Below are 66799 nucleotides of genomic sequence, written 5' to 3'. Positions count from 1 at the left end.
AGTGCACTCAGAGCACCGGTCAGTACGGAAGTTAGGATCTGGTTGAGTGCACTCAGAGCACCGGTCAGTACGGAAGTTAGGACCCGGTTGAGTGCACTCAGAGCACCGGTCAGTACAGAAGTTAGGATCTGGTTGAGTGAACTCAGAGCACCGGTCAGTACGGAAGCTAGGATCTGGTTGAGTGCACTCAGAGCACCGGTCAGTACGGAATTTAGGATCTGGTTGAGTGCACTCAGAGCACCGGTCAGTACGGAAGTTAGGACCCGGTTGAGTGCACTCAGAGCACCGGTCAGTACAGAAGTTAGGACGTGGTTGAGTGCACTCAGAGCACCGGTCAGTACGGAAGTTAGGACCTGGTTGAGTGCACTCAGAGCACCGGTCAGTACGGAAGTTAGGACATGGTTGAGTGCACTTAGAGCACCGGTCAGTATGGAAGTTAGATCCACAGATGGGACACAAACCAAACTGTCACTGTAGGGCGATTCTCTGGATAAACAGCCTTAAACTCGAATAGTTGACGGTGTCTCACATCAATAACTTACTTAAAAGAGAGATGGCATGGACACTATGAAAGGATTAAGGGTACCTTGAAAGTGTATCATTACTCAGAGTACCTGAAATCTTTGTCACAGCTCCATGCATGCCAATGGGAGGCACGGGTGGCCCAGTCGTATAAGGTGCAGCGATTCGCTATGCAGAGTTGTGTCCCTTGGGCACGCCATGATTGTGGGTTCGAATCACAGTTCGCCCCGATTATGTTTCTAGGTTTGTCAGCACCATACCCGTGCCCGTGGGTTTCACCTAAGTGGTAAATGTCTGAGACCTGCATCACTTCTGGCTTTCTCCCCACATTAAGCTGACACGCCACAATATAACTGTAATACTATTAAAAGTGGCGTAAAACCCAACTCACTCACTCCATGCATGCCAACACAAGTGTACATACAGCAGAACCACATCTCACAGGTCTCGCCATTCCCGGATAATCGTCTTCACCAAGTTCGTCATCAATATGCGTAGCTATTTATTTGACCCTAGCTGGCAGATCAACGGCTGCTATTTACAATGGCTATTCACGTCACTAGGGTTATTTGAATGTCACTGGCCTCGTAGAATGTGAGTGAACTTTCTGTGGCTAGTGACAGACAATTGAGCATAAGTGGTTCACATGACAATGAAGACACTGACTGTTGTCTATTAGATGATTCACGGCAACTTAGATCTCGCCTCCATCCATGATAAAGATACGGCATCATCAATACTTCAAGGATGAAGTTACACAAACACAGACTTTGAGCTCTGTCTTCACTGCCTCAAATGAGGCGGGTATTTCAGTACAACGTGGAGTGATGTCTGATCATCAATGCAGGGTGTAGATTAATATTGGTTTGGAAGGTATGACTGGGGAATCTCATGGTTGCATAAACCAGTCTTTTTTAAAAAGTAATTCCCTTCCCTTTATGGCTGAAATAGTGCTGATGCGATGTAAAATCTGTACAAAATTAGTTTAGTCTAATGGCCCAATCTTGTCACTTCTCCGTTTATGACATTTTGTGTTATAAGCACCTTCAAGCCATTTTGAAAAAAATCAACTTTTCAATACTTTAAGGCATTAACAGCTAATTGCTGAATCTTTGTCAAAGTAGTCAAGACAAATATTTCAGCATTACCATCATCATGATCATCATGGCCATGTATGTGTTATGACAGATGTTTATCATGTTTGTATATGTCATAAGTACATATACATGTGTGTTACCATGGTTACTGAGTGTACTACATGTGGAACTTCTTGATATCTGTGATACTAACTTGATGTCTCGGTGAAATGTGTGTGATAAATGTGTAGGTTATATTTCACAGATTCTTGAATTTTGAATATTAACATTTCTTGTCAGATTTACTTTATTCATTTTATAACATATTTATTCGATTCACAATATACAAATAAATACTTTTGTTTGTAGAGCTGATTGTGATGGAGAACAATGTTTACATTAAGAGGAGTTTCGGGCATAAGCAAATAAAATGGCCATCAATATTTTTAAAGTTCCAATATATTTTCAAAACATTTACAATATTTTTCAATCCCTCTCAAATTAGTTATAAAACTCTCAGGGGCGGTCGGGTAGCCTAGTGGTTAAAGCGTTCGCTCGTCACGCCGAAGACTCGGGTTCGATTCCGGACATGGGTACAATGTGTGAAGCCCATTTCTGGTGTCCCCCGCCGTGATATTGCTGGAATATTGCTAAAAAAGCGGCGTAAAACCATTACTCACTCACTCACTCACTATAAAACTCTCCAACTCTCCATTGTGAAACCTGGGATGACAGTTTCCTGCAGATCGGCAAACTTCTGCAGATTTCAGTCAATTGGTTGCCGATGGATATAAACCAAATCAGAGTTGACCCTAGATGCTCCCAAAACCATATCCAATTGGATTTATTTAATTTCAAAGATGTTTCTGTTTTGGAGCTAATCAATTGAATAACTTCGAAGGGGAGATAATCTGGTTCAGGAGCCGGAGTTACAATTAAGTCCAGAATTTTAAAGTTGCTCTTAGTGCGGAATAAGATTAGAATTTTCTAAGAGTTACTCTTAAATCTGACAGTTTTCTATTTATTTATTCTCTTTAGACTTAATATTAGTCTTAGAGTAACCAAAAGTCTTCACTGAGCACCCCTAAATACTTCAGAACTTTGTTAGTGAATTAAGAGTTAGTGAGTTAAAGTATATTTATGAATATTTTGAGAATCATTATAATGACATGACCAAGTTGGGACCAACTGTAACAATTACTTGGAAATGCTGTGCATGTACATCTTCCCGAGGCAAGGGAGTTAACTGACTGTAAAAGTCTTGTTTCCACCCTTGCCGAACTAGGCCAGAACTTTATTGTTATATTTTCTACCCTTGCCGAACTAGGCCAGAATGTTTTAGTTATATTTTGGCCAGACTAACAAGTCTATGCATAATCCAATCAAAATCGTGAAACTAAATCAACATCCGGTTCTAAATAACATGGATTTCAACATGCAGATTTCGGCCGACTGCAGGATTTGCTAAGGATGTGAACCGTTAACTGGCATTGACAGATATTTTCCAAATATTTTCATGTTTTTAAACAAGGTGCTCATGTGATTTGATGAACTTCGCGAGGTAAGATCCGTTTACAATGTAGATCTTGATCAGCGATCAGATCTTCTTGACTGGTTGCCTACATTTTGTTTGAACTAAATGCAAGAGGTGGAATCTAATGGGTCAATAGGAGGGACATTGAAGGGACATAACTCGTAATAGCCACTGGTGGCATTACGGTCGAGCCCAGAAATAGTCAAGGGTGGAAACTGGACTATCACACTCAGTTAACTCCCTTGCCTCGGGAAGATGTACCAGTAGTGCACTCTGGCTGTCTCATCTTCATATCAGAATGCAATCATGGTAGTAAAATAAGTTGTTCCTTGAGTTTCTGAACAGTATGAAGTATGCCCGTCAACAGCTGAGTAGTACACTGTATATAAGCATGAAAGTGGTCTCCGTGAGGTCACAATGTTCAGGAGAGGGTACAGTATTATTGTTGACAGCGTCATGTTGATACAGCTGTCAACACCTGTGCATTTATTGCAGGTCAATAAACTGATGTTATACACTGCTTATTGTGTGATGGTTGTTTTGTTTCCATGGTTACCAGGTTTATGAGCCTCATAATCATTTATGAACCGGGGCTCTGATGCCCTTGTGGTCAAAGGCACAACATTGTACTGTGCAGAGTTGCATGCCTTGGCTGTACCAGGATCTGCTAGACATGCGCATGAAGCCCAGGTACACACTGGAAAATGTCTTTGTTCCGTCAACACCACTGTTGAACTAGTCCTGCATAAGCTAACAGTGGAGACAGAGGTGAAATACTGTTAAAGGCGGGACCTCGAGAACCTGCTTCTTTTGAAACCTCATGTGAGTGAGGTGAAATGGCGTTTAACATTACATCCAAGATTATTGCACTTATATAGCGACGTGTGTGTGTGAGTTCTAGTCCGGACTAATGCTGATTTTATAGTGCTAGCCCAGTGAGATACCATGCTGCATACCCCACTCAGACACAGTATACTGACTCCGAGCCAACCAGTCCTTGTTTTAGCCCTTAATGCCGAGTGCCAGACAGGGTAAAAACAAGTACCATCTTTTAACGTCTTTCAGTATGACACCTCCAGGGATCAAACCCCGGACCTTCTGCTCTCCCGGTGGACGCTCTAGCACTGAGGCAGGCCGTAACCTCATGACAGACCAGTGATAGGTTCAAGAAGAATTACTGAAGATACCTGCACTGATATCCTTGCTCCTGTGAATTTCTTTGTCTGTTGCTGAATGTCACACTCAGCAATATTCCAGTGAAATGACGGCGGCAAAAAAGTAATTGAGTCTGGACCAGACAATCAGTGATCGATGTGAGAATGAACCATTCTGTCGGCGTGATACACTGATCCATTACGTCGCCTCTTACGATCAGCATAACTTGCTGGGGACCCCTATTCTAACCAGGAATCCCCATGGGGGCCTTGAGTAATATAGCATTGTGCACCATCAGCTGCTTGAGGAATGAGAGTGAGTGAGTATGGTTTTACGCTGCTTTTAGCATATTCCAGCAATATCACGGCTGGGGACACCAGAAATGGGCTTCACACATTGTACCCATGTCGGGAATGGAACCCGGGTCTTCGGCGTGACGAGCGAACGCTTTAACCAATAGGCTACCCGACCGCCCCTCTTGAGGAATGATCACAAGACAATCTGTAGGAACTTTAATAATAAAATACATAACATAAGACATTATCAAATAAGTATATATATGACATTTGATTATATAAATATACACATCATCAAGAACATTATAAATATCCCAACAAACAGGAACAAATCAATCAGTAATATTAGAAAAAACTTCTAGAAAACAAAACACAGTAAACATATACTGACACAATAAAAACGCAATCGGCTGCAGAAGAACATGATTGTAGTTGTAAATATTTACTTGCATGACAAAGAATGACTGGATCATTAGGTCAGGAATATCTCCTGCTGAAATACACAGAACAACTTATTTTGATTTTCTTGGCTATTTTGTTTTAGAGTGTTTCAGTACATGTTGTTTGAGAAGTATACCGTATTCGACCTAATAAGCGCCCACGGCGATAATTGCTCATATATTGGCTAGTGAACAATCCCAATTAGAACCCCTTCCGATTGATTAATGTACACTAGACTTATTTATTCGCGTATAATACGCACTCGTGTGTTATATGCACCCTTAATTATGGGCAGTTAAATTCTGAAAAAAATATATGTCGTATATAAACATTTCAGTCTGTCAGCATAAACCACAAAATTTATCTTTCAACTCTGTTTTTTCCACCAAAATAATATTCTAATAAGAGCCCCCTATTTCTAATTTTGAGAGCGCCCTGGGCGCTTATTACGTCGAATACGGTACATCAATAGAAACTACAATGTTGCACTAGCAAGTTACTGGTGGTGTAGACCTATAGCTACGTACATGTTATATTCAGACAGATCAATACTGTTCTTGTCGTCCAGTGCTTAATCTAAATTGTGCAAAACTAAACAAAAAAATAAGATCACTCTGTTTCATTGAAAAGTCACAGTGCTGCTATATAGCACCTAGTTTGGTGAGTTGGTAGGATGTCAATCCAAAACAAAAGAAAAATTGAAAAGGGCATCATGCTTCTTTTGTTTTTAAGGACCCAAGATTTCACAAATGAGAAATAAAATAAAAGTCTTTTATTCCTACCCAGTCTGTTGACATATTTCACACAAAAAATGCATCATGCGAACAGACCCAATTTTTGGTCCCATAATCAACACTATCAACAAATCATGTAGCAACAACTTATAAAAATACTTTTTACAATTATATTTCTATTTCAACCAGTGAGAAAAATGTCTGGACCAAATTTTAAAACACACATGGTATATCATTATTTCAAATTTTCTTAAAATTTACTCCAATCCATCCTAACATGATTGTTCAATGTCTCAGTTTGGCTCCTGTATCTTGTCATATCACCTTGGAAAAAACACTGACCAAGGCCCACTTTCACTAAGCGATCTTAGTGCTACAACTATCGTAAACTTATGTTCAAGTATGGGAGTTACGATCATCTTAGCGCTAAGATCCTTTTGTGCAAGTGGGGCCGAACCGTCATTGTCATAAATAAGTAGTGTGATATACAACTCTTTTGAGAGGGATAATCGGATGTCATTCTATTCAAGTATATAAGATAGCTAGGCAATAAATCACAAAGAACAATGAAGAACGAACAATGTTCACAACGTCATTTCTGGAGATTCGATTAATAAATTGGAGGGGAGGGAAGTGTCTAGTAAGTTGTTACCCATAGATGTAGCTTGGATTTGCAGATAAATGCAGTGGCCGAACGAATCGTCCTAAAGGTGGAGAGATATGACCTTCAGTTTTAGGAGAAAAGATACAGGTTATCGACGTTAGGATTAGGAGACAATGCAGGAAATACCCACATGTGCATAAAATGGACTTGTCTGACATTGTCTGACATTGCCAAGGTCATTTCTATTGAGGGAGTCATCATTATTAAAATATGCGTCCCTCATGGTTTAGTCTCCCTGCAGTGTTTTATTGTACAACAAACAACTCCCATTCGTTGTTAATTTCTTAAATACACCTGACATAGTATGAGAATCATTTTTGAGTGTCTTGGCAAGATGAAAATAGCCCTATGAATAGTATCCAGTATAGGACACATTAAGAAGGAACTTAATTTGACAATGGCAAGCAAAATGTTTGAGATTCTGCACATAAAACAAAACGTGAATAGCAAATGGGAGCACTTAATAAAGTGGTTTTGCTTGTTTTTTTTGGTTTAACACCGCACTCAGCAATATTCCAGCTATGACAGCCGTCTGTAAACAATTGAGTCGGGACCAGACAATCCAGTGATTGATATCATGAGCATCAATCCTCTCAATGTCTTATTCACCATGGAGGAATATTGTCATCACCAGCCAACAGGATGGCAATAAATATGAAGAGCCCCATAGGTGATTAGGTTGGCATGGAAGCAGATGGTGGCACTGATGGTGGCACTGATTGCGGCACAGATGGTGGCACTGATGGCGTGTTGATGTTGCTCTAATGTTCCATGTTTTCACCTGTCTTCATTTTAGAACGTCACAACTCTGGGTATTTATAGTGAGGAAAGAAACACTGTGTTGACAAGGTATGACAGTGTTTGGGCGTTACAGCAACAGCTCTGTTCTAGTCACACCACAGAAGGACAACACAAAAGTCATGAAAATGGCACTTTGGTTAATTTGACACAAGCCAAACCTTTTATTGAACGAGTTCCCACTGTAACTGTCAGCAACATGAGGAAACAGACTTGAAGAAGAGAACCACCAGGCTCCGTACCTCACCTGACTTACGAGGAAATAATTTTAATAATTTTATGACACTTACTTTGGTTCCAAACATCTTGTCAGTATAAGAAAATTTGGTGCAAAAGATTCTAGGACAAAAGAAGGAAAGGTATGACACTGATATATGGAGTTCTAATAGTGATGCCTTGAACAAACTCGGATCCTGTAGTCATTACATTTACACAAAGTCTGTTTTATAACCTGTAAATTCTTTGTAATCGAATTTACAATAAAGACACTGATTTGAAGAAGAGATCATGTAATTTGTTGTAGTTAATTGCAAGCAAGACCTGCCTTGACAAACAACTCGATGGCTGTCTTGGCTTTGACCAGGCAAGGGTAACTGACACTGTCAATTTTTCTGTGGATATTTTGGATTTGCTTGAACATGTTCTCCTAGATCAAAAAGTGGAAACTTTGCCCTGAGCATCCTACTGACAGCCCCTTCTTTGCCATTCTTCCAACTTCCTGATTCTAGGTATTCAAAATCTTGTTTCATAGACGGTGATATGCAGTATTTCAATCTATTTCCTAAAAGCTACAAAATATATTTTGGCTTTAAAACATTCCAACATTACTGGACATTGCAGGGATTCAAACACTCATTAAGAGGGTCCCTGGCTCAATTCTCCAACTAGTTACAACATTAAAACAGTGCACAGATACCATAATCAACATAATTAGCGTCACAGGCACCATCCCACAGAGCCATCTTAGCGCTAAGGCAACCGTAGCTCCACATCTACTTTGACTTATGATGCTTGTAATGCTAAAGACTGCTTTGTGGATGGGTGTTTAACAAAGTCAGAGGCCAAAGAGGTGTTCCTTGGAATAGGGTATAGGGTGGGGAAGCCTTAATCAGTGTTACAGAAATTCTGCCTGTATTTTAGCATTGTGGAATCGGTTGCAGCTGTTAATGGAGACGTTCCAATCACACTCATTATGGTTATCAGATTCTAAGAACTCATGTAGGCCTCTACATTATACTGTAGCATACATGGACACACTGGCTATGTAATGAATATACACATCGTACCATACATGGACGGATTCACATACATAAAATGTACAAATATAACCATACTGACATACATATTGATCATTTCTACATTTGTACTGATCCTGCATTACTCCTTCATGCATCTACTGCTTAACTTTCGACAGAAGCGCAGCTGTGTGATGGCAAAGCGCATCCACAAGTTTAAAGCCAAATATTGAAGACCAAAGATAGACAACATGTCTGTGCGGTGACAAGCAGGAGTATGAAGATCCATGACATCATCACCCCCGTTCAGTCATGTGGCAAGCTGTGAAGGGTCAGGCTTCAGACTTGATTAGGACAACTTTTTATTTCTTCAGTCAGACCATTGCACAGCTTCGCTTCTGTCATAAGGTAAACAGTAGATGCATGAAGGAGTAATGCAGGATAAGTTAAAATTATATATATGCTCTTCTTTATTGTGAAGAGCTTTCTTTCCCTTCTCTTCGCATATAAAGAAGAGTTTTCGTCATGATAGTTACTTTGCTGTTTCCATGTATGGACATTTGTGTTATATATATTATATATACATATACATACATACATACATACATACATACATACATACATACATACATACATACATACATACATACATACATACATACATACACTGTTTTTGTTTTGTTTGTTTGTTGTTTAACGACATACTCAGCATTAGCAATATTCGAGCTATATGACGGAGGTCTGTAAATTATCGAGTCTGGACCAGACAATCCAGTGATTGACATCATGAGCATCGATCCACGCAATTGGGATACAATGACATGCATCAACCAAGTCAGCAAGCCTGACCACCCGATTCAATGCATACACTGAGATTGACATACGTACACATATGCACGTATTGACATTCAGATTGAATATATAATAATATACACAGATTTACGAACAGATTGAGTACAGATATACAAGCAAAGTCTTTCTGTCAGATGATCTTTGACTTTCCATAAAATAATAACCACTTCATTGATTCGTAGTATGCTCCATAAAGCCAGGACGTCATTTCCAGCATGTATACAGGACACCGACCAACACAGACACTGACTGGCAGCCTTGATGGTACACTGACAAACATGTCTTCACCATGATTCTCTCTCCACAACCTACTACTACTGCTGAATAAATTTATGAAACATCTGTGTTAACACCACGCTTTGAGTGAAGGCATTCCGCATGCAAAAGAACAATCCATCTACATTGAACAGGGGACGGCCATGGAGTCCATCCGTTATTTGTATTTGTCAATGAGCCACGTCGGCTCACGCATGCCCTGTAGCTGTTCACGGTAGTAATTTATACTGACGACCAATAGAATGTGTACCACTTAACGTCAAGTGTTACCACAGAGTGTCTTTATTCCTATCACGATATTGCCGCATGTGATTTCCAAACTTTACACACTAATCCTGCACGAGACAAATGGTGCATCTCGAGTCCTGGATCTATGACGTCACATGTAATGCGTTCATGAGCGTTGATTCACACAACATACCAGATTGCGCATCGAACGAATCTGATATCTCTTGCATATGAGTAATTCTTCATATATTAACCAACATGTATGGTATTTGCGTTGCTTTTCTTGGTGAGTATGTAAACAGATTAGCTGTTTTCGACAGCTCTGATATAAGTCGAAGGTGCATTTGCCTCACAGAAATCATCTTCAGATGTAAAAGAAATGTCACACTGTACATAAGGAAGACAAGGTCAGGTGACTCATTCTCAAACACGCGATAGGAGAGTGATAGGCAAGAACCAGCCAGATTCGCTGATCATCCAACCTGTTTTCATAAATGTCAAGCTCCGAATCAAACACATGGTTTGGTATCGATACAAAAATCCCTGAGGCGAGACTGTTTTCTAATTGGTTTACAGACTTCACTGATGAAAGGATGATGAAAAGTGGATTTAGTTTATTCAATACCCGTTATCATTCCACGTACACACGTGTTTATGTACCCCTCCAGTTTGCATGCAATAACAGTCCTTTTTAAAATGATTTTTGTCCAATTTTCATTAATAAACAATAACAATTACAATAGTTTAAACTGCATGACAATAATTTACAAAGGTTACAATGAGACAAGATTAGTAACACTGCAAACATGAGAGACACTTTTGGAACCATTAAAGATCTGAAATGCCATTTTTGTCGTATTTTTTCACGGAATGACAAAGATTTTTCACACAAAAAACACAGTAAACAAAGAAGTCAAACCGTCTGGCCGTAGTTTGAGGTAGAGTAAAATATGTTTATAACGAACACGCTTAGAACGAACTGACGGATATAACGAAATTATTTTTGTCCCAGCCATTTGCCGTATAGGCGTGGTATATATGCCTAAACGAACTACGGTTATAACAAACTGGAATTTGTGGGTCATATGACTTTGTAATAACCGTAGTTCACTGTACAGGAGAAACCAATTCATGTAACATGACACACAGTAACACCAACTTAACAGAAGGAGGGCGGGGGGGGTGGGGGAGGGCGGGGGGGTTAGCTCCGTCACAACGGGGAATCTTCTCTCCTCCCCTGAGCTGCAGCCAGCACAAAGACAGTGAATCAATACAAGATCTACTTGGCACTAAATCAACTGTCTGGACTAACTGCTCGGAAAGGCTTTCAAAATTGTCACTGCATATAATTACATGACTGTCGATGCAAGTTTAAGTATAAGAATGAATTACTGGCTCCAGCAAAGTCTGCCAGCAGAGGCATACCGATAATTTACTAGGGCTGAGACGAGTACCCTGGCACCTGGGGCAAGGTAAACCCAGGGTAGTTATTGAAGTACCCAGGTACCTGGGCAGGTAAAAGTATTCTACATGTATACATATTTCTCTTCTAGAACCTTAATTCAACCTTGAATCAAGACTTCAGGTAAAAATATAATTTGACAATATCACTGTGAAACACAAGTAAGTTTTACAAGGTTGTGTCGGGTCTCTGTGACATGGTTGCTATGGTGACGAACTGGGACATTCCTGACAAGTTATGCTACTCGCCATTATTCGGCAGTTAACTGTCGGATCTCGTCGGCCAGGACTGTTGTTACATGCATGGCCTTGTCCACCTCGTCCCCGCCGATCTGTTGTAGCGCCACGGCCGCCGCTTCTCTCACATGGGATATGACGTCGTTCCTCCTGGAGGTGTGAGAATTAACATGGAGAGTGAGAGTGCTATTGAAAATGAGGATACTCTTGAATAATCTTCTGAATAAATAAATCTCGTGCTGTCATCCTATTTTTCAACATGTATATTGTGAAATTATACATCCGTGGTCTAGTGGTTGAGCATCTGCACGGAGAGTGGAAAGTTTCGGGGTTCAAACCCCCGGCCATATCATACCAAAAGACGTTAAAAGATGGTACTTGTTGTTACCCTGTCTAGTTTTCGGCATTAAGGGGCTTTAACAATAACTGATTGGCTCGGAGTTGGTATACAGTGTTTGAGTGGGGCATTCATGTTAAACTGCGGCATGGTATCTCACTGGGCTAGCACTATCAATCAACATCAGTCTGGACTACTACAAGCAGCCACGGACACACACACGCTATATAAGTGCAATAATCTTGGATGCACTGTTAAAGTGAGTGAGTGAGTATGGTTTTACACCGCTTTTAGCAATATTCCAGCAATATCACGGCAGGGGTCACCAGAAATGGGCTTCACACATTGTACCCATGTCGGGAATCGAACCCGGGTCTTCGGCGTGACGAGCGAACGCTTTAACCACTAGGCTGCCCGACCGCCCTACGCAACGTTAAACCCCATTTCACCTCACCTCACTTAGTTGGCTAATCATGACATCGAGTCTGGTAATCCACCAACTCACCACATGTGCAGCAGTTTCTTCACCGCGGTCTGCGCCTGCAGATGACCGAGAGCCAGACACCCCGCCTCCCGCACCAGACGGTCCTTGTCATTGAGGATCTTCAGCAGGTGCTTCACCGTCTGACTGTCATTCGCCTCCGTCCTGGCCAACGACACTGCTGCGACTGCTCGCACATTGGCGTCCGAGTCCGTCAACAGATCTCTCAAGGCATCAATGACGGCAAGACTTCTGAATCGACCTGTAATTGGGTCATAGCTGTGTTATTTGTCCTCCCTTTGGAGAGATAGTGAAACAGTGGTGTAAGGACAAACCAGATGACAAGCAAAACCTCCCTCTGAAGGTCCGGGTTAGAATAGGTCTTCACCAACCCATGCTTGTCTTCTGTGAAGGTCCAGGTTAAAATAGGTCTTCACCAACCCATGCTTGTCGTAAAAGGCAACTAATGGGATCGGGTGGTCAGGCTCCCTGTTTTGGTTAATGCCTGTCATCGTATCCAAATTGTGTGTATCGATGCTCATGATGTCAATCACTGGATTGTCTGGTCCATACTTGATTATTTATATAGAGCCGTCATATAACAGCAAACAAACAAACAAACCAGATCACAAGCAAAACAAGAAGCAGCCTCATCCCCCACCTATGTCAGCAACAAACTTATAAGCAAGTCTTTCGATGGCATTTAGAAGAGACACACATAAGGAAGAGAATTTATGGACGTCAACTTCTTTATGATGAAGGAGAAAGTATAAACTCCGAGACATTGTGTTCCTCAAATTGTTTGATAGGCATTAATTAGAAGTTGATGGATGACAAAGTAGACAAGTGATGAGTTTGTAGGCTGACAAGCCTTGTTTGACAACGGTATAAGGCTCTATACCAAACATCACCTTTACAGTAAATAAAGCAGTTGTTATCCACAAATTGTGTCTACTTGTGTTCCTCATAATAAAGAAGTTGACATAAAAAATTCTCTTCCTTCAACTTATAATCACTCACTGTTCAATGACCTTGACCTTCAATCTCAAGCATGAGCTGCCAGAAATGTATATATTGAAAGGATATGTACTCTACCAATGTAAAGTAACTGCAGATAGAGCTGGAATTATACTGTTCACAATTCTTTCATGGTGTGAATGACCTTGACCTTTTACATAGTTTGACAATAAGGTTACTGGTGACCGTGATCTTGATCAATTCCTGATTGAAACCATTCACAAGTCATTTCATGAGTGAATGACCTTCAAAGTGACCTTGACATTTGACACAACCATGTTTGTTTGTTTGTTGTTTAACGTTATGCTCAGCAATACCCCAGTATTCAAGCTATTAGCAGGCTGTAAATAATCGAGTCTGGACCAGACAATCCAGTGATTGATGTCATGAGCATCGATCTAGACAATTGGGATACGATGACATGCATCAACCATGTCAGCGAGCCTGACCAACCGATCCTGTTAGTCGCCTGTTAGCTTGCTGAAGACCTATCCTAACCCGGATCTTTACAGCAAGCATGGGTTGTTGAAGACCTATTCTACCCTGGATCTTCACGGGGGACACTCATGGGTTGCTGAAGACCTATTCTACCCTGGATCTTTACGGCAAGCATAGCTTGCTGAAGACCTATCCTAACCCAGATCTTTACAGCAAGCATGGGTTGCTGAAGACCTATTCTACCCTGGATCTTCACGGGGGACACTCATGGGTTGCTGAAGACCTATTCTACCCCGGATCTTTACGGCAAGCATAGCTTGCTGAAGACCTATCCTAACCCAGATCTTTACAACAAGCATGGGTTGCTGAAGACCTATTCTACCCCGGATCTTTACAGCAAGCATGGGTTGCTGAAGACCTATTCTACCCCGGATCTTTACGGCAAGCATGGGTTGCTGAAGACCTATTCTACCCTGGATCTTCACGGGGGACACTCATGGGTTGCTGAAGACCTATTCTACCCCGGATCTTTATGGCAAGCATAGCTTGCTGAAGACCTATCCTAACCCGGATCTTTACAGCAAGCATGGGTTGCTGAAGACCTATTCTACCCTGGATCTTCACGGGGGACACTCATGGGTTGCTGAAGACCTATTCTACCCCGGATCTTTACGGCAAGCATAGCTTGCTGAAGACCTATCCTAACCCAGATCTTTACAACAAGCATGGGTTGCTGAAGACCTATTCTACCCCGGATCTTTACAGCAAGCATGGGTTGCTGAAGACCTATTCTACCCCGGATCTTTACGGCAAGCATGGGTTGCTGAAGACCTATTCTACCCTGGATCTTCACGGGGGACACTCATGGGTTGCTGAAGACCTATTCTACCCCGGATCTTTACGGCAAGCATAGCTTGCTGAAGACCTATCCTAACCCAGATCTTTACAGCAAGCATGGGTTGCTGAAGACCTATTCTACCCTGGATCTTCACGGGGGACACTCATGGGTTGCTGAAGACCTATTCTACCCCGGATCTTTACGGCAAGCATAGCTTGCTGAAGACCTATCCTAACCCAGATCTTTACAACAAGCATGGGTTGCTGAAGACCTATTCTACCCCGGATCTTTACAGCAAGCATGGGTTGCTGAAGACCTATTCTACCCCGGATCTTTACGGCAAGCATGGGTTGCTGAAGACCTATTCTACCCTGGATCTTCACGGGGGACACTCATGGGTTGCTGAAGACCTATTCTACCCCGGATCTTTACGGCAAGTATGGGTTGCTGAAGACCTGTTCTCCCCCGGATTTTGACGGTTGCTGAAGACCTATCCTCACCCGGATCTTTACAGCAAGCATGGGTTGCTGAAGACCTTTTCTACCCCGGATCTTCACGGGGGACAAGCATGGGTTGCTGAAGACCTTTTCTAAAACGGATCTTTACAGATCTGACACAACCATGATATATGACAGGTAGAGGTAGTTACTGAGATCTGATCACGTGAAACTGGAAAATGCTTTGATTCTTCTTGTATAAATCAGAACAGTCATTAAAGTCATGTTGACCTCTAGTGACCTTGACCTTAAAAAAAGTGATGTGATTGAGATACAAGTTTCAACAAATTGAAATTATTATTACTCAAGTATACACAAATGTTTTCTTTGCCTAGTTGCCTAGTTTTCTTTGCCTGTCATAAGCATGTGCTTTAGAAAACAAACTGCAGTAGCAACAGAGCTCAGATTTGAGAAAACACCTTCACAGCTTCCTTACAGGAGTTTGTTTTAAAAGTCCACGATCTAAGTTTTGACACGTATCTAAATTTCTTTAGATATATATTCTGAAAGAGAAATTAGGTCAACGTAGGCTTCTATTCCAAGGACTAACCCAGGTTCTCTATGGCCTCCACTCTAACCAAGGACTTACCCAGGTTCTCTGTGGCTTCAACTCTAACTGAGGACTTACCCAGGTTCTCTATGGCCTCCACTCTAACCAAGGACTTACCCAGGTTCTCTATGGCCTCCACTCTAACCAAGGACTTACCCAGGTTCTCTATATGGCCTCCACTCTAACCAAGGACTTACCCAGATTCTCTATGGCCTCCACTCTGACGGAGGAGTCCATGTCAAACACTTCCTTCATGGCGTAGCTCTCCTTCGCCTGCTCCTCCACCCGCTTCCACAGGGGAAACTCCTCCCCGTCCACAGTACAGAAATCTGGCATTAAAGATGAACAGCAGAAAACTCTCAGTACTGGGCCAAAATAAGTCCCAAAGCTGCTGTCATAATTTACCATCAAGCTAAATCTGCAATCAGGACTTAATTCATTCCGAAATTTAGACTGAAATTATGGGAAAGACGACCAATTTAATGTAATTTATGCTCCCTAAATCGGATAATGTATGTTTCATTTACCAATGTTCCATGAAAAATATTTTAAATATGTGCATGTGTCCTCTTTCTGGAGGCTTCATATTGGACGTGAATAACTAAATGATATACGCCCTGCTAGAATGAGATTTCTGTCAAATTGACATCATGAGCATCGATCCACGCAGTTGGGTTGATGACAAGCAACAACCAAGTCAGCGAGCCTGACCACCCGATCCCGTTAGTCGCCTTTTACGACAAGCATAGTCGCCTTTTACGGCAAGCATGGGTTGCTGAAGACCTATTCTACCCCGGAATCTTCACGGGTCTTTTTTTTTGTTACTGTTAATATCCCTCCTCCCATATATATTCTGTACCATGTTCATTATTCAGCCATGCTTGACAACGGCGTAAGGATCTATACCGAAACATCGCCTTTACAGAAAATAAAGAAGTTGTTATCCACACAACTTTGTCAAGGGAAAAAATTACATAATTTCTAACCCTGCAAAGTTTGTTTTAGGAGAAGTCTCATAAAATGAAATTTCAAAATTGCATAGGAATTCATAGAGATTAGCTATTCTTGTTTGGCCAGTTATCAACCATAACTAGCTTTGTTTTGTACATTTCCACAATGATGATGTTTCCCCACCTATTAAGGAGGTTTTGCTGAGCATGCCGTCGTCATCAATCTCCATCTCCCTCCTCAGGATGCTGACCAGCCACGTCTGGTCGTTGCTGCTGAACATCTCCTCCAGGGGGCACTTGTACAGCGACATGAAGGTCTCCACAAACCTGGCCGAACATGGAATACATTCAGTAATATTTAATTTCTTGTTTAACGATTCACTAAGGTATATTTAGGGTGTAACATCAGTTTGCTATGGCTGTTAATTTGTTACTTGCATTTTATATTTCCAGCTACCGTATTCGCTGTAATAAGCACCTTGGGTGCTTAGAAAATGGGGGGAACCATGCACAAGGTAAATGCACTGTCGAGAATGGAGTGGTAGAAAACAAACTTGGTTCAAATGTCAATGACACTCAAACCTTTTAATGATAGTTACTACACAATTATATACCCGCTCTAAACTGCTGCATTTTTCTGTCAAGAATCTGAAATATGCACAAGAAAAGACACTCATTCATGTAAATATTTGAGCATTGTAGAGGGTGCTTATAAGGATTACTTATAGATTAATGTAGAAGTTGATCAGGGAGTGCTTGTTTGAGAGGGGCGCTTATTTGAGCGGGGCGCTTGTTTGAGCGGGGCGCTTATTTTAGCAGGGCGCTTATTTGAGCGGGGCGCTTATTTGAGCAGGGCGCTTAATGCGGTGAATACAGTACATTTTTGTGAGGTCCCTACACCAGGGAAGACAGATTTGAAGAAATGAATTTGGTCTGGCCTCATGACAACAGTCATGGTGTTGCCAGTGTGTGGACCTACTTGTTCCAAGCCACATTGTCCCCTACATAGAACTTCTTCCAGTAGTCGTCGGGCATCAAGTTCAATATCTCGTCAGATCTGCTGACCCGCTCATTCTTAGCTTTCTTCCGATGCAGATTCTGACGAGTCTGTTGTCGTGTTAACTTCGGTCGTTGATCTGCAGGACAAAGAAACCTCAGTGAGTGAGTGAGTGAGTGAGTGAGTGAGTGAGTGAGTGAGTGAGTGAAGTTTAACCGTCTCAAACAGTATTTCATTTATATCACAGTGTGTCAGCTTGATGTGGGAGAAACATCCTAAGTGATGCAGGTCTTAGACATCTAGCACTGTATTTGTGGGTTTTATTACAGTGCTAGATGTCTTCTTCCGATGCAGATTCTGACGAGTCTGTTAACGTGTTAACTTCTGTCGTTGATCTGCAGGACAAAGAAACTTCAGTGAGTGAGTGAGTGAGTGAGTGAGTGAGTGAGTGAGTGAGTGAGTGAGTGAGTGAGTGTGTGAGTGAGTGAGTGAGTGAAGTTTAACCGTTTCAAACAGTATTTCATTTATATCACAGTGTGTCAGCTTGATGTGGGAGAAACATCCTAAGTGATGCAGGTCTTAGACATCTAGCACTGTATTTGTGGGTTTTATTACAGTGCTAGATGTCTAAGACCTGTATCACTTAGGACAAACCTACAAACATAATCAGGGCGAGCCTGAGACATGAATCAATTATCACCTTTTCCTTGCATGCCTAAGGGAGGCAACTCTGCCTAAGAATTTAGACACAGAATATCATACTTGAAAGGCTTTAGCAGAAAATGAAATTGTTTGGCTTCAGAGACAACAGTTTATATGTTATATTCAAAACAACAACAGTGTTCACATAAATTGTGATACATGATACTAATTACCGTTTCAAGAAGTTTTACAAACATGCACATCACAATATTGAATCTGAAACTTTATGTTCTTGATTTATGGATAAACCTGGAAAAAAACCCAGAAACTTAGTGACCTGTCACTTAATATGTTTACTGTGGGTGGTGGGGGGAAAGTAGGAAATGAAAGAGAGAGTGAATCTAGGGGCGGTTCACCATAAAATATGTCGGTCACTTGGAGAGGGAGGGTCGTGAGGTAAATGGACATTTTCTAATGGAATAAAGGTGCATTTGATTTTGTCTTTTAAGGGTGGGTCATGAAAAAATGTACAAGAACATGGAGAGGGTCATCTAAAATATGACAGGATTTAAGGGAGGGCCATTATTTTCAGTACACAGTGCCTGTAAAACCTCTGACACACCCCAGCCCAAACCCGCAATAAATGACCAGTCCCTAAAGTACACCAGCAAAATAACAAACAACCACAGAATCAAGAGGCATTTTAGTAAAAATTCATTTGATATTAATCATGTCAATGTACAAAATGGTTTTCTTCTATCCCTGTACTTGACAAGGAAATCCATAAAATAAGAAGTAAAACTGAACAGGCATAATATATCATGATATATGTTTACAAAAAACACAAACAAGAAATGTACACATCTTAATTTCTAGAGCAAGCAACACACACTAAACATATTACTTTAATAAATATTTTCAAGTTGAGGAAATGTGTTAATACAACAATTAGAAAGTCAGTAAACTAGTTGTACAGCGAGTGTTTGTTATTTCTGACACACTGACGCCAGTGGAGCACTGATCCTGGACCCCTTCGCATGTCAAGAAACCACATTCACCACAAGTCAGTAAACTAGTTGTACAACGAGTGTTTGTTATTTCTGACACACTGACGCCAGTGGAGCACTGATCCTGGACCCCTTCGCATGTCAAGAAACCACATTCACCACAAGTCAGTAAACTAGTTGTACAGCGAGTGTTTGTTGTTCTGACACACGGACGCCAGTGGAGCACTGATCATGGACCCCTTCGCATGTCAAGAAACCACATTCACCACAAGTCAGTAAACTAGTTGTACAGCGAGTGTCTGTTATTTCTGACACACTGACGCCAGTGGAGCACTGATCATGGACCCCTTCGCATGTCAAGAAACCACATTCACCACAAGTCAGTAAACTAGTTGTACAGCAAGTGTTTGTTATTTCTCACACACTGACGCCAGTGGAGCACTGATCCTGGACCCCTTCGCATGTCAAGAAACCACATTCACCACAAGTCAGTAAACTAGTTGTACAACGAGTGTTTGTTATTTCTGACACACTGACGCCAGTGGAGCACTGATCCTGGACCCCTTCGCATGTCAAGAAACCACATTCACCACAAGTCAGTAAACTAGTTGTACAGCGAGTGTTTGTTATTTCTGACACACTGACGCCAGTGGAGCACTGATCCTGGACCCCTTCGCATGTCAAGAAACCACATTCACCACAAGTCAGTAAACTAGTTGTACAGCCAGTGTCTGTTATTTCTGACACACTGACGCCAGTGGAGCACTGATCATGGACCCCTTCGCATGTCAAGAAACCACATTCACCACAAGTCAGTTCTTCATGGGTTTATCTACACTACGTTCCTCCGTCACTCTGAATACATATGTATCTACTAGGGCTGGGACGAGTCCATATTTATTACCAGGGTACCCACCCTCCTATTACCCGACCCTACCCGGGTACCCATGGGGTAGGTACAAACTGTCTGATTGAGAAAGGTTTGACCGTAGTCATGGCAAAATGTGTGTAGATACATGTATAAAACTGAAGTGGTATGTACTGATGTATACACTGAAGGTGACTGAAGTTTTATTTTTATTCAAACAGAAGGAATGGGGGTAGTAGTCTGAAAGAACAGCGAACATTAGTGACTTGTAGTTAAAACAGAGTTCTAGATATTATTTGTCTTTAAACAATATATCACATGACTAACCACGCGTCCATGTAGCCCTGTGGGTACCCGGGTCCTACTCATTAACCGCCCGACCCGAGTACCCGAGTACCCGAGTTACCCATCGCAGCCCTAGTATCTACATCCATGTGGTGAGGCCCTCGTCTTGACCAACCAGCCAACCAAACGGGTGATGGCTCCAATGGGTTATACAAAGTTTCATTTAATCAGCTTTAGACTCCCAATGTCACTTCTACTTCAAGATACTCCTTGTTTCACTGGATTGTCTGGTCCAGATTTGATTACTTACAGGCCTCCTCATGGCTGGAATAGTCCTGAGTGTGGCAGCTACACACGACTCACAAGAGGCAATAAACCAGATAATCCAATGTGATGCACTTCCAGTTTGGGAAACAAATTTCCGTCCAATCAAGCCACGACATCAACAGTTGCAAGCTGTCTCAAATACAACGGGGTACATCTTGCAGCGTAAGAATTTCCCTCCTCCTGTCTTAATACTGAGGCAAACATCTATCCAGCTGGATGTTTAAGGCAAGGCAAGACAGCTTTGAAACAGAAAGTCCTGTGCCCCTAGCTACCTTAACAACAAAGTTATATCGACACACTTCCTGTTCAATGACCATGAACTTCAGTTTTAGCCATGAACTACCTTGAGATCATATGAATAACATTTCATCATATTCCATTTATGAATGTTCCAGATATTGTGCACACAAACTCTTTGGGACGTCTGCTTCACACTGAGTGATCTTGACCTTGGGAGAACGTGACTTGTTACAAAAGGAGTGGTTATGTTATGACGTCTCCATTCAACACTGACAATACTTTCTGAATGAACACCAACACTGGTCCGCTGGTTCTAGAAGAGTATACTTTCTAAAGTACCAGTGAAAATTAAATAAATGGTGGGCCGTTGGTCTAGTGTTATTTCGGGGACGAACAAAGTAATTTAAGATTGTACGACTTTTTAAATCTGTGATAGATTGAGTCTATCTCTAAGCACCATTGTGTCTAGTTGAGATCCAACAGGACCAGAAATTTCATTTTGGCGCTGGTTTTCCTTTTGGTACAAATATTGGTCAGTGTAAAGCACTGTCAATGCAACATTTACAAGCAGTTTCATGACATTTGACACAACCATGAATTATGACAGGTACTTTGTTAATTATTGAGCATCTATCATAAGTGATTTGAAAATACAGCTTTCATCAATGAATCTGAAATCTGTGAAATTGGAAACCATATCTTATAATTTGACCTCTTGTGACCTCATCACAGACATCATGTATCAGACCCATTACAGGGAACTGCGACACTTGTGAGACCTCTCTTCCTGAAGTATCTAGATGTCATCTTCTTATCCTGACTTCACTAAATCAAGATGACAGTCTGTGCATAAACAAGTTGGATTTTAGCATCATTTTCTGTAGATTTTAGTGTTACACTTTTGGACAGGTAGTTTAGAAATTGACAGATGACAAAGTAGACACAATTTATGGATAACAACTTCTTTCTTACTGTAAAGGCGACATTTCGGTATGGATCCTTATACTGTTGTCAAGCCAGATTTTAGTGTTATTATTACACTATTATTAGCTGTGTTTGCTTTAAGAAACAATTGTTCTACACTTGCACTTTGGACTTGTGGCTGAAGTCGCAGACTGCTACAGTTTAAGATATAAACAATACACTCCCAACAACACAGGGTTATCATCACGCAAATGTTAGCACTACACCACCAAACACTCCACTCACAATGGCTTACATTTTGTCCTCTTTTCTGAAACCAAAGGTAAGAAAAGCATATACTCCACAAATGTAGGTGAGGTTCGAGTAAATGAACACACGCACCACGGGGCTACCCGTTCACCCGAACTCACACAATGCTACCTCAATGACGAGACCTACCAGAAATGTGAACACACAACTTCAAGATAAAATCCAGAGTCATCAATGGCATCACTATAACGAGAATGAGTCTACGGACATTTTCAGTCAAAGTCACAGTTGAAAAATAAATTATAAAAAATCTCAAACTATCAAAAGGAACCAGCTAGTTTACCACTAGACCTATCTATGTGCCAAGTTTGGTTATGCTATCTCTCATGCTCCTAAAACGAAACGTGACAGATGGACGGTCAGCACCATTTCCTATATCCCCCTTCCACTTTGTGGTGGCGGATAATAACTGATTCTGACCGGGCCGTATTCCACATCAGTATCCATCTTGTTGCAAGTATAGGATTATGTGGCCGTATTCCACCCCAGTATCCATCTTGTTGCAAGTACAGGATTATGTGGCCGTATTCCACATCAGTATCCATCTTGTTGCAAGTATAGGATTATGTGGCCGTATTCCACCTCAGTATCCATCTTGTTGCAAGTATAGAATTATGTGGCCGTATTCCACATCAGTATCCATCTTGTTGCAAGTATAGAATTATGTGGCCATATTCCACCCCAGTATCCATCTTGTTGCAAGTATAGGATTATGTGGCCGTATTCCACCTCAGTATCCATCTTGTTGCAAGTATAGAATTATGTGGCCGTATTCCACATCAGTATCCATCTTGTTGCAAGTATAGGATTATGTGGCCGTATTCCACATCAGTATCCATCTTGTTGCAAGTATAGGATTATGTGGCCGTATTCCACATCAGTATCCATCTTGTTGCAAGTACAGGATTATGTGGCCGTATTCCACCCCAGTATCCATCTTGTTGCAAGTATAGGATTATGTGGCCGTATTCCACCTCAGTATCCATCTTGTTGCAAGTATAGGATTATGTGGCCGTATTCCACTTCAGTATCCATCTTGTTGCAAGTATAGGATTATGTGGCCGTATTCCACCTCAGTATCCATCTTGTTGCAAGTATAGGATTATGTGGCCGTATTCCACTTCAGTATCCATCTTGTTGCAAGTATAGGATTATGTGGCCGTATTCCACATCAGTTTCCATCTTGTTGCAAGTATAGGATTATGTGGCCGTATTCCACCCCAGTATCCATCTTGTTGCAAGTATAGAATTATGTGGCCGTATTCCACCCCAGTATCCATCTTGTTGCAAGTATAGGATTATGTGGCTGTATTCCACCCCAGTATCCATCTTGTTGCAAGTATAGAATTATGTGGCCGTATTCCACCCCAGTATCCATCTTGTTGCAAGTATAGGATTATGTGGCCGTATTCCACCCCAGTATCCATCTTGTTGCAAGTATAGAATTATGTGGCCATATTCCACCTCAGTATCCATCTTGTTGCAAGTATAGAATTATGTTGCCGTATTCCACCCCAGTATCCATCTTGTTGCAAGTATAGAATTATGTGGCCATATTCCACCCAAGTATCCAAATCCAAACATCACAATATGCAAAACAACACCACATAATTGTGTATATCCCATTTATCCTCAGATTGTAATGCTACAAACTGACTTCCACAGAATATGTCATCCCGCACACAAATATATCCACAAACACACCACATAAACATGCACACAAACGTCCCGAACATAACACAAACATGCTCACAAACATGCAGAACAATAACACAAAGATTCACACAAACATGCAGAACATGACACAAAAATGCACACAAACGTCCAGAACATGACACAAACTCTGACACTGTGCAGCTGATTTCATCGGCCGTTCACATCACCTTGACACATCACCTTGACACATCACCTGTTAACATGAACAACACACACACACGGTGCAGGTCATACCGAGGGATGGCTTGGTCTGGGGCTTGCTGCGTACAACGTGCTGTAGGTCAGCTGTAACCAATAACACCATCTCCATGTGATGACAACTGATAACACTGAGTGAGTGAGTCGATTGTGTTCAATGCCAAAAGCAGCACTAGAAGGTAGACACGCTCCACGGTCTGCAGACCACTGTCAGTCCAATCTGGACCTTGTACTGCCCTGTGTGAACCTAGGACCACTGTCGGTCCAGTCTGGACCTTGCACTGCCCTGTGTGAACCTAGGACCACTGTCGGTCCAGTCTGGACCTTGCACTGCCCTGTGTGAACCTAGGACCACTGTCGGTCCAGTCTGGACCTTGCACTGCCCTGTGTGAACCTAGGACCACTGTCGGTCCAGTCTGGACCTTGCACTGCCCTGTGTGAACCTAGGACCACTGTCGGTCCAGTCTGGACCTTGCACTGCCCTGTGTGAACCTAGGACCACTGTCGGTCCAGTCTGGACCTTGCACTGCCCTGTGTGAACCTAGGACCACTGTCGGTCCAGTCTGGACCTTGTACTGCCCTGTGTGAACCTAGGAGACTGACTAGGATTGTGAGGGCAGTCAATAACCGACAACATAATAGCAGATAACCAAAGCTGAGTTTGAATGATGAATCAAGGACTGCCAATGGTCTAGACAAACCATTGGTTGGATTTCCCTCATCTGTCATTTGGGTTAAATCATAACTCACATTTTGACTGGTCGTTGATTTCAAGGTCATGAGCAAGAGGAATTCTGTGCTAAGTTGGTGATAAGAGAGAAGGAGCATCTTCCTGAGGCAAGGGCGTTAACTGACCATAAAAGTCAAGTTTCCACCCTTGAGGAACTAGGCTGGAATTCCAGGGTTACATTTAGGCTGGACTAACGAGTCTTTGCACAATTCAATCAAAATCGCATTTGAAGGATTTGCAAAGCAGGGGCGTTGGCAGATATTTTGCAAATCTTTCTTTGATTATCGATCAGCAAATGCAAGCGATATGAGAGGTGGATTCTGATTGGTCAATAGGTGGGACATAGAAGGGACATAACTCCTTATAGCCACAGGTGGCGCTAGGATCGAGCCTGGAAATTCCAACCTAGTTCAGCCAGGGTGGAAACTGGACTTTTATAGTCAGTTAACTTGGGAACTCGAAGATGGAGAAGGACTCGGCAACAACTCTTCCAAAATGTAGGATGGAGGCAAATTTGACCATGGCATTTATGATACAGTGTTCCCTGCTATTGGGCTCTTCAATATAGCACAAACTTGGTTGTAGCGCAGAGTAAAGCATGGCTCCCAAAATTTACTAACATAAACTCAAGTTTTCCAATGACACGATGTTTTCTCCCATCTCAGAAAACATTATCAGCTGCTACCCTATTATTATGATATCTGGTTATAAACAAATTGTTCATTTATTATCTGGACTTATGTTTGCAATATATTTTATTAATTACATTCAAAATTTCATTTAATAATTTTAATAATGTTTACAAAACTTGAGCCGGAATCTGCACATTCCAGCCTACTAAATATTCATGAGACATAAATATTGATTGTATATACTGGTATTGGAATTCCCTTCTTGTAGCCAATCCGCAATGAGAAATACCATACCAATATTGTTAATTTACATTCATTTCCTCGAAATCGTATTCGAAGTGATCGGTTGACCGCACAACTCACTGTTATTTGCAGCAACCACGGTCAGATTACCGTTATTGACCCCTTGAAACAAACTATGGTTGCAAGAGAATATCATATCATAAATGCCGTACCATGACTCACTAAAAGTCATATTTGAGGCAGTTTGACTATTAAATGTCAATATAACATTTTTGCAAGAGCGAAATACATGTAGCGCGGGAAGTCCCTACAATGACTGGTCAAATTGTTCCATACGTAAAAAAATATCCTGCATACCACCTGTACCGAAGTGCTATGCTTATGATTCTCATCATTTAAAATATATATATATACAATTTCTTCCGACAATTACATAAAAATTCTTTGAAGCTGTATCATTGGGTGCTTTTTAACTGAATCACCAGTAGATTGGGAGGAAACGTGTGCACAGCTGATTGCTATTTCTGGCTTAGTTTACAAGAAAATACACACAGTAATCTTAGTCTCTGCATAAAAAACAATGCCTTGGAGGGCAGGAAATACAATTGGAACGGTAAATCATCATGTCTAATGATGTTTTATGTCAAATTTAATACTTTTATTCACCAAGTTTGTTATACCTGTTTATTCACCTGATTTGGTTGGTTGGTTGGTTTGTTGTTTAACGCCGCACTCAGCAATATTCCAGCTATATGACAGCGGTCTGTAAATAATCGAGTCTGGACCAGACAATCCTGTGATTGACATCATAAGCATCCATCCACGCAATTGGGATCGATGACATGCATCAACCAAGTCAGTGAGCCTGACCACCTGATCCCGTTAGTCGCCTTTTACGACAAGCATAGTCACCTTTTACGGCAAGCATGGGTTGCTGAAGACCTGTTCTACCCCGGAATCGTCACAAATGTTATTATTCACCTGAATTTGCTGAAGGGATACAATGTGATTTTTTTAAAGTGCAAATATATACTCGATAAATCTTTTTTTTTCACTATGAATCATAAACAACTTGAATTCTCATCTTTTTTTAAACTCTGAAACGTGCAACGTAGATCATGTTAGATAGGCAGAGCATATACACTGTTTTGTTGGCCATCTACCACCTACGACTCAGCCTTTGTTAAACTGCTGATCATCTATAACGCTTATCAATTATTTGGACCCCGAAGGTAGCGTTGTAGCGAGGGATCACTGTACAAGAGTGAAACGGTAGAGTGGATAATCAGGGATGACATACAATGAGGAGACTGATGTACCTTTAGAGCTATCTTTCTTCTCGGTCTCTGCATCCTTGTCCTTCTCATCCAGGGCCTCCTTCAGCATGGGGATGAGTTCCGCCATCTTGGTGTCAAATGTGCCTTCTTCCCATATCTCCACCCACTGATAGCCAGCCAGCTGGAGCTTCCTGTAACACAAGGGTCACCATCACTGTAACACAGTCACTGTCACTGTAACACAAGGGTCACCATCACTGCAACACAGCCACTGTCACTGCAACACAGTCACCGTCACTGTAACACAGTCACCGTCACTGCAACACAGTCACCATCACTGCAACACAGTCACCATCACTGGGTCACCGTCACTGCGACACAGTCACCGTCACTGCAACACAAGGGTCACCGTCACTGCAACACAAGGGTCACTGAAACTGTAACTCAGTCACCGTCACTGCAACACAGTCACCATCACTGGGTCACTGTCACTGTGACACAGTCACCGTCACTGCAACACAAGGGTCTTCGAAACTGTAACACAGTCACCGTCACTGCAACACAGTCACCATCACTGGGTCACCGTCACTGCGACACAGTCACCGTCACTGCAACACAAGGGTCACTGCAACACAGTCACCGAAACTGTAACACAGTCACCGTCACTGCAACACAGTCACCATCACTGGGTCACCATCACTGCGACACAGTCACCGTCACTGCGACACAGTCACCATCACTGCAACACAAGGGTCACCGTCACTGCAACACAAGGGTCACAGTCACTGCAACACAAGGGTCACTGTCACTGCAACACAAGGGTCACCGTCACTGCAACACAGTCACCATCACTGCAACACAAGGGTCACCGTCACTGCAACACAAGGGTCACCGTCACTGCAACACAAGGGTCACCGTCACTGCAACACAAGGGACACCGTCACTGCAACACATGGGTCACCGTCAATGCAACACAAGGGTCACCGTCACTGTAACACAAGGGTCATCGTCACTGCGACACAGTCACCATCACTGCAACACAAGGGTCACCGTCACTGCAACACAAGGGTCACCGTCACTGCAACACAAGGGTCACCGTCACTGCAACACAAGGGTCACCGTCACTGCAACACAAGGGTCACCGTCACTGCAACACAAGGGTCACCGTCACTGCGACACAGTCACCATCACTGCAACACAAGGGTCACCGTCACTGCAACACATGGGTCACCGTCACTGCAACACAAGGGTCACCGTCACTGCAACACAAGGGTCACCGTCACTGCAACACAAGGGTCACCATCACTGCAACACAGTCACCGTCACTGCAACACAAGGGTCACCGTCACTGCAACACAGTCACCATCACTGTAACACAAGGGTCACCGTCACTGCAACACAGTCACCATAACTGCAACACAAGGGTCACCGTCACTGCAACACAGTCACCATAACTGCAACACAAGGGTCACCGTCAATGCAACACAGTCACCATCACTGCAACACAAGAGTCACCATCACTGCAACACAAGGGTCACCGTCACTGTAACACAGTCACCATCACTGCAACATAAGGGTTACTGTCACTGCAACACAAGGGTCACCGTCACTGCAACACAGACATCGTCACTGCAAAACAAGGGTCACTGTCACTGCAACACAAGGGTCACTGTCACTGCAACACAAGGGTCACCGTCACTGTAACACAGTCACCATCACTGCAACATAAGGGTTACTGTCACTGCAACACAAGGGTCACCGTCACTGCAACACAGACATCGTCACTGCAAAACAAGGGTCACTGTCACTGCAACACAAGGGTCACTGTCACTGCAACACAAGGGTCACCGTCACTGCAACACAGTCACCATCACTGCAACACAAGGGTCACCGTCACTGCAACACAAGGGTCACCGTTCAACAACACAGTCACTGTCACTGCAACACAGTCACCATCACTGCAACACAAGGGTCACCGTCATTGCAAAACAGTTACTGTCACTGCAACACAAGGGTCACCGTCACTGGGTCACCGTCACTGAAACACAAGGGTTACCGTCACTGGGTCACCGTCACTGCAACACAAGGGTCACTGTCACTGCAACACAAGGGTCACCATCACTGGGTCACCGTCACTGCAACACAAGAGTCACCGTCACTGCCATACAAGGGTCACTGTCACTGCAACACAAGGGTCACCGTCACTGGGTCACCGTCACTGCAACACAAGGGTCACCTTCACTGGGTCATTGTCACTGCAACACAAGGGTCACCGTCACTGCAACACAAGGGTCACCATCACTGCAACACAAGGGCCACCGTCACTGCAACACAAGGGTCACCGTCACTGCAACACAAGGGTCACCGTCACTGCAACACAAGGGTCACGGTCACTGCAACACAGTCACCGTCACTGCAACACAGTTACTGTCACTGCAACACAAGGGTTACCGTCACTGCAACACAGTCACCGTCACTGCAACACAGTTACCGTCACTGCAACACAAGGGTTACTGTCACTGTCACTGCAACACAAGGGTCACCGTCACTGCAACACAGTCACCGTCACTGCAACACAGTCACTATCAATGCACCTCAAGTCCTCAATACACTATCAAAAACATTTATCAAAGACTTGACAGATTGTTGAAAATGGTGGCGGGAATTATCTTGCCAAGATGGATGCTGCTGAGGAAGAATGTTTTGCTGTTATTAGTATTGTGTGTATTGTTGAGAAGACAGCATCCAGGGAGGCAAACGAATATATGGTCGAGGGTGCTGTTGTACAAAACAACCTTTGAACTACCACCGTCATAAGTCCATGTTAAGTAATAGGCGTTACGATCACCTTATCGCTAAGATCGCTCTGTACAACGGCACCCTGTTATTGGCTGCAGAGTAAGCACAAAAGCTTAGTGCCTTCAATACCCTTCTCCAAGAGTCTGATAGAGAAGTTTCCAGTGCAATAGTCAACTATCTAAGAATGAACAGGGAAAAGTTCCGGTGTCTTCTTGGAAAAAGTGAGGCTGTACATCAAAGGCACCACACAAGACTCTTTAACTGCTACACAGACACCGTCACTGCAACACAATCAGTGAGACTCAGACTTTGGACTAATGGCAAAAAGTCCAGACTGGAATGAACAAATCCTGTATTTCAATATGTGGAAACATACATGCCGGTGTCCATATGTGGGTACAGTTCCTTGGGTTTGGTCAGAGTGATGGGGAAGATGGCAGTGTTGGAGACGTAGGCCAGCGCCAGCTCATCTTGGCAGTACTTGGACTTGACACAGTTCTTGCTGAGCAGCTGGATGAAGAGCTGAAACAGGGACACAACGGAGTTGTCTTCCCATGATTTGGTTTACACGTTAACAGACATAGTGGAGTTGTCTTCCCATGACTTGGTTACAAATTAATAGAAACAGCAGAGGTGTCTTAAGATTCCTTTGTTTAAATATCAACAGACAATGGAAATCAGGAATGTGACAAAAATATTATTCCAGAAATTGTTTGCTGAAATATTACTCAGAAATCAGGTCCTTCACGCAGCGTTGCCTTGTTCCCATGACACTGTGAATATTGTTACCTTGTTAAAATTCCTGTCACATTTCGCAAAAATGCCAAAAGGAAAATAGCTAATTGAAAATTTATGATATTCTCATCCTTCTGACCCAAATAACTCACAAAAGGAGTCAATTATATAAAAAAATTACAGAAACAAAAAAAAAACCAGGCCTGGCATCACAGAAACTGACAATATTGCGCGGGCCAACCAATATATTTTACTTCAGCAGATGAGCCTGATCTGAGTTTTGGAAAAGTCCCCAGTTCAATGTAAGTGAAATCGGTGGGGATTCCAGGCAAGACGAGGTCTCTAGCAACCTGCGCTGGTCATACAAGGTGACAACATTGAGCAGTTGGTCAGGCTCTGTCTCTTGGTTGATTGCATGTCACCATATCCTGATGGGGAGGGACGTTGCTCATAATATCAGTCACTGGATTGTCTGGTCCAGACTCGATTATTCACAGGTCACTGTCATATAGATGGTGGGTGAAATCAAGTGATATCTCCTAGATAACACTGCAATGAAATTGCATCACAATGCTTTGCAGACTATTGTGACATCATCGGTTGCCATGACGTCACAATGAAAGGACACCATTAACCTGTCAGCCACTAAAACTGGTTACCTGCACCTTCAACACACTGCACACGGGTTATCGCTGTTTAAAAACTGAGGAAGTTGGAAGAATGATGTTGGATCAGAATCCTACCCATATGTCCTCTAACACCAAGGTCACCCAAAATGAGACAAGGTCATATGAAGACAATTGTTTTTTCGGCCACCAACATTGCAAGAAAAAAAACTGAAAAAGAAATCACCTTAAGTCATTAAAATGTTTACCTTGGCATCAATGATGGCTTGTCCAATCTTGCTGAGAAAGTCCACACCAGCGTTGAGGCCGACAACGTCTACCCATACGCTGACCCCATTAGATTCCAGTACATCTGCTCAACCACGTGAAAGCATAAACTAAACTGATATTCTGAGTCAACAAAGGACGGAGTAGTATAGATGCCCTTTTTGAGCCAGTGGAAAACTTGCAAGTGTAAGGAAAAAAGAGAAATAGGAATTTCACACCAATATCACTAAGTTTTTTGTAACTTCAAAATATGACATTACCAGTGGTCCAGAAAGAGACATGACCTTTCTTTCCATATCTACCGATGACTTGGCCTAATTGTTTGTTTGTTCGTTGTTTAATGCCGCACTCAGCAATATTCCAGCTATATGACGGCGGTCTGTAAAATAATCGAGTCCAGACAATCCAGTGATTGACATCATGAGCATCGATCCACGCAATTGGGATCGGTGACATGTATCAACCAAGTCAGTGAGCATAGTCGCCTTTCACAGCAAGCATGGGTTGATGAAGACCTATTCTACCCCGGATATTCACGGGTTGACCGTATCATAACAAAATACTTTTAACAATTATGAAATCAACCTTGGCATTTGTTTTTGACTCCAGCAACCTGGCATCACGAAAATTAATAAAACAAGAAACTAAATTCTTAAGGCTTTTAATTTAACAGTTGGAATTGACTCATTTTTTTGTTTTCATTTTGCAGTGCTGACAATGTACAGAAAGAAGACCGACTTTCAAAACGACCTTCAAAACGTCCTACCTTTGACGTTGGCCATCATCTCCTTGTCAGCATGGCTGTAGCTGATCATGACGTCTTTGGCCACCTGGCTGTTCTGTGAAGTGACCGCAGGTCTGTTTGGGCTAGTGGCCGTAGGGGACCTCGTCCTCCTCCCAGCATCACCTCGACTGGAGGCGGGGCGGGAACTACTCACGCTGCTGCTAGTACCCATCTTTTGGGTCACCTTGTACTGGAAAGTGAAGGCAGTAAATTCTACACTGTCACCATGGTCTCGATACCAAACCTTCTGCTTGGACAAAATATCTGACAGACAACTTGTTCACAGAAGGTTTGTTTGGTTGTCTCTAAATAATCAAGTCTGGACAAGACAATCCAGTGATTGATATCATGAGCATCGATCTACGCAATTTGGATATGATGACATGCATCAACGAAGTCAGCGAGTCTGTCCACCAGATCCTGTTAGTCGCCTCCTACAACAAGCATAGTTGCCTTATACGACAAGCATGTGTTGCTGAAGACCTATTCTACCCCCGGACCTTCACAGGGCTCATAGAAGGTAGCGTCAGGCAAATCCTGAGTTCACTTTGACCAACCAATCCAAATGAAGGATATGGGGATTCTTTAACCAATTAAATGTCAGCATTTCATGATTCAGTTTCATTTCTTCTCCATTTTCAATCGGAAATTTTGCTTTTAATGTCCGAAGATCTTTTGAGAACACAAATGTTCCTTCTATGGTACCCTTTGAGGAGTAGATGCCATTGTACTCAAAAACAACAAGGTGTACAATATATCGTCAACAATCTAAAGGTCCTGGCTTTTTTATTTACATTCAGAACTTATTGCTTAACTTCATCATTGAGATATAGACATCAGATATGCTGGTCTAAATGCTTCGCTCACTTGTACCAGGAACCTAGAAGCCTCAAATATGATTGGCTGATTAGAAAGTTCACCTGACGCAACCTCCTATGGAGATGTTGTCAGTACTTCATCTAGGGAGGGAATGTACGGGAGTAAAAGGTCTGATCTCAACCAAGAGTGACAAACTCAAAGACTTTTGCTTTAATAACAGATTGAACAGTAGGTGAGTTCTATCATGGTGTGTCAGCTTGATGTTGCAGCAGTAGGTGAGGTGAAGTGGGGTTTAATGTCACGTCCAAGATTATTGCACTTATATACAACGCGCATGTACGTGTGTGGGTTTGTGTGGCTGCTTGTACTAGTCCGGACTGATGCCGATTTATAGTGCTAGCTCACTGAGATACCATGCCGCAGTTTAACATGAATACCCCACTCAGACACAGTATACTGACTCCGAGCCGATCAGTCCTTGTTTTAGCCCCTTAATGCCGAGCGCCAGACCGGGTAACAACAAGTACCATCTTTTAACGTCTTTTAGTATGACGCAGCCGGGGATCGAACCCCGGGCCTTCCGCTCTCCGGGCGGACGCTCTACCTCTAGACCACGGAGGCAGTCTGTTGCAGCAGGAAGCCGTGACAGGAATCATGGAGCTGACAGACCAAGGATCATAATAAGGGCGAAAATCCAACAAACAGAGGATCCTGGCACAACTAAGGGAGACAAGTCTGTACAGTGAATTCTTTAACCTTAACCATGCTAAATCACAGGGTACATGGTTTTTTGGGGGGATCTTGTTTCCATTGTCATGAACTGTTCACTCTGGAAATGGTGGTTGAGCACGTCCCGTGGATGCCAGTCATAATTTCAAACAAATCTGTAATAACTGGTTACCATGGTTACAGGAGATATGTATAGAGGAACAGATCAATAGATGCTGTTGCTGGATGTATCTAGACCTACTCAGAGGCTGATATTCAACCCCAAGTCTGCAGCAAATGTCAGTAAAAATTCCCAGATGGGAATTACAAGCTAAACAATTCATGAACTGTTAAATACTGTGTCATAGCGACCAATTTGGGACAACAGTTGTCTGAATGAACATCTAATTCAAAGCTAATTACACTGAAGCCCTGACATGTACAAGTCTGCAATAGAGTCAAGAGCAACTTAATTGGGGTTCTCTGTAGCTTCGCTGTGAAAAGGATAGTCTCGGCTCAGTGGGTAAACAGTGTAACAAAACCTAAAACGATATGTGAGGGTGCAGGTCATGGAATTTTCATGTGAAAAACGAAAATGTGACTTTTAAAAAAAATCAACATTAGATTCATATGAAAAGTCAAGTTTAAAAAACTTGATTGTAAAGCTTATATTTGGTCTTACAATACAAATGCAAAACCTCTGAACAGTTCTCAATTGAAAGTCGTACCACAGCTAACTATCTGTAATTTGATACACTACATATTTGTGAAACATTACAAAGAGACAATAAAGGTTTAATCATCTTCCCAAGGCAAGGGTGTTACCTGACTAAGTCCAGTTCCAACCCTTGTTGAACTTAAGGCTGGTATTTACAGGCTCGAACCTAGCGCCACCAGTGGATATGACAAGTTATGTCTTTTCAATGTCGATCCTCTTCACCAATCAGATTCCATCTCTCATATCACTTGCATTTACTTCAAACAAAATGGCGGCACTATCAATCCATTATCAAGATTGCAACAAAACGGGTCTTATCCCTCGAACTGTGTCAGGTCACTTGGACACCTTGTTAAAAAACATGAAAAGATTTGCAAAATATCTGTCGAAGCCCAGTTTGCGATACACATGCTTTGCAAATCCTTCAGTCGACCGAAATCTGCACGTTGAAATCCATGTTGCCTACAAACCAGATGTCTAGTTAATTACACGATTTTGATTGGACAATGCATGGACTCGTTAGTCCAGCCAAAATGTAACTCCGGAATTCCAGCCTAATTCGACAAGGGTGGGTAGTGGACTTTTATAGTCAGCTGACGTGGGGCCTATACGCCCTTGCCTCAGGAAGATGCTGATTACCTGATTACAAATGGCTTGAAATAAATAGAACAACCCTTGACAAAAGGACAAAACGAGGACTGGTCAGTTTCGCCGTGCTGTTCATAACATTTCAACAATGTTATCTTAGACATATATACGACAACACTCATTGGTTGAAATCGATAAGTTAAATGGGCCGCACCCTTTGCTCATGTGTCACATATCTCCTGCCCGAAAAATCGACAAGGTCACATGACCCGAGCTGTATTTAAAGAGACTTGTAGTGCAGGTGTACTCCTATCAAAATCTCATGGAACAATATATGACTGCTGATCCCACTGCTCCGTGTGGTTTAGAATCAGACTTTGTGGCAGGTGTGGATGATGTAGTATTGTACCGCATCAGAAAATTAGCGATGGAAATATTACCACGGCAAACTGTTGATTGAGTTTGTTGGTTTCTTTGCTTGTTTTTAACACTGTACTCAGCAATATTCCAGCTATAAGATGATGTTCTGTACATAATTGAGTCTGGACCAGACTATCAAGTGATTGATATCATTGATCCACTCTATTGGGATACGATGACATGCATCAACCAAGTAAGTGAGCCTGACCACCCTATCCCGTTAGTCGCCTCTTACCACAAGCATGGGTTGATGAAGACTCATTCAAACCCGTTGATTGATTTTCCTGTTGATTGCAGTTATTATATGGTTAACGTAAGAGTAGGAGAGAATTATTTCACTTCAGTCCCTAACAGAGGTACAGTGGTTGTTGATGATGTTGTTGTCCCTCACAACCAGTTAATGTCAACAATATGACAGACGTAATAAATGCTACAAATAAGCATGGCTGTAATAAGATTCCCCACCATTCGAATCTCGAAAGTACTACCCCTGTCACACACAGATTCTGAAAGAGCAAAATATGTCAGCTAAACAAGAAACATTACTCCGTAATTTTACAAGAGTTCCTGATAACTTTCTCAATGATGAATCATTGCAGTTATTATTAGAATCGATAGACATGATAGAAACTGCCCATTATGACAAACAAATCGCTGATGAGGCATAGGGTTTTACAAACCTTTTGTACACACAAATGAAAAAAAGGAAGTTAAAAGGTAAAAATACCCCCAAAACAAGAAACATTCAAGATATAAAGTAGAGCTAGTCCAAATTTACTATACGGGTATTCAACCCACTACTACCCAAACCTACCCAGATACCCGCTGTTGGGTATGGTTGAAATGTAACGATCGAAATGTGAGTAAAGGAGACCGGAGAAAGTTATATAAAAATCCAGAGCCTGTTTGGACGAACTAAATTGTAAGGAAAAGCATATGTATGCTCTTAGAAAACAAGATGACCTCAATGCACTTGATAGTGAACACAAGAATAAAGATATTTGGACGAAAATTGGGAACTGGGACTAGTGACTAAAAGACACAAACATATACCGAGTGGAGAACTCTGGAATTATTGGTTGTGAACAAGATAGGTTTTATCAAGATGGAAATGTATTTATGATAACTTGTATAATGGCATTACCGCTAACATACATGATGCTCTAAGTATTGATAACAATCAGTATGGTTTAAAAACTCAGATTGTTCCATGCTAAACACGCAAATAGCGAGATCAAATTGGAAAAGGCAGTTTTTAACGCAAAGTGTGGTAAAGTACCAGGAATCAATAATATCTGAGCAGAAACTTGTGTTGATTTGCTGTTTTAACTCATCATATATTGTTTCAATGATGTTGGAATAATGGCGTTGTTAATCCAGTACTTAAAGCTGGTGTGAGTGACCTTTTAACCCACTAGAGGTATTACACTCATCTCCATCCCTGTCAAATATAGGCCAAGATATTAAAAGTAATATTATCCACCTGGTGTGAGGTGAGGTGAAATTGGGTTTAACGTCGCGTCCAAGATTATTGCACTTATATAGCGACGTTCCACCACCTGGTGTGAAAGGAATTCAGTTTTAGCAGATGAACAAAATGGATTCCGAAAAGAAAGGAATTGTGTAGATCACCTACATGTTCAATGTGTACACACTGATTCAAAACACACACACAAAAAAAACAGTCATCTTTTGTGAGTTTAAAAAAGCTTTCGACACAGTAAAAAGAGATTTACATGGTTCAAATTGCGAACCTTTGGAGTCAAAGGTAAAATGCACAACGCTATAAAATCCCCAAATTCAGATGTTTGTTTGTTTGTTGTTTCACGCCGCACCCAGCAATATTCCAGTTATATGAAGGCAGTCTGTTAGTAATCGAGTCTGGACCACACAATCCAGTGATTGACATCATTAGCATCAATCCTTGCAATTGGGATACGATAACATGCATCAACCAAGTCAGCGAACCTGACCACCAAATCCCATAAGCCTTTTTTGATGGCAAGCATGGGTTGCTGAAGACCTATTCTACCCTGGATCTTCAAGGGGACAAGCATGGGTTGCTGAAGACCTATTCTACCCTGGATCTTCATGGGGACAAGCATGGGTTGCTGAAGACCTATTCTACCCTGGATCTTCACGGGGACATGCATGGGTTGCTGAAGACCTATTCTACCCTGGATCTTCATGGGGACAAGCATGGGTTGCTGAAGACCTATTCTACCCCGGATCTTCATGGGGACAAGCATGGGTTGCTGAAGAACTATTCTACCCTGGATCTTCATGGGGACAAGCATGGGTTGCTGAATACCTATTCTACCCTGGATCTTCACGGGCCCCAGATGTTGATTGTGTAATCAAGTTGAACAGATAGATCACTGAACGCTACCCTGTGAGCCAAAGTGTGAAACAAGGCTGTAAACTTTCGCCCATATGAGCTAACTTTATTACTCCATCTACATAAATGATCTTGCTGATGATATAAACAAACTTCACAGTGGTATTCCAATACGTGATGTGCTGCTGGCCATGTTATAAGCCCATGACACTGCACTGAGTGCACCCGATGAGGCATCGCTACAGTCCACACTTAATATTCTAAATGAAAGGTGTAAACATTACTATCTATCAGTCAGTACAAAGAACTTTACAAATCATCCAGTCGTGCATTATCATCCTTATTTACAAAATTAGGCACGGCAGGAGGAATGTCTTATCAAGTTGTTATCAAACTGTATGAAACACTGGTTCAACCTGTCGTGTGATATGGACAGCACTATGGGAGGAAACAAATACAAACAAATTAATACCCTACAAAATATGCCATGCTGCTTTTCCCTTGGCGTGAGGGAACCTCTAATCTTGCTGTTAATGACACTATGGGGCTCACCTCTGTTGTAAACAAGCACACAAGTGTTTTCAGTATGATAGAATATGTTGTAAAAACTGGTCAAAACATTATAGTAAATCTTGGTTTCATAGGTTAAAAAAATAGGCAGTTGTTATTAATCATATTTTAGAATCCCCATTTTCCAAAAGAAGATTGAATTTATCAAAGAATGTCTTGTTAACAAGTAGAACGGTAACTGGGAAAAAGATTTATGGAATGATTTTAATAATATTAATGGAAACAAGTTAAGAACATATAGGCAAATCAAGTCAGCATGTTTTGAAGAACCTTATGTCTTAATGTCCGCATAAGAGACCAGTGCCGACTTCTAGCTGTGTTCATATGGTAATTATACTAGGCCCTTTTAGATGATAGAATTTGCCCACATTGTTTTAAATTTCTATAATCACTGCACCGTTCAAGACGAGAAGCGCTTTTTAATTTCATGTCCTTTTTATTCTGACTTTAGGGACAAACTGTGGAAGGAGCTAAAACATCTCATGTAATTTAATGTTAAAGTGAGTGAGTGAGTTGGGTTTAACGCCACTTTGAACAGTATTCCAGTTATATCACGGCGTGTCAGCTTCATGTGAGAGGAAAGCCCAAAGTGATGCACGTCTCAGACATTTACCACTTCGGTGAAACCCACGAGCAGGAGTATGGTGCTGACAAACCTAGAAACATAATCGGGGTGAACCGGGATTCGAACCAATGATAATTGATTTCTGGCGTGCCCTAGGGGCTTTACTCTTCAGAGCGAACTGCAGCACCTTAGATGACTGGGCCACCCCTGCCCCAGATTAGTGTTAAAGATTAGTGTTTATTAATATCATACTTTTTCTCTATTTGATATATTGTTTAATTGGCAATTCTTAGAAGTTGACGCATGAAAGAGTATACACATTTTATGGATAACAACTTCGTTATTTTACTGAGACAGCAACGTTTCGTCATAGATCCTGTCTTGACAACAGTATAAGGATCAATACTGAAACATCGCTATGACGGTAATAATGACTTTGTTATCCATAAATTGGGCCTACTCAGCCTTAGTATATTTGTTGCATATTCTGATAAACAAGTTACATAAATACCTTTATTCCTCATTTTCTACATGATTTTTAACAACAATGTGTGTATATTCTACAGCTAGACATACATTCTCCTTCACCGTCAGCCCCGTGAAGATTCCGGGGTAGAATAGGTCTTCAGCAACCCATGCTTGCCGTAAAAGGTGACTATGCTTGTCGTAAAAGGCGATTAACGGGATCGGGTGGTCAGGCTCACTGACTTGGTTGATACATGTCATCGATCCCAATTGCGTGGATCGATGCTCATGATATCAATCACTGGATTGTCTGGTCCAGACTCGATTATTTACAGACCGCCGTCATATAGCTGGAATATTGCTGAGTGCAGCGTTAAACAACAAACCAACCAACCAACCAACCTTCACCGTCATATGCCAATCTCGTCTTCCATCTACACCCACCTACATAATTTTCCTGACCATGCCTAGTTAGATTGTAACAAAGACGTGTGACATTAAAAAGAAGCTGTTATCCTATAGACTGGTTCCTAGCAGTCTTTGTGCAGCGTATTGATGGGTAGAGATGTATTCCCTTCATGCATTTATAACTTACAAATCTCTTAGGGCAGTATTGCTGGTGTTTCCACTTTGTTTAGCATCCATATTGACACCGCTAATAAATGATCTAATTTGGGGCTTACTACCCCAGTCAAAGATATTCATTTCAGAAAAAACATAAATAGTAAATGTGATCTCATATTTTCAAACATATTTAAAAACAGTTGTGTATTGAGACCAAAAAATAAACAGCAAAGTTTTATTAGATAAACAAAAAAAATGCTAATCTGATATAGCATTTACAATCAATTTAAAGAACAGTTGTGAACTGAAACACACTCACAAATAACGAATTAAAATAAAAATAGACAAGGGTGCTTAATTCTTAAAAGTTCAGATTCCTGTTCAGAACCTGCTGGAAGTAAAGCCATTAAATCCATAGAACCATGTGGCGTTCATGCAGGTTCATTCATGATAAGCTTCACCCTTCCACACTGAGGTACGCAATGTACATTCATGAACAAAATACTTTATCTTTGCATTCAAAGCAACAAAGATCTTACCAATGAAATCTCAGTAGGTTTTGTTAAATTAATTAGTACTTCACCATGTTAGTGCAAAATGTCTCAAATTTTAAATTAAATTAAATTCAAATCTCATTAAAATCAGATGTTAGTTCTCGCAACCCCCAAACAAAGATCTGTGGACATCCCATTACGGGTCATGTCATACCGACCTTAATGTTTGTGATGACCATGATGACCATGATGACTTGTGAATATGAAGGATCACAAACAACTGTAAACAAACCACTACAAGTAACCCTTGAGGTTAGAAAAACAGGAAAAATTCAACACTCACAGATAAAACAGTGAAGATTTAGTAAATTAATCAGTGCTCCAGATCAATTGTTTGGTGCGATTATAGAATCATAAAAACAGTATCATAAAAACTTGATATGTATGAAGAAATGGTATTTAGTTTTGGAGAAATCATATTTGCGTACATACGTAATACATATCTACAATCCTTAAGGGTTGTCTTTGCTATATGGTCAAGGTAGTTCCGCAAACACCCCCCCTACCCCCCACCCCCCCCACCCACCCCCACCCACCTGCCCATTAGCCACTGGATGCTTTTGAATGAAAAAAAAGGTGAACATATTCCTTAGTGTAGCCAAATATTTTACTCTAATTTAATACATCTGATGAGACTCATTTCATGTTTTGGGTGGTATTCAGTATATTTGCACTGCTTTGCTCAGTCTATCAAGTAGTTTTAAGCCAATGTGTAACAATATTTTTTTAAAACAATTCTTCCAAAATGTCTCCATCAGATGGCTTCAGCAATGTCCAAAACTTGTTCCTGTTTTCTATAATGGTGATTTCATGTTTACTTCAGTATGAGAACTCTACTTCCTTATTTCAATGATTGAACACTACTCTCTCCCAGATTTATCAATGTTAATTCTATACTGACAACACACATTAAAACTCCATTACGAACCTGATTTCCTTATCGTTGTGGTGACTATCTGAAAATAAGGCATTTGATTTTGACAGGTTATCCTGTAAAAAATACCAAAATGTTTTTTGTTACCCTTGTCCAAAGGAAACATTTTGGTTTGATTGATGTTTGAACTGAGTTTGTTTTCTACTGCTCACTCTCTGCAACAAATGTAACTCCTTGTGTAATGGTTTATATAAGCGTCTCTCTTTGTCAATTTTCAAAGCACCCAGGGTGCTTATTACTGAGAAAATAGTAGATGAGATCTTTTACTCCAATAAGATACTTTCCACATGTCCCAAGTGTTGAGGCTTCTAAATTCCAATGACTAAAGCATTTTGAGCAGAATATGTGATTTCTATATCATGAAAGTGAATTAAATAGACAGTTCCAAATGAACATAATAAAGGCCTGCTCTAATATTGTGGATATTTTATACATCTTGTCTTTCTGAGCTCTACGGCATCTGCACCCAGAAGGGAGTACAGTCAAAGAAATATTTAACTTCTGTTTGGGCTTTCCTTTGTTAAAATCAAAATTCCCAAAATGAGGTTGAAAAGTATTGAAGCCGAATCTTTGCATGAATCTGCCATATGACTGACCCTTCCATTGAGATTTGGAGGTCAAAGTTCTCTCAGGGTTCACAGATCTTTATGACAGGTATCGTACCGAAGTAAAAGATCTGGGCCCGTTACCATGGTTACACAAATATATCTTAGTGCTACGATGATCGTAAGCCTAGGTTGAAGTACTTTCATCTTAATGCTAAGATCGCTTTGTGGAACAGGTCACAGATAGGGACATACCTGAAACATAAATGTTTTTGTTGTTGCCTTCATAACAGCATTTATAAATAATTCAAGTCCGTCAACAAGTAAATATTTTCTGTCTCCTCAGTATGCTCAATGGGAGTTGTCTTACAGTTTGAAATATAGTGTGAAACCTAATCCTTTACAGTAATGTCGTCGGGAAAATCAAATTTCCAGGGTAGAAAATTATAGATTAATGATCCTATATACACTGATTTCTGGACAAGAACATCTGAAAGGCCGACCATATTTCGGACATTAGTGAGGTTTCCCAGTGTACACAAAACATGAACAAAATTAGCTTTTATATTGTTATTGTAAAGCGCAGAGATCTAATACATGCACATTGTATGTTCGAAGTGCTGCATTCTTATCATCTCAGTCATAGGATCAGTGAATACTCCATTTTCATTCTCATCTCCCTGGGGAGTATACAACCCAAGCTGCGTGAGGCATTTGAAGGTTAACAGTCCCTTTACCGTCTCCTATCCTACCGGGTACCCATTCAATGCTGGGTGAACAGATGCATATTTCAAACAGTCACTTGCCCAAAGGCCACATTTGAAAAAGTTACAGTTAACCACAGTTCTACGTTTTGGGTATCATCTACAGTAGATATATTAAATATGTCAGCATTCTGCATAATACTGTAAATCGTGAAATTAATACGTCTCCAAAAGAATGTGACCACTGGATCCTAGCCAAAAATGCGACTCAATATGAATGCGACACCCCCTCCTCTCAAGCATCAGTGGATTTCTATCTAAAGATGTCCTCAGTCAGGTTTAGAATCCTCACCTTAATCCAACCTTACATTAATCCAATCACACACCAAATAGCACCTCTTATTAGCACTGAGTAAAGTATTTCCGCAAAAACAATACATGCGCGCTGGCTCGTGTTAGCCTTTGACGCAGTCGCAAAGAACAAAGGGTGTGATCAGTGATGACATAAGTGAGTAGAACTCTTGTCTTGACCCCAGCAGTGACAATTCACAGGACGTAATTAGTGTTTGAATGACATTGTTTATATACTTTATATACAAGTGCTGCTCAATAAAAAGTGGTGTGGAATAAATCAGCGTATGTCTAAGTTGGTATTTTTGCTATCCAAAATGTCTTATTGTTGATATAAATGCGATGTTTAAAAATGCGAGCAAAGACCACTCGCATTTTTCGCATTTAATTCACGCTCGCATTAATTTCAAGATTTACAGTATTTGGAATTCCTTTTTTGGCAGTGATTTCAATTCCTGAAAACAACCTATGCAAACTACCTTTTATAGTGTGAAATAACGTAACAGCTTTGTAAGGCATTAATGTAATATTATAAAATGTTCATCCACGTCCAAACTCCTTGTCCCAACCTACACAGATCATTGCCATAAATATTTTAATTGATAAAAAACTCAAATGGACCACTAATTTTAGTTTGTTATAACTGTAATTAGTTATAAACATATATACATCATACATGTATAGGCTATACAGCAAATGCTTGTGACTAAAAAACAGTTTCTTACAATCGTTGAAATTTAGAGTGTTTGTTATAAACGTAGTTTACTTATACAGCGAATGGACGGGAGTAAAAAAACAGTTTGTTATGTCTGTTAATTCGCTGTAATTAAGTGTGTTCATTATAAACATACTGTTTGTACAGCGAAAGGACGGGACTAAAACAACAGCTTGTTATATCCGTCAGTTGGTTATAAGCGTGTTCGTAATAACATACATGCATACACATACATTCATACACACACACACACACATACACACACACACACATACACACATACATAGAAAGTATAAATATGTATAAGCATTGCAATCTTAGATCTAAGATCTAAGCTGTAGTGGAAAGACAATTAAGACAAATTAGTAATTAATAGTCAGCATTTCTCTAAGACTTACCTTCTTGTACATGAAAAAGATGTTATCAAATATTATTGTCACCAGGTCACTGTCAGGTATTGGGCAATAATCAATAATCAGTCACTGCGGAAATTTCCAGCGGCGCAGTTGCGAACAGGACACACTTTCCCAGTGTTTACATTCCACACCTGATCCATAATCACATTTTCATTTCATACGAAAACTTACAACGCCGACACGTGATCACTGACAAGGCTAGATTTCACTTCCGTGCGACTGTACACAATCATAACACCAAAACAAGACACGGGAGATCCTCACATGGTGTCACCAGGCCAATGTCTGGTTCGATTAGTGCGTGAACAAAACCATGTGTGATTTCCAACTCCAATTAAACGAGAAACATGTCTAGGCCTATAGGTTCACGGCACACAATGTCACCTTCAGTTATGACGGTCCATTAACACATGAAATTGTCTATAACAAAATCTACAAAAATACACCCAGTAGCGTGCTTGGATACGCACTCTTGTTCATTCATGTGGGACATGAAAACCGGATCACGTTAACCGAGCGAATATTTCCCATTCACTCCTGCCGTTGAAACCATACATTAAAATAAATCGGTATATTTGATTGCTTGTAACTTGTTGACATGATTTAATTCGAGTATATTGTATTTGTATGATGCACAGTGATCTTACAACTTTAAAAAATCCATTTAAGCTGAGTTTATTTTAGGTCTCATGGATCTATAAGGTTAGCGGAAAAAAATATTTGTCCTCTTACCTAATATGACACCGTATACGGCAACTAAAGAAACCATACGAATTGAGTCTGCCGAAAGGTTTTACTATCTGGTATCTTTATCGCACATGTCATGTCATGATACAAACTTACCACTGACAACCGGTTATAAATGACAGGACCAGTACCTATATATATGTTTCCGATACAACGTTATAATGCACTAAATGTGAACGTTTGAACAATTGTTATAGCTAAAACGGATAGAATATTCATAAAAATACCAGCATGTTATCAGAAATCTTCGGGCCACCGTCACGTGATTTATTCGTTGTAAGCATTTATTTCTCTATAATGTGTAATAATGAAGTCTGTAGTGCAACAATTGTTAGATTTGGGATAACACTTTCTCAGGAACGAACGGATCTCGTATTTTTGGGGTCGAGTCTCGTCCGCCAGCAAGGTCAACGATCTAACCCACTCAGCCACCGAGGCTTCCACAAAAATGAAAGTCCGACAACTGGTAGTCTAGATCACGTACTCCGTGTACCCCTCTGACAAGAGTAAAGCGACACGGCTCCAATGGGCGAAAGCTATGAACACACACTGCCATTTAGAAAGAGGTCAAATGCAACAAAAAGTTACATTTGGGATAACACTTTCTTAGTAAAGTACAGATTCTCGTACTTTTCTGGAGTCCCGTCCGTCCACTCCATTTTTATAACACTTTTTTTTATAAAGTCAGTTAACACCTTTGCCGCGGGAAGATTCACTCGATCATACATGACTAGGTCAGCTTCATCTTTCTTCAGCTGCTGTTATTAAAAATTCGATCGTTTCCGAGGCCAAGCGACTCGATCTACGTCATAAATTAATTTAACAATGGTTCCAATTGTTTTAAACTTTAAAATACCATACGCCCAAATGGGTGGGAGCGCGGGGTGAAGCAAAATATGGTACACAGCCCAGAAACTAACCTCACCATCCGCGCCAGACCCTATTTATAAATGGACCCACGCCATATTTGTTTCAGATAATGTTGTTGTTTTTTAAATCCATGAAATAATTAATTCAATACCGTAGTCAGTATAGTTATGACGAATCCCAACATGACTTTTAGAGAACTGGGACCAAGGGCTGATCCAGCAATTTAAATAAAGGAGGGGTCCAAAATACCAAATATTCACTCAGATAATTTTACTGTGGATCCGCTTATGGGGATAATCAGTTTCAAAATATGAAAGAGAAGAAAAGTGAAATAGCTTTATTCGAGAACGGACTTTCCTTAATTGGGGTTGTCAATGACAAAGGTTAAGTTATTTTACGTACGCTTCAAATACTTGCTTGTCCGTATTTTACTTGGTAGGTAAAGGGATGTGACGTAATGAAATCTTTAAAAGTGCTATTCTCAAGTTGATACGGATAATGTATAGTTACTAAATATAATATTGCTTGAAACACTGATAATTATTTTTTCTAGGGAGAGGTCATAATAAAATAAGACGAAATTATTATTTTGCAAGTACAAAAACGGAACTATTGTTCATACTTTGATGCCGATCATGGATTGACAAGCTTCGTAATTCCCAACTTTGTATAAACTGATTAACAGCCATTGTTAGCTTTTTACAAAGTAAACTTTCAATAATTTTTCTTTTGAATTTTCAATTAATTCAGATCAGATGTCTAATATTCAACAGATCGTGGAAGAAAAGCTCAAGAAAGAACTTGCAACGACGCATTTGGTATGTGTATCAACTGATTTATTGCCGTTTTTTCACCGAACAAGTGACAGTTCCGAAACCTAGCGGCAAAACCTATAGCTTTGAACGGGCACCTGTCACCAGCTTGTCACTGGCGTGCGTTTGACATGCATGTGTCAGTCGTGCCTACGATGCTACGTACTGTTATTATCACGGTCCGCATTTTACGCTAAATTGGAAAATAAGTAAACAGTAAAACATACCAGAAAATACACCACACACCACAATTGCAAGTGCATTTATTCCGTTTTTGAAATGGCAACGGTCGATATTGTACTACAGTCTGTCGTAACAAGCAGAAGCAGACAAGCATTCATAATTGCCATAGTCAACCCTCCAGAAAACTCTGTACTCAATACTAAAGAAAATGATGCACTTCCACCAGTAACACATTTCTCTGAGGACACCCAACCAAAGGATGGCAAACATGGATTCTAGACCTGACGAGATCCCAACCTATCCCTTTTGTTTGTTGTTTAATGTTGCACATTAATGATGACATGAAGAAATGGCATGAAACCATTATTGTAATACAAGACATTGATCAGTGTAGTGTGAACAGTGTTGCCCTGTGTTCGAACTACGCTCTTGCAGCAATGTTGATTCCTTTATCATTGTTAGAAACTAGCACTAGACCTGTAGTCCTTGCCAAACATGCCCAACAGTTAAGGTATCATAAGGACTAGAAGAAATGTGCCTTTTTTTAAGTGTTTTGTTATATGTTATTATTATAAGAACTAGTGGACTGAAAATGTTTGTTTCTGCCGCTGATTATATTGTAATGGTTATATCAAGTATAACTGTAGGGTACATGTATTGATATGATGATCAGACATTATTTGTGACCGACATTTGTCTTCTTTCCAGGATCTTGTAGATACATCAGATGGGTGTGGTGCTAAGTTCCAGGCTCTCGTTGTCTCACCACAGTTCGAGGGGAAACCTCTCCTGCAAAGGCACAGGTTAGGCAGACATATCACAGCATTAGGTCCAGCTCAACAAATACTCTTGTTTCTCGTGACTCTTTTCAAAACTATGTTAGGATTGTATTTTTCTATTTTAGTTTGTAAATTACTTAAAAATGTTAACTGGTAAAAGCTAATGAACATGATCAATTAAGGTTCCAGATAATGTTTTGCCACTGAGTATGTACAGTAAACTACGGTTATAACAAACTCAAAGTAGTTGATACACATGCAAGTAAGCAGTTATTCTGGATCTCTTGTCAATCCGGGGGCACGGGTGGCCCAGTCGTCTCAGGTGCCGCGATTGGCTGTGCAGAGTTGCGTCCCTTGGACACGCCAGAAACCTATGATTGTGGGTTCGAATCCCGGTTTCGCCCCGATCATGCATCACTTAGGGCTTTCCTCCCACATCAAGCTGACACGCCGCGATATAACTGTAATACTGTTAAAAGCGGCGTTAAACCCAACTCACTCACTCACTCACTCTTGTCAATCCTAGGCTCCCTTTGATCCAATGATGAATAGTCAAGATAATACGTAAGATATGTTTATTTCTCTTTTCCAGACTTGTGAATACTGTGATTGCTGAAGAAATGAAAACTATACATGCCTTCCAAATGAAAACATTAACACCAGAGCAATGGGCAAAGCAACAAGAACAAAATTAAGCAACAACTCCTGAACTTCTCTGACCTCATGACATCTGCTGGACATCATGCTGCATTGTCTGAAATATTTCGTCGCCCCTAGCTTCTACATGTCTGTCCATGGATCTTGCTCTAGCGTCTTGTTCTCTTTCATTATGTCCACTGCTTGAGCTTGAGTTCGAACGTCCTTTTGATGACTACCTGTAAGTTCGAGTGATCTGCTGCTTGCATTTCGTTCTACAAAACAATTTTGTGACCCCTGCCAGTTAGGATGAGGAAAAAACAGTTGAGCTTATGAAGTCTTCGCTTTATGAAGTCCTAACTTTATTTCCATAGTGATACCAATTATGAATTAGCAAATTAAATATTTCATACAGACAGTTGATTTTTTTGTCATTCCTGATTTGAAAGTTCTTTTTACATACATCTGATATTTGTGTGGTATATTTGAAAATGAATATGCAGAAGAGAAAAGATTTAACTTTAGCCGATAAGGTTCGAGTGCTGGAAGCGCTGAGTCAGAAAAAGTCCCAGACTTCTTTGGCAGCTGAGTTTGGTGTTTCCCAGTCTCAGATCTCAAGGATTGGCAAGAACAGAGATCTAATCATGGCCAGGTATCTGCAGACTGACAATTCCGACCGGAAACGGAACCGAGACGGAAAGAATGTGGATGTAGAAACAGCCCTGCTTCGGTGGTATGGCCAATCTCAGGCCAGTTCCGCTCCCCTCAGTGGACCAATTTTGATGGACAAAGCCAATGAGCTTGCCGTGAAGCTGGACGCGAGGGATTTCATCCCGACCACCGACTGGTTGCAGGGGTGGAAAGATCGTCACAAGGTTGGCTTAAGGAGGAGTGAAGTGAACTGTGAATCTGACGCAGACTGTGTAGAAACATGGGTGAATCAGATGCTGCCAGGAGTTCTCAAGGAGTTCCACCCGGACAACATATACTGCTGCAAGGAAACGCTGCTGTACTACAAGACCCTGCCCCAGTCAGACTCCACGGACTCCTCCAACCCTAGAATGACGGTCCTCCTCTGCTGCAACATGTCAGGGAAGGACAGAATGGTCCCCTATATCATTGGGGTGAGAAAGGAGTACGAGAAGAGCGTGATGCCGCCCTGTATTGTGAACAGCGACAACGCTCTCATGACCAGTCACCTGTTTACAAGGTGGCTGCTGGACCTCGATAAGACTCTGGAGAGGGAAGATAGAACTATCTGTTTGGTGTTGGAGAGGTGTGTGGTGCACGCTATAGACTTTCCTCTCAACAATATTAAGTGGTACTACACACCTGCTTCTAAAGTGTTCCAGCTCCATCCCCTCAGCCTTGGCATTGTACGGAACTTCAAGTGTCATTACCGTAGGGAACTGTTAACAGTGTTCGGGCTCCTACAGGGCAACATTAACACCACCACCAGCGAGAACTTCTTTCACAACTTCAATATGACAGCAGCGGTGGGTCTGATCGGCGACGCTTGGAGGAAAGTGACCAGCTCGACAATCGTCACGTGTTTCAGTATGGCTATGTTTACGTCCGAGGAGGTTGACCCTGCAGGGGTGGAGTACATCACAGCCCCGGAGAATATGACAGAGGAACAATTCTCGGCATATGTTGATATAGATTCTCAGCTTCCGTGCTTTGAGGAGCCTGAGTACTTGGACACTCTTCCGATTTTATCCTGGAATGAATATGAACACCCACACAAGGCAGCTTCTCCGATAGCTAGTCTTGCCGACTCGGATCGAACACTTTATGCAAGACCAGCAAAAGCAATAAAACTTGACACTGACTCTAAGCCTTCCATCAGGGCCAGTCTCCTTCAAGAAGTCACTGAGACCCGTCTGTCCAACGGCGTGGAGAAGAGTTTGAAGAGGCATCAGGAGGAGACAACTCCGACGTCAGATGCTGTCCCAAGTGCCAGTGAAGCTTTAGAGGCGTGTCGAGTCCTCCGACAGTTCCTAGAGCACCACGGGGTGGAGGACTTCAGTCCGTTCTATGAAATTGATCTACAGGTTCGATCAGTCATGGCTGCAGCAAAGAGACTGAAGCTCAGATCCAACCATTCACTCAAGTCCTGATTGTGTCATTGCTCACCAGTGTTGCCATTCATTGCACCTAATAGGGTGAGGCAGGAAATGGGTTGTTGCCCTTGATTGTTAAAAAAATGCTTTTCGGGATCTTCATGTTATAGAAACAACTCGTTGGAAGTATCATATTATCTTTTTCAGAAAAATATAAAATTCTCAGCAAACGCAACAGATTTTAATTCATGAAAATAACATCTCCTAATTTTATTTTCAATACTTGTTTAATATGAAAACAACTTATTTTTTTATTTTACAATATAACTGCCTCATTTTTGTAAATCTGTTAAGTGAAGGAGTTTTAACCTCCAATTTGTGTATACAGTTGAAAATTAACGTCAACCCTCCGGTCTGAGACAAGTCAAATTCAGGCAGGACTAGTGACACTTCCTTGTGGACTCCACTTTTACCATGTGGTAGATGGCAGCTCTGTAGCAGATCAGTTTTGCGGACCAGTGGAAGTAAATTTTAATATTCTGACTCTGATATCCGTCTACAAAAGCAAAATGAATCTCCACCCAGGGCTGCATGTATCTGTTGAAGTAATGGGAGAAGGTGTTGAATTAAACTCCACATTACACATGTGAGAGAAGATTCTGTTTCCTGCCTCACTATGTGCTGCCCATGCTAAAGTCATTGTAAATAATCAATGGACTAATATTTTTGCACTGTCACGGTTTGTTAACAAAGTCATTTAAATCTATGTTTTAGAGTTATTCGACTTTGTTCCCCTTTTACTTAATTTCCATATCAAAATTTTACGTTTTCTGTAAGTGTGAAATCAAAAGGTATATATCAGTGAACTGAAGTGATGTTTTCAGATGTATTTTTCTGCTGTTTGTGGTGTGAAAATATGCATAGAACTATCAATGCTGACTTCAACATATTCAAGACAAAATGATTAATTGTTATATTGTCTGCTGAAGAAAAGGCAGGTCATTGTCAGTATGAAGATGTTTGTAGTTGATTCTGGTCAGACCAGGGCCCCCAATAAGGCAGGTTGGTATCATAACTCGGTTTATGAATCCTCAAAGTGAGCAATTTTACAAAATGGAATAAATCAAAAAGTTATCCATTTCCCTGAAGCACAGGTGGCCCAGTGATCTAACTATTGTTGAGGTTACGAGTCATCTGTATGAGAACATTTAGGTGGCAGAGTCAATAGTTGGGAGTTGACTAAGTTCTGATAACAGATGTGTTTGTCTGTTCTGAAATATCTCACAAGATGTATTGGAAGTTTAGCAAGAAATTCACATTCATTGTCACGTCCCTTCCCTGATGTTCTGAGACATCTCCGGAGATGTGTGATCTACCTTGAATAGTGTCAGGAGAATGGCAGAGTTATATTCCTTAGATTCAATATGGAATATTTCAGATTGTTTAGTCTTTCTGAGTTATTTTTGAAAGGTGTTGGAAGTTAATATTTGGACATTAAAGGGATTTATCTAGGATTTCAAAATAAGTGCCATTGGCAGGGTTAGAAACTAACAGTTTTCGTCCACTAGTCATTATAATGATAACATATGGCCAAACCCTTAAAAAGGGCCAATTTCTACTAGTCCGTATGAAACGTTTACCACTGGGCAGTTTGGCAAGGACTACAGGACTACTGCGAAATTTCTAATGCTGATTGGCAGGCAAAGTGGTAAAAAACCTGAATTTGTTCAATATGTTCAAGATTGGGATTCTTTTCAGTTCTTATTGTCTGAAATTCAAAGGTATTGTAACATTACATTCAAAGCAATAATGTAAAACAAAGCACTGTAACATCTCCCTGTATATTGGTCGTCCATAAAATCCCTGAAAATCCATCAGTCATAAGTCATAATTATTAATGTATGTCATGACTTTGAATTTTTCTGTTCCAATCTGGGAATTTTTACTGACATTTTCTGCAGACTGGGGGTTGAATATCGGCATCTGACCAGGTGAAGATTAATCCCTGCAGTTGATGTGAAGGAAGTGCTGGTATTCTCCTGATTAGGAATACAGGCATCTTGTTTAGTCGGGACATGGGACCATGATGTTATGTTCATGTTAATTGGTTGAACCCCAGGACCAATTGCCAAAAATTTAAAGTAATGATGTATGAGGTAAAACATGCTTTACCATTATGAAACTTCAGCTTTGTTTAAGTGTACATTTCTCAGAATTCCTGATTTTTTTTATTCTTTGCTGACCAAACAATGAATGTGTTAAATTATTGTAGTTATTTGGAAGCACACTCACTACCTCCATGTTATGTATGAAACTAGTGTTTAGTCTAGCTTGTAGAAGTGAATGTTGTGGAGTTATCTCCCTTTGTTGTGATGGGGCCAATACAATTGAAAGTTATCTCCCTTTCTTGTTGATGGGCCAATCATTGAGAGTTGTCTCCTTTTGTTGATGTGGGGCCAACACAAGCCACATGCAGGGGAAAATGTATAAATACAACTGTATGCAGTTGTATTATCCTGCATGCTGTACATTTGACTAGGGTGGGTGTTTAAATACGTATGTTTATGCTTGTATTATTTGGGTGTTGGTGAAAAGTGTAGGCAGATGTCTCTGTTTGTGTTTCAGTATTGTTTTGCAGGGGTTTAGAAATCCATTGTTTCCATGTTGAGCTACAGTTGGTGTCCTTGGGGCCGACTATTTCATCTGAAAGGGGATTGGTTTTCAGTCACTTAAATTGTGGTGATATTTTAACCATTTGGAATTGTTTAATCTTTTTTTTCAGGTACAAACGTTTCATCCACTTTTCTAGAAATGTTTTTTTCTGTCAATTTATTTCCATAGTTCTCCTTTCAACATTTATATTTGATAAAGATTCTGTTTTGATCACTGGACAGGTGTCCTACCCGATGTCTTAGAGTATTGGTATTTTCGCCAAGCAGGACCTGTTACCATGATTAATAGAAGTAAAAAATTGTCTTTAAAAAAGACAACATTCTTTCTCCAACTATTTCCTTATGGGAATATCTTTCTACAGAATATAGTATAAATACAGATCAAGCACTAATCAAAGACGGCAAAGTGAATGTGTGATGCTTGTAAGAAATGTTTCCATTGTCTCCCCCTTGAAGCCTAGTCAGACACATTGATGAAGTAAGGAACAGATCATTCGATATTCTTTAGCCTGGGACTTTGAATTAATGTTAGATATTGTCTCAGCTACAGCTACAAAACTAAGATATTTTTTTAGTTTTAGATTTTCATCAGTGTGTAGTATAATCAATTTTTTCAAGAATTTTGGGGGAAAATTATTTATTTTTTATAAAATCTCAGCAACCCCCCACCTCTGACACTCTGATATATCGTACTCATTGCAGTTATGCCCTGTTTTTACCACTTCCTTATATGGACGTTGTACCTGCCCAGGTGTTTAGTTTCCAATACTATCTTTGGGCCTGTTCTCACTGTAGTGCTATTACAATCATAGTATACTTGGTTTATATATTAATCCTCCAAATGCCCAATTTTGCAAAATGGAATAGATTAAACACCTTATAGATTTCTCTAGGGTCACAGGTGCTGCCATTCCCAGGGTTTCGCTGAAGGGGTACATGTCCAAGACCTACATCACACAAAGTGATTGCTTTGTGAAACTGGAGAGCTTTATTTCATATTTGAAATACCTGTCATAAAAACTGTCTAACCATGCTGATATGTTGTTCAAATAATGCTGATGACACATAGGCTTTTTATCATAGGGGGTGCTTGGATTTTTCTGGAAAAATGTTACCTATACTCGGAAATCCTGGAAATAAATAATATGGCCTCAGGTTCAGCACACATAACTATTTTTTTCACTTGACATGATGTTATGGAAAATAATGCGAGTCAGAAGAAATGGTATGGCTTTGAGATAAGTTTGATTAATGTTTTCAATCACTGACTGGAAAAAATATCCTGTCTCAAACAAAAGTCCCAGAAATTGTCCGCCTTAATTCTGAATATTGGTCGGTCCCAAAAGCCTTATTGATTAGTCATTGATAACACAACCTGATGGGTTGCTGAGTATATTGTTTTTAGGGGAACGCTATATTTCAGGGCATTATCATTTGCAGAAGCCTGAGGTCTTCCATTCACTGCCTGACAAAGGATGGCAGTTGAAAAGAGCGAGGGTTTCTGCAAATGATAGTGCCCTGAAATATAGCATTACCTTTATTATAGCTAAAATGCCTAGAATTTGTTATTAGATTTAAATAAACAACAATATCGGTTTCGAAACATTTACTGCAATGAACACACAACGAATGTCACTTACCCACTTTTACAAATGTGGAAACGTCATAGAAAAAACCAGATGACATCACTATTGAACATCAATATGACATCACCTAACAACAGGTGTTATAATGGCCCATCGTCAAACAATATGAGGGCATAATCAAGTTACAGTGGCCCGCTAATTTCTGATAACATGCGGGCGGTTTAATGATAATTCTATCCAATTTATCTATAATAAATATTATGACATCATGAAATAAGTGACATGTATAATGCCCACAGTACAATCCCACAGAAAGGTCACATGACAATCATAACCGTGATTGAGAACACGGCAATCATGTCAAGCTTCATATACAAGTTATAGGCTTTGGCACCCACCTATCTATACATGTATATCGAATCAAAGTTGCCTTTTGAACTTTCAAAATTACTGCTCATATTGGGTGTTACTGATCTAAGAACTTGAGAGGAATACATGTGTATTTGGCAGCCCCTGAAAGTCTATGCTATTATAGAAACTGTTGCAATATTAATATGTTTTCTCGTTTATAAATGTTGTGTTTCTTGCAATTAAGTTTTGGGGTGTGTATGGTACATAATATATCTCAAGACTTCTAAAGTAAGTTCTTTTTCTTTCCGACATCAAAGGTATGAACTTCTCCCTAACTTATCATAGGCTTGACCAGGCCTTGTTGATGTTCCAGGACTTGACCAGGCCTTGTTGATGTTGCAAGACTTGACCAGGCCTTGTTGATGTTGTAAGACTTGACCAGGCCTTGTTGATGTTCTAGGACTTGACCAGGCCTTGTTGATGTTCTAGGACTTGACCAGGCCTTGTTGATGTTGTAAGACTTGACCAGGCCTTGTTGATGTTGTAAGACTTGACCAGGCCTTGTTGATGTTCTAGGACTTGACCAGGCCTTGTTGATGTTGTAAGACTTGACCAGGCCTTGTTGATGTTGTAAGACTTGACCAGGCCTTGTTGATGTTGTAAGACTTGACCAGGCCTTGTTGATGTTCTAGGACTGACCAGGCCTTGTTGATGTTCCAGGACTTGACCAGGCCTTGTTGATGTTGTAAGACTTGACCAGGCCTTGTTGATGTTCTAGGACTTGACCAGGCCTTGTTGATGTTGTAAGACTTGACCAGGCCTTGTTGATGTTCTAGGACTTGACCAGGCCTTGTTGATGTTGTAAGACTTGACCAGGCCTTGTTGATGTTCTAGGACTTGACCAGGCCTTGTTTATGTTGTAAGACTTGACCAGGCCTTGTTGATGTTGTAAGACTTGACCAGGCCTTGTTGATGTTCTAGGACTTGACCAGGCCTTGTAGTTGTCTAGGACTTGACCAGGCCTTGTTGATGTTGTAAGACTTGACCAGGCCTTGTTGATGTTGTAAGACTTGACCAGGCCTTGTTGATGTTCTAGGACTTGACCAGGCCTTGTTGATGTTGTAAGATTTGACCAGGCCTTGTTGATGTTGTAAGACTTGACCAGGCCTTGTTGATGTTCTAGGACTTGACCAGGCCTTGTTGATGTTGTGAGACTTGACCAGGCCTTGTTGATGTTCTAGGACTTGACCAGGCCTTGTTGATGTTCTAGGACTTGACCAGGCCTTGTTTATGTTGTAAGACTTGACTAGGCCTTGTTGATGTTGTAAGACTTGACCAGGCCTTGTTGATGTTCCAGGACTTGACCAGGCCTTGTTGATGTTGTAAGACTTGACCAGGCCTTGTTGATGTTCTAGGACTTGACCAGGCCTTGTTGATGTTGTAAGACTTGACCAGGCCTTGTTGATGTTGTGAGACTTGACCAGGCCTTGTTGATGTTCTAGGACTTGACCAGGCCTTGTTGATGTTGTAAGACTTGACCAGGCCTTGTTGATGTTCCAGGACTTGACCAGGCCTTGTTGATGTTGTAAGACTTGACCAGGCCTTGTTGATGTTCTAGGACTTGACCAGGCCTTGTTGATGTTGTAAGACTTGACCAGGCCTTGTTGATGTTCTAGGACTTGACCAGGCCTTGTTGATGTTGTAAGACTTGACCAGGCCTTGTTGATGTTCTAGGACTTGACCAGGCCTTGTTGATGTTGTAAGACTTGACCAGGCCTTGTTGATGTTCCAGGACTTGACCAGGCCTTGTTGATGTTGTAAGACTTGACCAGGCCTTGTTGATGTTCTAGGACTTGACCAGGCCTTGTTGATGTTGTAAGACTTGACCAGGCCTTGTTGATGTTCTAGGACTTGACCAGGCCTTGTTGATGTTGTAAGACTTGACCAGGCCTTGTTGATGTTCCAGGACTTGACCAGGCCTTGTTGATGTTCCAGGACTTGACCAGGCCTTGTTGATGTTCCAGGACTTGACCAGGCCTCGTTGATGTTCTAGGACTTGACCAGGCCTTGTTGATGTTGTAAGACTTGACCAGGCCTTGTTGATGTTGTAAGACTTGACCAGGCCTTGTTGATGTTCCAGGACTTGACCAGGCCTTGTTGATGTTGTAAGACTTGACCAGGCCTTGTTGATGTTCTAAGACTTGACCAGGCCTTGTTGATGTTGTAGGACTTGACCAGGCCTTGTTGATGTTCTAGGACTTGACCAGGCCTTGTTGATGTTGTGAGACTTGACCAGGCCTTGTTGATGTTCTAGGACTTGACCAGGCCTTGTTGATGTTGTAAGACTTGACCAGGCCTTGTTGATGTTGTAAGACTTGACCAGGCCTTGTTGATGTTGTAAGACTTGACCAGGCCTTGTTGATGTTGTAAGACTTGACCAGGCCTTGTTGATGTTCTAGGACTTGACCAGGCCTTGTTGATGTTGTAAGACTTGACCAGGCCTTGTTGATGTTCCAGGACTTGACCAGGCCTTGTTGATGTTCCAGGACTTGACCAGGCCTTGTTGATGTTCCAGGACTTGACCAGGCCTCGTTGATGTTCTAGGACTTGACCAGGCCTTGTTGATGTTGTAAGACTTGACCAGGCCTTGTTGATGTTGTAAGACTTGACCAGGCCTTGTTGATGTTCCAGGACTTGACCAGGCCTTGTTGATGTTGTAAGACTTGACCAGGCCTTGTTGATGTTCTAAGACTTGACCAGGCCTTGTTGATGTTGTAGGACTTGACCAGGCCTTGTTGATGTTCTAGGACTTGACCAGGCCTTGTTGATGTTGTGAGACTTGACCAGGCCTTGTTGATGTTCTAGGACTTGACCAGGCCTTGTTGATGTTGTAAGACTTGACCAGGCCTTGTTGATGTTGTAAGACTTGACCAGGCCTTGTTGATGTTGTAAGACTTGACCAGGCCTTGTTGATGTTCCAGGACTTGACCAGGCCTTGTTGATGTTCCAGGACTTGACCAGGCCTTGTTGATGTTCCAGGACTTGACCAGGCCTCGTTGATGTTCTAGGACTTGACCAGGCCTCGTTGATGTTCTAGGACTTGACCAGGCCTTGTTGATGTTGTAAGACTTGACCAGGCCTTGTTGATGTTGTAAGACTTGACCAGGCCTTGTTGATGTTCCAGGACTTGACCAGGCCTTGTTGATGTTGTAAGACTTGACCAGGCCTTGTTGATGTTGTAAGACTTGACCAGGCCTTGTTGATGTTCTAGGACTTGACCAGGCCTTGTTGATGTTCTAGGACTTGACCAGGCCTTGTTGATGTTGTGAGACTTGACCAGGCCTTGTTGATGTTGTAAGACTTGACCAGGCCTTGATGATGTTGCAAGACTTGACTTGACCAGGCCTTGTTGATGTTGTAAGACTTGACCAGGCCTTGTTGATGTTCTAGGACTTGACCAGGCCTTGTTGATGTTCTAGGACTTGACCAGGCCTTGTTGATGTTGTAAGACTTGACCAGGCCTTGTTGATGTTCTAGGACTTGACCAGGCCTTGTTGATGTTGTAAGACTTGACCAGGCCTTGTTGATGTTCCAGGACTTGACCAGGCCTTGTTGATGTTGTAAGACTTGACCAGGCCTTGTTGATGTTCTAGGACTTGACCAGGCCTTGTTGATGTTCTAGGACTTGACCAGGCCTTGTTGATGTTGTAAGACTTGACCAGGCCTTGTTGATGTTCTAGGACTTGACCAGGCCTTGTTGATGTTCTAGGACTTGACCAGGCCTTGTTGATGTTGTGAGACTTGACCAGGCCTTGTTGATGTTGTAAGACTTGACCAGGCCTTGTTGATGTTCTAGGACTTGACCAGGCCTTGTTGATGTTCTAGGACTTGACCAGGCCTTGTTGATGTTCTAGGACTTGACCAGGCCTTGTTTATGTTCTAGGACTGACCAGGCCTTGTTGATGTTGTAAGACTTGACCAGGCCTTGTTGATGTTCTAAGACTTGACAGAAGCTAGATCTAGATTAACATCATAAGCCTATCTAAGGTACTGACCCATTTAATATTCTGACAGGGGTCTGGGAATATTTGTGAGAGAAAGATATTTTTTCAGTCACTGCTCCATTACATAGTTTTTTTGTTGTAAGGAGGAGATGAACAATTTCATTGTATTTCAGCACATCTAGTATGCCTAGCAAACAGTATTTTTGTGTGTGTAAAACTCGAGGCAAACTTGTCTTTTTCCAGTAATTTCTGGAACAAAATATTTGTTTAAAAAAAACCCCACCAAACATGTTATGATTGGTCACATTTCTACAACTGCCAATGGTAAACTGAGTTTGATTCAGTGTTTTTTTACAGTATTTTTGCTAAGTATAGACAATTTGAGATATTGTGTTGCGTGTCCGCATTGTCATTCTGCTGTGCCATATCTACTGCTAGAAGAGTACTTGCCCCTGTGTTTTCTGTCGGAGTAGGCTAGGAAGGAGAGATCTGTGTGTTGTTGTCAGTCCGTCCAAACTATTTAGATTGTGTAGATGAAATTTTATTGTATTTCATAGTATTGTGTCTGTATGTGTAGCAGTGTTTTACAGACTGTACTTTGTTCTCACTTGAGGCATTATGTGGTTGATCAAATCAAAATCAAAATCAAAATGCACTGTTTTTTACACAACTAATGATATTGAATGTAAAATGTATAGTTTATTAGTTATTTTGTAAAGCTGAAAGTTTTAGTTAAGCTGATGCAGAATAATTGAGAGAGTAATAAAATCATATCTTTTAGTCTGATAGAATAACTCTCTGCGTGAAAATCTGACACTCCTCCGCTGGCACAACCTTTCTTATTTGCATTCAGAACTTGTCTTTTAAGTTCATTTTTTGAGATACAGAAAATAGATGTGCTGGATTTCTTTGGTCACATGTATTGAGAATTTATAAGCCTTGATTTTTATTGGCTGACTGGAAAGTGCACTTGACACAACCTCCTATAGAGGGCTTTCCAGATCATCACGCAGAGACATGTCATATATCGGAGTAAAAGATCTGAGTTTAACGAGAGTGATATAATCTGTTTTTATACAATATTATTATGAAAAATCCAATGTATGTCCATGTGGTTCTGGATTATTCCTGTGTCCATTATTTCCCTCTTCAATCAATATTGTGCTGAACTTCCTGCTTTGATTATCAACATGGAGACGTTAGTTCATGGACTCACCTGAAATAACAAGGTATTAGTACCATAAGGAGTAACTAGCTACTCTAATGTGCAGAGCCACAGATAAGCAGCATATTTGCAAAAATATCCCCCAAAATATTCAAAACCCAATTACTTTCAATAAACTTGCATACAGAAACGCATGCATTAAATGAGAAACTCAAATGTATAAAAACAGCTCGCGTAATACCCAATGAAGCTTTTTCAGCATGCGTACTTAGGAGCTAATTTCCAAAACACAGTTATGAGCTAATTTACTTTCCGAGTCAAGCCTATATGTTTAGAACAGTTATATACATCTAAAACATTATTTTATTTTTTTTAAATCTTGAAAGGTTCACTTATTTTTGGAAAAACCCAATAGAGTGTGAATAGATGAGTGAAAAATATTGGTTATCCAATAAAAATGTAATAACCCAATTAAAATAGAAACCCTAGAGTAAAAACTCAATTGCTCAAAAAGTTATCTGGAGCTCTGTAGTGTGGCAGTGTTGCCCCAGTATTATTAAAACAGTGGCACAGTAGTGGCACAGTATTGCTGCAGTAGTGTCCCACAGCATCTGCAATATTAGCACACTATTGCTGAAATATTGCTGCAGTACAGCTCTCTTGCTGTATAACAGCCGTATCGCCTCAGTATTGTCGGGGTGGTGGGTTAGCCTAGTGGTTAATGCAATTGCTCATCATGCTGAATGCTCTGGTTCAATTCCCCATGTGGGTACGTGTGAAGCCCATTTCTGGTGTCCCCAGCTGGCGTATTGTTGGAATATTGCTAAAAGCGGCGTAAAACCACACTCCCTCAATCACAGTATTCTTATTCAAAAAGAAATGTTATATTTGTTGTCCTTACTATATTATATATAGCCCTTGTGGTACCTGCTCCTGTCCATTATGTTGATGGGATACAACAATAAGGCGGTATCAGATCCATGGATAAAATGTCAAAGAATGCAAGTCTTCAATGAATGCATCTTCCTGAGGCAAGCGTGTCCACAAGCCTATGTCAAAGCGTAGATCACGAGTTGTGCCCCTTGTAATGAAAACGTGATATCCAGTCAGATCATTGTTCTTATCTTGTATAGCTTCACAAAGATGGCAATTTCAGTAGGCAACGACCTAGTCGTTCAGATAACAAAAACATTCACGATTTCATCCCTGACACAAAAACATAGGCAATCATTGGGGCTTTTAAAACAAACTGTCAACAAAGACAGGCAGTGGTAAATCACTTTCATACGAAGGTGTACCAGTCGTGGATGTTCTGTTCTGTGATTGGTCTATCGATATGTGAGAGAGTCAAATCATATTTAGCGCAGGAAAGTGGGCTTGATGTGGCAAGGGTGGAAACAAGACTTTGATAAAAAGGCTAGTGGAAGCACTTTCTTGGGAAGATGAAGTATATGTAATACGTTGACCTTTTAGGCAAATGCGACATTGCAGTATGGGTATGCACAAACCGGGATATTTTTAGTGTGGCTCAGTGGATGCCAACTTTACTCCGAATCACATGGACATAAAATGGAGGCTATTTGAGAATCAAACATATTCAAGAGCTGACAAATCATAAACTGTGCTGGTCAAGTGTCATTTTCACCGTTTGTTGCCATGTTGTCCTTTGACTCCTTGTACAACAGTGTAGAGTACATTCCTGTGTGTTGCTTGTATACAAGCTCATTCTGCCACTGGCTTGAAGGCATGTCATGATACTTACTTTGTTGCTATGAATATTGATGGTTATCATTTTGTATTTTACAAAGTTGTTACTGGTTGGAAACAATTTTTCATCTGAACATATTGAAGCATTTTTCAAAGGGAGGTTATCATTGAAGAGCGCTGTGAAAACAAGGACTTTTGTCATAAACATCCTTGGTTAAGTGTTTTTAGTAGTTGTATCCTGATTCATAGTACTGATACTTATTATTTGCTATGTGATACTTGTCAGAATTGCTTTATCTGCAGAGGACACTGGTGAAAGTTGTCACACAGCACCACAACTTGAGTTATGTCCCTTTACTGTCAGTATCCCTGTCCGTGGTGTCGAGTCCTTGGTCACCGAGACTGTTTGAATACCGGCATCATACCCAGGCTCTTGGGTTTCACTTGTGTCTCCAGACTTTCCTCCCACAACAGGCTGACATCCCATGATATTAAGAACAAATTATGTTGGTCCAAAAATACTATTAAAAAAAATTTGGGATCTGAGCATTTTAGATGTCCTGTTGTCCTGGATGTCTAAGAGGTGACTGAAAAAATATTATGCCTGACAAAGCCAACACTTTCATAAATCCAGCTTTCAGTCTTCTGTATTTCAGTAATACAGATTCTCCCAAACATGCATTAATTGTACAAGCATTTTGCCTGATTGTTTTTTGGACATGTTTTTGCTGATGCAGATTTATTCTCAGTAGAAAGGAATTTGTGTCAGAAATTAATTTTTTGGGAATGGATGACATTGTGGATGTTTTATTAAGTCAAATTGAATGAGAGTTTCATACATGTCCCCAAACCCATAATCCAAGGACAGTAAACTTCATATTGCAAAGGGATAAACAGTGAACTTTTTTCCCATGCCCAATTTCTTGCTGAACACAATTTGGTGCTGTTCGAAGGCTACAATCAAACTGTTTTGTTCAGTACTTGGTGAGGAGCAAGACGCTAACTAGTCATTTTTATTTGTCATTTGTTACACAATGCATGTTTTCTATGTACACAACATCTTACAGCTATATCTGCATGGCACACTAATGTAACAAACATTACTTGTGACCAATAAAATCTACTTAACAGTCATGTGTCTGGCATTTTCAATATGAGCTTATGTTGTGGGTCTCGGTCCATCGTCTGCCAACTGAGAAGGTGAGTATTGTTATCGTAGTGGACCCATTAAGATCTGGTTTAGAGTAGGTCTTCAGCAACCCATGGTTGCCGTAAAAGGCGACTAAAGGGATTGGGTGGTCAGGTGCGCTGACTTGGTTGATGCATGTCTTTGTATCCCAATTGAGTGCTTCGATGTTCATGATGTCGATCACTGGATTGTCTGGTCCAGACTCGATTTTTATACAGACCGCCATCATATAGCTGGAATATTGCAGAGTGCAGTGTTAAACAACAAACAGAACAAACAAGTGTGTCATCTTTTATAGCAACTGTACATCTGTCACTTGTAGGATGCACCTGCCCAGGTACACCTGGACCTGCCTTGCATGTGTATGGCCATAGATGTTAATTCTAACTTGTTCAAAGTGTTTATCAGCATTGATCATGAAATATGACTGTTTCATGCACATTCCACAGATGCATTCTGACATTCTGACTTGACTTTGCAGGGAACTGGATTTTGTGAATCTTAGATTCAGTCTGATAGGGCTGTATAGGTGTATCCTCAGCACTGACATTTTGGGCAGGTGTCATCGACCTTACAGTTTCATATGAACCCCTGTCATGTTCATCCCATCCCGCAGGTGAACTGCTCAGGAGGGATTCATTCCATCCATTCGGGGTGCTTTCAGAGAGCCTACTGATTGCCTTGCTCCTTCACTGAATGGACTGCCTCAGTGGTCTAGTGGTAAAGCGAGCGCCCGGAGAGCGGAAGGTCCGGGGTTCAATCCCCGGCCGCGTCATACCAAAAGACGTTAAAAGATGGTACTTGTTGTTACCCTGTCTGGCGCTCGGCATTAAGGGGCTAAAACAGGGACTGGTCGGCTCAGAGTCAGTGTTCTGTGTCTGAGTGGGGTATTTATGTTAAACTGCGGCATGGTATCAGTCCGCACAAGCACACACACACACACACACACGTGCATGCACGTCGCTATATAAGTGCAATAATCTGGGACGCGACGTTAAACCCAATTTCAACTCACCTCACCTCACCTCACCTTCACCGAATGTTTCTTTCTGGCTCATCCATCACCTCTAGGCACCAAGTGAGTCAGTGAAGCTGTTTTCTCTGGAGTAGTGTTCAACTCAATACCGAGACAATACCGCCCTTCCGAAAAACAATAACTTTAGTCCTATTTAAATTCCATAATGTTCAAAACCAGAATCCGCAAACCGGAAACAGTGTAATCAAAGCAAACAAAAATAACATACTATCCCCTTTTTTTAGAGAGACAAATATTCCACGAGAACACCCCACCCTTATACTGCTTGATAGTTCATTTATGAAAAAAGGGTAAACAGTATGGGACTAAGTATACATCCTTGTCTGACACCGGTACAGGTTGAGTTTTACCAGGTACCGTTTTTACACGCAGTCTTGACATCAGTGTAAACACTTTTAAGCACAGAGTACAATTTAGCAGGATAACTTTTACTAAGAAGAAGAAGAAGAACCAAAATTCTTTTCATATCAACATAACCAAAGGCTTTTTATAAGTCATTGTCATTAATTATGCAGGGTGATAGATACAACAGTCTTGATAGGGTAAGCCGGAGACGTATAACTTTGTTATATCAGAATATTTGTGGATTGACTTGGATATAATTGACGAAATATCACTGCCTAGAAACTCACGGGAGGCATATAATTTCTTCATTATGACACAAACACAAACGTGAGAGCTAGGCTCACTTCTTCGTTGAAGGGGGCACGGGTGGCCCAGTCCTCTAAGGCGCCGCGATTCGCTGTGCAGAGCTGCGTCCCTTGGGCACGCCAGAAATCTTTGATTGTGGGTTCGAATCCCGGTTCGCCCCGATTATGTTTCTAGTTTTGTCAGCACCATACCCGTGCACATGGGTTTCACCGAAGTGGTAAACGTCTGAGACTTGCATCACTCCTGAAGCATACGTAAAATATCTTTAGAAACAATTGTGAAAAGACAACGTTATTCATTTGGTGCGCATGTTGAAACGACAGACACCTTGCAAGAAGTGGCCATAGATAGTCACACTGTGGTTGCTGAGCATACTAAACTGAGTATTTATTTGGGATGCTCTGTCGAATTACCTAATACGATTCCAAGTCCATAAATGTAAGTTTCAACATTGAGTGAGTGAGTATGGTTGTACGCCGCTTGTAGCAATATTTCAGTTATACCACGGCGGGGGAAACCAGAAATGATCATGACACTTGAAACACATGTAGAGGAGAATCGAACCCGGGCCATCGGCGTGACGAGTCAACGCTTAAACCACTAAGCTACCCCACCGCCCCAGTTTCAACATTGAAGTTTAGGCGTCAGGGCTCGGAATCAAGCGTCCCAGATGAGTGAGTGAGTGAGTGAGTGAGTGAGTTAAGATTTTAAGTCACATCGGCAATATTTCAGCCATATCGTGACTTTCAAAAGTTATTTATAATAAATACATGTAAACCATAAAAACCTGTCAACAAGGAACAGTAAAATAACTAGACTTATCACAGATTATTATTTAAAACTAGCATGGAACCATGAAAATACATCACTAGACAGGACAATACACTATAAAATGAGTGAGTGAGTGAGTGAGTTAATATTTAACGTCACATCGGCAATATTTCAGCCATATCGTGACGAGAATTAATACATTAAGAACATATAAGTATATATACTTTATAAAAACCTGTCATCAAAGGACAGTACAATAACTAGAATATCACAGAGTGTATTCAAACTAGTTGAGGAACATATAAAAGCAGAAAGAATTAACAACACAATATGAAAAAGGGCTATAGATCGCCAGCAACTGACGGTAGATCACCATACTGGGGACCATGGGGACTTACAGTACCTTTGCTACCTGCATAGACCCCAGCAGGATGCGTACCAGATGAGGTCGTTACCCTCAGTATACGGGTTCCGAGCCGACCAGACCTTGTTTTATACTCTTGATGCCGAGCGCCAGGAAGGGTAACACGTACCATCTGTAAGGTGAGTGAGTGAGTGAGGTTTTACGCCGCTTTTAGCAATATTCCAGCAATATCACGGCGGGGGACACCAGAAATGGGCTTCACACATTGTACCCATGTCGGGAATCGAACCCGGGTCTTCGGCGTGACGAGCGAACGCTTTAGCCTCTAGGCTACCCGACCGCCCCGTACCATCTGTTAACATCTATTGGTGTGACGCGACCTTGGATCGGAGGCGGTTAAGCAGTCTCGTAGAAAGGCGATCTTAGCGCCGGCTTATACAAGTGCGGCCCTATATTATTGAAGCGAAACTCTGGACTTCAAGGCGTCTTAGAAACAACTCGATATCTTTCCTATATCATATTCTATAATTTCATCTTTTTACCAATAGATAAAAACATACCTTCATTAACTTGACAATGCTGATATTTAACATTCACTTACACCATATCCCGTGCCGCCTCCGTGGTCTTGTGGTAGAGCGTCCGCCCGGAGAGCGGAAGGTCCGGGGTTCGATCCCCGGCCGCGTCATACCAAAAGACGTTAAAAGATGGTACTTGTTGTTACCCTGTCTGGCGCTCGACATTAAGGGGCTAAAACAAGGACTGGTCGGCTCGGAGTCAGTATACTGTGTCTGAGTGGGGTATTCATGTTAAACTGCGGCATGGTATCTCAGTGAGCTAGCACTATAAATCGGCATCAGTCCGGAATAGTACACGCAGCCACACACACACACGTGCATGCACGTCGCTATATAAGTGCAATAATCTTGGACGCGACGTTAAACCCAATTTCACCTCACCTCACCTCACCTACACCATATCCCCTAAAGATATTTTGTAAAAAAATGGCTTAACAA

At 41.2% G+C, this 66799-nt stretch overlaps 3 protein-coding genes across 4 annotated transcripts; 2 read left to right on the top strand and 1 right to left on the bottom strand.

Moving 5' to 3' along the window:
• Window positions 1-11004: 11004 nt before the first annotated feature.
• LOC124132035 lies at window positions 11005-44674 on the bottom strand. Of its 2 annotated transcripts, XM_046495614.2 has the most exons (11): window positions 44180-44674; window positions 32206-32413; window positions 31421-31524; window positions 30188-30333; window positions 27055-27203; window positions 22203-22217; window positions 17597-17753; window positions 16802-16944; window positions 15865-15996; window positions 12352-12589; window positions 11005-11659 (listed from the first exon to the last, which is right to left on the bottom strand). In XM_046495614.2, exons 1-11 carry the CDS (start codon window positions 44189-44191, stop codon window positions 11524-11526), a joined length of 1440 nt encoding a protein of 479 aa, XP_046351570.2. In that variant the 5' UTR covers window positions 44192-44674; the 3' UTR covers window positions 11005-11523. The 2 variants fall into 2 exon arrangements, with proteins under 2 accessions (XP_046351570.2, XP_046351571.2); XM_046495615.2 differs by lacking the exon at window positions 22203-22217.
• Window positions 44675-46491: 1817 nt separating this feature from the next.
• LOC124132034 (bolA-like protein 2) lies at window positions 46492-48642 on the top strand. Its single transcript, XM_046495613.1, has 3 exons — window positions 46492-46632; window positions 47518-47612; window positions 48181-48642. Exons 1-3 carry the CDS (start codon window positions 46570-46572, stop codon window positions 48281-48283), a joined length of 261 nt encoding a protein of 86 aa, XP_046351569.1. The 5' UTR covers window positions 46492-46569; the 3' UTR covers window positions 48284-48642.
• A 73-nt stretch (window positions 48643-48715) lies between these two features.
• Window positions 48716-50344, top strand: LOC124131936 (tigger transposable element-derived protein 3-like). The gene has a single exon (XM_046495469.2). The coding sequence runs from the start codon at window positions 48716-48718 to the stop codon at window positions 50342-50344; it is 1629 nt and encodes a 542-aa protein (XP_046351425.1).
• The last annotated feature ends 16455 nt before the right edge of the window (window positions 50345-66799 follow it).

This window comes from Haliotis rufescens, unplaced genomic scaffold, assembly GCF_023055435.1.
Source record: "Haliotis rufescens isolate VD_foot unplaced genomic scaffold, xgHalRufe1.0.p SCAF_15, whole genome shotgun sequence".
NCBI lineage: Eukaryota > Metazoa > Mollusca > Gastropoda > Lepetellida > Haliotidae > Haliotis > Haliotis rufescens.
Note: the sequence above shows the minus strand (reverse complement) of the source record. Positions and strands in the feature narration are given on the sequence as shown.

Excerpts from the sequence above, each read along its gene's own strand:
- LOC124132035 (XM_046495614.2), bottom strand. Across the intron at positions 15,997-16,801 it reads CAGCAAAACCTCCTTAATAG|ATTTCTGTACTGTGGACGGG; the intron begins GTGGGGAAACAT and ends CTTTAATGCCAG. Across the intron at positions 11,660-12,351 it reads AAGAAACTGCTGCACATGTG|GAGGAACGACGTCATATCCC; the intron begins GTGAGTTGGTGG and ends TCACACCTCCAG.
- LOC124132034 (XM_046495613.1), top strand. The coding sequence starts at position 46,570 with ATGTCTAATATTCAACAGATCGTGGAAGAAAAGCTCAAGAAAGAACTT. Across the intron at positions 46,633-47,517 it reads AACTTGCAACGACGCATTTG|GATCTTGTAGATACATCAGA; the intron begins GTATGTGTATCA and ends TCTTCTTTCCAG. Across the intron at positions 47,613-48,180 it reads CCTCTCCTGCAAAGGCACAG|ACTTGTGAATACTGTGATTG; the intron begins GTTAGGCAGACA and ends TCTCTTTTCCAG.
- LOC124131936 (XM_046495469.2), top strand. The coding sequence starts at position 48,716 with ATGAATATGCAGAAGAGAAAAGATTTAACTTTAGCCGATAAGGTTCGA.